Raw genomic sequence first — 72,089 nt, 5'->3', positions numbered from 1 at the left:
TGTAAATTTCAGCTTTAACTAATTTTTCAAAAATGTCTTGTTTAATACTTTGATTTTATATCATACATTTTATTTTTAATAGATGATATAAAAATACATTTTAAAAAATATGAAAATGACAGATTTTTAATTTTGTGTATTGTTTTACTTTATTTATTTATTTATTTATTTATTTATTTATTTATTTATTTACTGAGACAAAGTCTCTCTGTTGCCCAGGCTGGAGTCCACTGGCATGATCTTGGCTCATTGCAACCACTGTCTCCCACGTTCAAGCAGTTCTTGTGCCCCAGCCTTCTAAGTAGCTGGGATAACAGGCATGCGCCACTACGCCCAGCTAATTTTTGTATTTTTAGTAGAAACAGGGTTTCACCATGCTGGCCAGGCTGGTCTTGAACTCCTGACCTCAAGTGATCCACCCTCCTTGGCCTTCCAAAGTGCTGGAATTATAGGCGTGAGCCACCATGTCTGGCACGAGTTGATTTTAAAATGTTAACATTATATGCATTGTGAACACAAGTATATTTTTAGATATCTACATTATTACTGTCAATAGTATACAAATTATGTAAAAATCTTGATCATAAAATTATAATTCACTATTTTGCTAAAATTAAGGCCAGAAAAATATATTTGTGGAATAAATACATTTTATTTATGAATTATTTTATTTTATTACTCATCTAAACATTACCAAATATTCAATTGAATACACAGATTTACCCATGAATATTTAAATCAGTTGTATTTGATATTGTACTGATTTTTGGTCACAAAAAATCATAACTTTACATGTACTTTTAATTTTATCATTATAAAAGTAGCTGTATAAAAGTTGATTTATAATGTTCAAATTATTAGGCATATGCCATATGTGTATCCATGTGTACCTCTCCCACAGCCCCTCAAATGTGGAGGTTAGAACTTCCATTAAACTTTCTCTCCACTGTGCTTACATAGCCCACTGCACATGTCTTCTACATTGTATTATAGTTATTTGTTCACAAATTTTTTTTTACCACTAAACTATGATCTTGTCAAGGTTGGAGACGTCTTTATCTTTATAATCCAAGTGTCTAGGACATTTCCTGACATGTGGTAGGAGTTAAACACCTTGGTTGAATTAATATATAAATATAAATAAAACAAGGCAGCATTGCTTAAGAGTATGAATTATGGGCTGGGCGCAGTGGCTCATGCCTGTAGTCCCAGCACGTTGGGAGGCCGAGACAGGCAGATTACCTGAGGTCGGGAGTTCAAGACCAGCGTGACCAAAATGGAGAAACCCCGCCTCTACTAAAAATACAAAATTAGCTGGGCGTGGTGATGCCTGCCTGTAATCCTAGCTACTCGGGAGGCTGAGGCAGGAGAATAACTTGAACCCAAGAGGCAGAGGTTGCAGTGAGCTGAGATTGTGCCATTGCACTCCAGCCTGGGAAACAAGAGTAAACCTCCGTCTCAAAACAAAACAAGAAAAAATGAGTATGAATTATTGAGCCTACTGGCCCAGGTTGCTAGCCTGGCTCTGGTATTATCTTTTGACCTCAAATAGTTATCTTAACCTCTCAGCCCCTTGGTTTTCTCATCTATAAAATAGATGTAATAAAATTGCCTACCTTACAAGGTTATGAAGATTGAAGTATTAAATGAAAAAATTAGTTAATTAATATTTACCAAGACTTAGAACTGTGACTGCACATTGGGTAGTACTTGCTAAATAAATACCTAAATGAAATCAAGCAATATTTGTTTAGGTTTAACTAGAAATCATATCTTATTTCATCATCACATCAACCCTGTGAATTATGTACAATTATTATCCTTATTTTACAGATGAGAAAATTGAGGTTCAGAGAGCTCTAGTAGCTGCTTCTGTAGAAGGCCACATAGCTGGACAGTAGCAAAGCCAGGATGGGAATTCCAGTAATTGTGGAGGTGGTGTTTGAACCCTAAACTGCCAAATAAACTTTCTTTCAAGATACACTTTAAAGATATATATGTATACATAAATTATTAAAACAGGCACAGTGGCTCATGCCTGTAATCCAGCACTTTGGGAGGCCAAGGTCCATGGATCACTTGAGGTCAGGAGTTCAAGATCAGCCTGCCAACATGGTGAAACCCCGTCTCTACTAAAATTACAAAAGTTAGCTGGACATGGTGGCACGTGCCTGTAGTCCCAGCCACTCAGGAGGCTGAGGCAAGAGAATTGCTTGAACCTGGGAGGCAGAGGTTGCAGTAAGCAAAGATCAGGCCACTGCACTCCAGCCTGAGCGAAAGAGCGATACTCAGTCTCAAAAATAAATAAATTATTAAAACATAGTACTCTTTCTTAGAGCCAAATTATGTTTAACTTTTCCTAAGTTGTCATAATGTCCTAAAATTTTGAAGAAAAGTGTGTTTGGCATCTAAGCAGCAAAACTGTAGATAAGCAATAAGTGAATAAAGAGTATATATTTGATTTCTTTATATGCCTAAAAGCAATGAGTATAAATATGTATGTCACTAGCCATTAGAAATACAATATGCTCCTAAGTGACCTCCGATATTGCAGCATTTTATAAGCACTCATATTTATTCTATGGTACATAAAGTACAGGAAAATTATAGATATCTGCCTGATTTTTAAAAATGAAATTAAATCACTTCTATCTGGTCATTTTTGGAGCAGAAACAATAATACTTCTTTCTTCCCAGAACAAAATGTTACTAAATGACTTAATAGGACTTGAGGGTATTTCCACTGTATTTTATGTTATCAAGTTTATAAACGTTTCATGAGATGATCTCTACCCTCAAGAACTGTGTAATCTAACAAAACAAAATTAACAAGCACAGTTTCATAAGTCACACCTGTTAACAGGGCCAGAAATGAGAGACATTTAAGTTTACAAACCTCGGGATGTTGTGTAATTCTGTGTTTACCTAGGCAGGTTAAACTCGACAGTATAGTCAGAAAAACATACTAAGAAGTAGATTAAATGGTAATGAAGGAATCAGCATGTAAAGAAAGATGGCAAATCTCTTGCTCTGCTGAAGCAAGAACAGTACTTATAAGTAGATTTGGTCATGATGGCAGTGTCATACTAGAAATGTCATAGATCTCTGCTAAATCCATACAGAGATAATTAACTAACACAAAAAAAAATGAAACAAGGCCAGGTGTGGTGGCTCACGCCTGTAATCCCAGCACTTTGGAAGGCCGAGGCGGGCAGATCACCTGAGGTCAGGAGTTCGAGACCAGCCTGGCCAACATGGTGAAACCCCCGTGTCTACTAAAAATACAAAAATTAGCCCGGCATGCTGGTAGGCGCCAGTAATTCCAGCTACTTAGCAGGCTGAGGCAGCAGAATCACTTGACCTCAGGAGGCAGAGGTTGCAGTGAGCTGAGATCACACCATTACACTCCAGCCTGGGCAACAAGAGCCAAACTTTGTTTCAAAAAAAAAGAAAAGAAAAAAATTAAACAGGCAACGGGCTGCTAGCATTGAAAGAAGAATAGATAATATGGACAGAGAGATTCCAAGATCACAGTTCGTGAAATGTAATATATTCTTCCTGCCTCAAGCTGTTGCCTTTGTATTCTCTGCACATACTTTGTACTCTTTATAGGAATTCATTATATATTTCTTAATAATTCATTTGATGCACAGAAGCACAAATAGAAACATTAACTTTTAGGGTGAGCCATTAAAAAAAAAAAGAAAAAAAGAAAGCAATAGATGTTCCTATGTTACTCTGCTTCCCAGCATGTATCACACTAATAATTACTAATTGATGTTCGAGATTCCCAAGAAGTCAGGGACTTCATCATTTTATTATCATATTCTAACTGCTTTACATATAGTAGCTACTCAATAAACATTTGTTCATTCATACAGACAATTCATTTGTCGATAAGGTAAGCTTGTTTTGTTTTTGTTCTGAGTGATATCTTGTTGTTCTTAGGGAAAGGAAAAAGACGCAGACTTACGGAAACTATACAAACAATGTCAACCAGAATTATAAAATGAGAATGCAAGGCTTATATAGACAATGCACTGGACTTTTTATTATTATTAACTTACAAAATCTTCCATTTCCTAACCTTTATTTATGGAACAAGCCTACTTAAAGTAACATGACCAGCAAAGAAGAGGATAGATAAGAGTTGGACAAGATGGGAGGAGGAAAAACTGGTTAGTGCAAAGGCTGACCAGTTTTAAAGGTTAGTGCATTCTGAACATCCTTTTCCTACATGCAAATTGGTGACACTTTTTGAGGCTATTCTGGAGCAACATTGTTTTTTAAAGACTATTTTGAGGGACCACATATAAAAGACCAGATGCAGAGTTCACATCCAACAAATGTTTGTTGAATCTATTAAATAGAAACATTCTCTGGCCAGGCACAGTGGCTCATGCCTATAATCCCAGCACTTTGGGAGGCCAAGGCAGGTGGATCACTTGAGGTCAGTTCGAGACCAGCCTGGCCAACATGGTGAAACCTTGTCTCTACTAAAAATACAAAAATTATCCAGGTGTGGTGGCGAGCACCTGTAGTACCAGCTACTCGGTAGGCTAAGGCAGGAGAATCGCTTGAACCCGGGAGGCAGAGGTTGCAGTGAACCAAGATCATGCCACTGTACTCCAGCCTGGGCAACAGAGCGAGACTCCATCTCAAAAAAAAAAAAGAAAAGAAAGACAGACAGAAAGAAAAGAAAAAAATATATTGTCTTTTAGAAGATGTACTTTTAAGAGAAAATGAGAAAGTTGTTTCAGGTTTAGATGAGAACTAGGGTATAGAAAACTTCAAGAACCCACTTAAAAGATATTGCTAAGGGATTTCCCAGATCCCTCTACCTGAAAAAAGTAATTCAATTGATTTTCTATTTACTGGATCAAAGATATTCTTGCATACTCTTAACCTGACTGAGTAAATAACCCAATTCTTTGTGCATGGTTTCAATTTTTCACTTGTATTTATTTATTGTGAGACAGAGTTTCACTCTTGTTGCCCAGGATGGAGTGCAATGGTGCGATCTCTGCTCACTGCAACGCCTCCTGGGTTCAAGCAATTCTCCTGCCTCAGTCTCCCAAATTTGGGATTACAGGTGCCCACCACCATGCCCAGCTAATTTTTTGTATTTTCAGTAGAGATGGGGTTTCACCATGTTTCTCAGGCTGGTCTCGAACTCCTGACCTCAGGTGATCTGCCTGCCTCAGCCTCCCAAGGTGTTGGGATTACAGAAGTGAGCCACCGCGCCTGGCTATGGTTTCAATTTTTAAACATCTTTCTCGATCTGTGACCTGATGTTTTTTAGATCTGTTCTAATTTGTTTCAGGACCTTGTTAGTGGGAGTCTCCAGAGAAACAGACTTAGGGACGGAACAACTGCTCAACCTTGCCTATCACGGCACGATGTTTCAGAAGTAACTTCAAAAATTCACTTTTGACCCAGGCATGGTGGTGTGCGGCTGTAGTCCCAGCTACTCAGAAGGCTAAGGCAGGAGGATCACTTGATCTCAGGATCCTCCTGAGGATGTACTGAGGCTGTACTGAGGCATGAACATGCCTGTGAATAGCTACTGCAGTCTAGCATGGGCGACATAGCAAGACCCCATCTCTAAAAGAAATTAGTTAATTTTTAAAAATCTATATTTCACTCTGTAGTATAACAATTTGAAAATACAGTATTACTATTTTATTTATACTTAAAAATGAATGTATAGATTAGCTAAGGAATATTGAGTTCCATCCTCACCACAGAGCATTATTGACAGCATAATTGGTGTTAGATCATCTGGTCCTGTGAGTCTCCATGATGCCTATAGACTATGGAAGCCAAGTATGTAAAGTGTCAGTGTGGAAAAGAAAATTTGGATGTTTTATTGACAAAGCAACTGAAAGATTATACCCTACTCAAATTAACTCTGAGTAAATGCCTTTGTAGGGCATTGAAGTCACCATAGCATTATTTGCTTACTTCCTGAATGAATAAGTCATCCATAAGAACAAATTCTGTTGGCAAGAGATAAATTTTTAACTAGCAAAGTTGTTAAAAGCTGGTAGTAATCACACTGAGCTCTGAATTTAGGTGGGCAGTGTTGCATTGAATGCTCTGGCATGGAAACATTGCCCTGATAATCCCTGAGCTAAAAAAAAAGACGCAGAACACAAAAGGCATCCCGACAGCGGGAACTGGCAACACACTCCTTTCTGTGACCAAACCAGTAAGATGCGTCATTGCTGAACCATCTTCATCTCTAGTCTCCACATCAGCATTTGCTGCCTCATAGAATTTTATCTTGCTGGTCTTCTCTAAGGAGAATTTAGAATACTTTTTTTTTAAAGGACACCCAGAATGTCATGTTACTGTTCTAAATATGGGAAGATAGAGGGGTATGATCATGCATTTGTGCAGGGGAAGAAGCCCTCTTTATTACCAGAATTGTGAAGTTGCAACCATCTGATATTTTCCAGGATGTGTAGGTGAAGAATGTGAGTTAATTGTATGAAAATTAGAAAATACAAATAATGCTTAAGAATGAATAAAAATCACCCATAGTCCTTCTGTCCAAAGACCACTATTGAGATATTGATATACAATCTTCCAGACATATATGTATGGATATATAGATAGAGATAGAGAGATGGTTGAAGATACAGAAGTAGATATAGAGATACAGATAAATATATAGAGAGATATACAGATTGATAAAAATATATAGATAGATAATTACAAATTGAGACCTAATTCTTCTATAATTCACTTCTCTTGTCAATAATTTGTGAATATTCTTTCATGTGAATTAATAATTTCCACAATGTAATGACAATTTACACTTACAATGACAACTTACAATTTAATGAAAAAATAGTATTCTAGTAAATGGGTAAGCCATAATTTATTTAATAAACTCTTTCTGTTGGACATTTAGGTGGTTGTCAATTTTTCTTGATAGACAACTTTGTAGCAATCATTTTGCATAATATTCACATAAATATTGGCACATTGCTTTGATTTTTTTTCTTGATATAAATTACAGAAGGTGAAATGACATGCATATTGTCAAGCTTCTGGTGCATAATTTCTTTTGAAAGTTAAATCTTGTGTCATAGAGACAGTGAAGTATGCTCTCCCATCATGAGGTCACATTTGCTCAGAGATAACCAATCAAATATAGAATCTAAGATTTTAATAAAGAGCATCTCCTTGCGGCGGTGGGCGGGGGAACACTATTTTTTCCTTTTGAGTGGAACTTCAGGTTTCCTGAATCTCACAGGCTATTTTTACCAGATCCACTGGACCAATGTACTGTGTAATTATGTCTGATCTACTGTGGCAGTTCAAGGTGGGTTGGGGAAGTGGATTTCCCAAACTTATCAGGGTTGCAGGAGCTACCTCTCTGCCCGAGAGAAAAAGAGAGGGGGCATGATCACCCTACCTTAAATGGGGTTTAGGGAATCCAAATCTATTTTCTCTCTACAATGAAGCCACAAGTCAGAGACATGATGACTCTGAAGGATGGCTCCTCCAGTCTTGGCTGATATTCAGAGTGTACCTGCTTTGCTGCTATCATTTCCTCCATTGCTTTTCCATCCATACACCTATGTTTTCTTTCCCCTACATAATTTTTATATTCCTTTATAGCCATATAATCCCTTATGTACACTACTATCTTGCCTTCTTTTATATACCACATGAATTTCCGTATTACACAAAATTGCTCCATCTATAGTTTCTTCCCTGTTCCTGAGTCTCTTCCTAGATGACCTGGCTCTGTAAGCTAGGACAAGAGCTAGAACACTAGTGACTGGGGGAAACAAGGGAGTGGTAGTAAACATCCAAAAGTGATTTTACATGCACAAAACTAGGGAAAATTAAAAGATAGAAAGGATCCAACTTCAATGTTATAGAAAGATGACATGAATGGTTCTATTCATTGTAACCGAAATTCTCAGCAACTGCTATAAATGTATAAGTTCATTTACACAAAACCACAATAAGATACTATTAGATATTAACAACTAGTATGATGGTGTTGGGAAGGATGTGGAGAAAGTGGAACCCTCATACGTTGCTGGTGGGAATTAAAAATAATGCAACCATAGGAAAATAGTTTGGCAGTCCCTCAAAATGTAAACACTATCATACGACTTGGCAATTCAACTCCAAGATAGCCAAAGAATTGAAAACAACATTATTCACAATAGCCAAAAGGAGGAAAAAACCCTACATGTCCATCAATAGATAAATGGATAAACTAAATATGGTATGTGCATACAAAGGAATATTATAACACAGCCATAAAAAGGAATGAAGTTCTGGCACATGCTAGCAAAAACGTGGATTAACCTTGAAAACAGGCCAAGTAAACAAGCCAAACGTAAAAGGACAAACATTGTATGACTCCACTTATATGAAATATCTAAAATAAAGAAATTCACAGAGGCAAAAAGTAGATTAGAGGTTACCATGGGCTGAAGGAAGGGTGGAATGGGGAATAACTGCTAAATGGTTACAGAGTTTCTATTTGGAGTTGTAAAAATGTTTCTTAACTTCTTACCTGCAGTTGCCTTAACTTCTTTTTTTTTTTTTTTTTTTTTTTTTTTTTTTTTTGAGACGGAGTCTTGCTCTGTCGCCCGGGCTGGAGTGCAGTGGCCGGATCTCAGCTCACTGCAAGCTCCGCCTCCCGGGTTTACGCCATTCTCCTGCCTCAGCCTCCCGAGTAGCGGGGACTACAGGCGCCCGCCACCTCGCCCGGCTAGTTTTTTGTGTTTCTTATGTAAAATGGGAGAATACAAATCAGGATTGGTGTCAAGATTAACTGAAATATTTCATAAAGTGATAAGTAAAGGTTAATTCTCAGCAATTAACTGAAAGAGTGAGAATGAACTTCCACCATGAGAATTTGTGTGATCTTTTCAAGATTTTCCAGGTAGAGGCTGAAGATTTTATTTTCTCCTTATTCCAAAAGAACGATTAATTCCCTTCTAATAAGGCCCACTACTGAACAGGAGTTGCCTACCAATAGATCACTCCCATGAAGAGCCACAGCCAGCTGTTCATTGCATCCTTATTCTATAAGTCAGACTCAAGACGTTCGGTCAGGGATTTTTAATTATTATCACAATGCATTGTTGTATGTTCTCTATTGCTTCCATAACAGTTTACTACAAACTTAGTGGCTTAAAATAACACAACTTTATTATCTCATAGTTCCCTAGGTCAGAAGTTCTACATGGCTCGGCTCTTACTGCATGAAAAGCACTTGTCAGCAGGGCTCAGGTCCTTTTTTGGTGGCTCTAAGATCAAATCTGTTTCTCTGACTTTTTCAGCTTTAGAAAGACCACTCGCACTCTTTGGGTCATGGCCCATTTCTTCCATCTTCAAAGTGCACACTCTCTCTGACCTCACTCGTGTCATCGCCATTGCTTTCTCCAATCCCAGTCAGGGAAGATTCTCTGCATTCAAAAATGTATGTGATTACATTGAGTCTACCTGGATGATCCAGGAAATCTCCCATCTCTTAGTCTATACATTTATTCACATCTCTGAAGTTTCTCTTGCCATGTTAGGTAATATAGCCACAGGTTCTGGGGATTCGAATGTCAGCATCTTTCAGGGCCATTATTCTGTCCACCACAATTTCAAACAGTTCAAAGATCTTCCATAAAAGGGAGGATATCCACCTTCGTGCAATGCCCATTCTGAGCATGTTTCTTGGGGCCTTTGTCCTGTATCCATTCCAAAAAGCTCTCTCATCTCAGACATAATACCTAGCTTATGTAACTCTTAGTGTAAGTCATAGTCTTTAATTATCAAGCCAAAACTTGTCTTTACTGACATTACCCAGGTCAACTTCTAGAGACTTGTACGTCATAGATGAACAGACTAATTTTTCAACCTGCCTATTACTCTTCGCTGGTAAATGATAGCAAAAGGCATCAGATTTTTTTTTCCGGAAGTTGTATATCATAGAAGGACCGATAAATTGATAAATACTATTTTTTATGCTTTGAATAGTTCATCATTGCTTTGCTAAAAATATTCATAACAAACGCCTCTGATTCTCCACTACATCATGTATCTAGTAGTTTTGCATTTCTATAACTGGAGTCAATACTCACTCCCATATCACCTTCTCCTATCGTAGGGCTGACATTTGTTTCCATGATATCTTAAAGGCCACCCATCTTACAGGATACATCATTATTCATTAAATTCAATGCTGTATTATCTTTCATAATCTTAAAAATAACTCACTCTCAAGAAATGAGTAAAGAAAACTAATAATACAGATTTAAAAAAATCTAAAATGTCTCCAGGGTTCCATGCTATTTTAGAGCATCAACTCTACAGAATGCAAGTGTTAACTGATGCCATTTGCTAGAAAAACATTTGATTTCCAAAATAGGATCCAGTTTATTGAGTTCATTTTATTTCCTCTTGGCTGTTTTCTTTTCTTTTTTTCCTTTTTTCTTTTCTTTTCTTTTTTTCTTTCTTTCCTTTTTTTTTTTTTTTTTTTTTTTTGGATGATTGAATGTCCTCCTGCTTGGAGGAAGGGCTGAACTACCTGACCTCTTGATGTCTCCTCTAGTCTTACCATTCTTTGCATCTGGATTTTCCTCCTTGTATAATAGAAGAATGATTGTTGTCTCTGCACACATTCTTTTACAGTAACCTCTGACCTTTATAAAATGTCAGTTGACTACCTCAGGTTTTCTCTTTACATGTCATAGTTCATTAATAACTGGGACTCCTTGTCTCACTTGGCCAAACTAGAGGAAAGCTCTAGCAAGCACTCACTCTAAGCCTACGAGAGAGGTTTATGCTGAAATCAAAGATTGATACAAAACTGTCTCCTGGTTATCTTGTCAAACTCTTCTTTATCTTCTCACTTTATCAGAAGACCAAGGATGTTTATGGAGATATCATTGCTTTGCTGCTGGTACTATGGATTCCTGGAATAGCAGAGAATCTCAGCAGGGTTCTGGCAGCAAAGGGAGCAGCTTCTCTGTGTTTGTGTGTATTCCTAGCCCACTGTTCTTTTCCCTGGCAGTGCAGTCTACTGTGGGGGTGGCTGTCTCTGGTAGAAAAATAAAATCTAAATTCTAACACATCTATCAGAAACACCCAGGATTTATACCCTTGCAGTAGAGGAAAGATGACTTATCCTTAAACCTATCTTTTCTGAATAGTACCAACCAGAAATTACATATACTTTATATGTTTTTCTACTTTTGCTTTTAAAATACCACTCTCCACCTTAATTTCATGCAGAAAGAAATCCAAATGTAAGAATGCTTTTCTATTTTGTAAAATAAATTGATGAATATTTCCATACTATATAGCTATCTCCCTCACAAGATTGTGGGCCACTTCAAGTCAGGGACAATGTCTTATTCATTTTTGATACCAGTGCCCATAACAGTGTCTTGTGTGTAGTAGGAACTCAGTAAAGGGTGGTCGAATAAATAAATAACAAATATTGTGAAGCAACTATTATTTACTTTTTTATTAATTTAACAGTGACCATACCCATTTATAAATGAATGAGTTTATTCCAAAGTATTAAACAAGCATCTACTGTGTGTCTGGCACTGCTAGTTCTGGGGATACAAACATGTAATAGACACACCCATGCTCCTAAGGAGCTCCAGTTGACCAGCAATGGGGGACGCGAATACAAAGAACTGCATAACAAGGTGGGCAGTGCTATGAACAAATCACAACAGAGCAGAGTTGAAAAGCCTCTTCGTTCTGCTCAATGCAGGGATGGTCAAAGAAGATTCAGATGCTATCTTTATGCTGGTCCTTAAAGGAGAGTGCAATCTGCTTTCTTCCAGGAAAGGGAACTTCATAGAAGGGAAGAAAGCATGCACAAGAGCAAAAGAGAAAAACAGAGCTGGCTTAGAGAACGACAAGGTTGTCTGGAGAGATTGGAACACAAGGGCGCTGGCCAGGGAATGGGAAGAAACGAGGTGGAAAAAGGGGTTGGAGCTAGAGAGTGAAAGAAAGCTCCTGAAGGCAGGAGTAAGGGGTTTGGACTCTGCTCTGCTGTCAATGTAACCCTCATCAAAGGTGTGTGGCCAGGGAAAAATACCACCCGCTCTGTGTTCTAGCAATGATGAGTATAGTGGTGAGGGAGTCAGACTGAAGCAAGAGAATTGGAAGGTTATGACAATAAAGGCCTGAGCTAGGGTGATGGGTGTGAAGAAGAGTTTCTTCTTCCAAAGAGACCGTCATATCACATACACAATTTCCAGGTTCCCTCATGGGATCTGAGTGTGAATGTGTGAAGTCGGGGTATCCTATGGCCTCATTAATCCAATCCCTACTGAATATAGAGCCAGGCCTAAAAGCCAACTTTTCTGTGCGAAAAGGTAAATGTATGACTTTTAACAATTAAAATTCTAGTGTCTTCTTGAACATTAATAAAGACAGACATACTCTGACCTTGCTTGCTCCAACCTTACTGTTGGCATCCATGTGACACCATAGACTGAATGTCTCTGCTTCATGAGAAGAGAGATTAGCACCAGCCAGCAGGGCAGTGTGTGACATCCTTCAGCCATTTGCCACTACCGTGTCATGGGTGATGTCATATGGAGGTGAGAAAATTGTACAATTGCTCCTTGTCCTCTCTGCTGAGCTTGCAGGTGGGTTTATATGTTTGACTAAGAGAAGTAAACTAGCGCATTTGGATATAAAGTAGCCTTAGCCTTCATAATATAAAGGACATTATAAATTACTCAAATCTGGCCAGGCACAGTGGCTCACACCTGTAATCCTAGCACTTTGGGAGGCCAAGGCAGGTGGATCACGAGGTCAGGAGTTTGAGGCCAGCCTGGCCAAAATGGTGAAACCCTATCTCGACTAAAACTGCAAAAATTAGCCAGGTGCAGTGGCAGGCACCTGTAATCCCAGCTACTTGGGAGGCCGAGCAGAAGAATCACTTGAACCTGGGCGGCAGCGGTTGCAGTGAGCCGAGATCGTGCCACTGTACTCCAGCCTGGGTGACAGAGCAACACTCCATCTCAAAAAAAAAAAAATTACGCAAAGCTGAGATTTATAAGAACAATTTACCAAGGCATTATCTGGCTTATAAAAAGTGATGCTAATTACCAAAATTGTATTAGAGCAAGATACATTAGAGACTCATTTATTTTAATTTCCAAAAGGCAAAATAGTAAGAGTTATCACTGGTAAGGGGTGAAAATATGAGTGATTTTTTTTTTCTCTTTCCTTTTTTCTTTGTCCTTGGTAATGTGATATTTAAAAACCACTACCTGTAGAAAATAAACATTTCCTCCAACACAGCCTTGTGAATAAGCAGCACTAATTACATTCTGCCCCATTTAAATTTCAGAGTGAAGAAATCTGGAAAAGTTCAGTTCCCCAAATTGCAGCCCCTCAGTGATGGCTCTCAAGATTCCAGAAGGACCAGTGTGTCTTCCCTTTTCTGTGATCCCTGAATAGCTTTTTAAATTGGTTCTTGAAGTTTTTTGGTTTTGTTTTTTTAATCTTGACAGGCTTCTTATTCACAGCTAACCTTTTTTCTCACTATTTTTCCAGCCACCTACTACAGCACATTCTGTGAGCTAAAATTTGGTGGCACTAATCAAGCTTGGCCAGTTAGCCTCACTTGGAACATGGTAGACAAGCTACCTTTAAATTAGGATGATCCAAATACACTAATTTACACTGCTAGGCTTTATATTGTTTTATTTTTTGTCTTTTATATGTGTAGGTTTTTTTTGTTTGTTTTTCAAAGCCGTCACTGTTGGGTTGAGAATAAACAGCAAGCACACGTGCATTGCAATTGTAAATTGCCTTAGCCAGGGCAATTTGTCAATGCTGCTTAACATGCTTATAAATGTTCATACCCTCTAGGCCTAAATTAGTGCCTGGAAATTTAAAGTAAGGAAATGGTTAAGAGGAAAAGCAAAAATAGCTTGTGTACAAAGCTGCTCATAGCGATATTTTTCTGTAACAATAAAAAATGGAACGAACCTAACTGTTCATTAGAGGAATTCTAAATTACAGGCTAACTCATGATATTTAAATTATTTTGACTATGGCATCCTTTCTTGAAGGAATAGTATGCACTAAATATGCAAGTTGATTTTAAATACTTCATTTTTTAAAGAGCAATAGCTCTAGATGAAGCAAGTGGGTAGGGGTAAGAACCAAGACCGGCCTGTTTGTGCTCCTGACCTAGCTCCACTCCTGGCCCCAAACCACCTCTGAGAATTCTGAGGGCACTCTGTAGCACACCATAATCCCTATTGTCACTAAAAATAAGTGTTCACCACATTAAAAAAGTATTTACAAGACAACATTTATAAAGTTATGCTAAACGAGAAGAGTGGAACAAATGTGTACTATATGTACTTAAAACTATATAAAATGTTTAAGAAGATCAGAAAGATGGTGGATAGATGAACATGATTGACTTTATCTTATAATTTTTTTTAGAAACATGTAACTCAACTTAATGAAACCTTGTTTTATCAAACCTACTAAGTAGCCCAAATGCTTCAGGTAATTAACCTGGCCTTCCTCAGCATTCTCATCTATAAAATGGGAATAATTATAGTACCTGTATCATGGGGTTATAGTGAGCCTCAAATGAACTGATTTGTGAACAGTGCTTAGAGAAAAATTTAGATTTATTTAGCTGCCCATCTCTTACTCTTTTTCTTCTGCAAAGTAAATGCCTGCCCTCCTCCTGGGCTAAGACGCTCCGCAGCAGTCGATCAACTATTGTGAATGGCGAGTAGGTGTGCATCTAAATCCCTGCCACCACCTCTCTTTTCAATATTTGCTAAAAAGTCGTATTTCCTGTCTCAAACCTCTAATGCAATTAACAAAATCAGTACAGTTTGAAATTCCATTTCTCTTACATATATGCTGAATATGGGAATTTTTACTTTTAGCTATATATTCTTATTAATCTGATGTTCTATATACAGACTGAGGGAAATATTTCAAAGAAGGCTTCAACATTTGAATAAATTGACTAAATATTTAATGGGAAGAAAAAGATCCATATTTATCTAATGTTACCCATGATGTAAACACAAGATCTGTAGGCTGTTTTGTCTCTTACTGTTTTTCTTCCTTCTATTATTCAGCTGTTGGTTAACATCCCTTTTCCATCTCTTCTTCCATGCCTCTAATTTTTGAGGCTTATTCCATTGTTTCAGCCTTTCAGCAGAAGCAGCATCTTTTTAAATATAGTAGCACTATTTATTTTTGTGTCAACTTTAATTGGTTAAATCAGCAAACCATACTGACTTAATTGATGTCTAAGTACATTGCTTTAAGCCTTACAATTTTTCTAAGGCTAACTCACTTTTAATATAACATTTAAAGAAATGCATCAAGGCTTGTGTTCTTAAGAGGGCAATGTCTACTTTCACTTCTTCTCCCACCCCCAGCACCTTGTTTTTATTAGAACTTTTTTGTAACTTTAATTTTTATTTTAAGTTCTAGGGTACATGCGCAGGATGTGCAGGTTTGTTACATAGGTAAATGTGTGCCATGGTGGTTTGCTGCACTTGTCAACCCATCAGCTAGGTATTAAGCCCAGCTTGCATTAGCTATTTTTCCTAATGTTCTCCCTCCTCCTACCCCACCTCCCACTCACAGGTCCCAGTGTGTGTCGTTCCCCTCCCTGTGTCCATGTGTTCTCATCATTCAGCTCCCACTTATAAGTGAAAACATGCAGTGTTTGGTTTTCTGTTCCTGTATTAGCTTGCTGAGGATGACGGCTTCCAGCTCCACCCATGTCCCTCCAAAAGACAGGATCTCATTCCTTTTTATGGCTGCATATTATTCCATGATGTATATTCACCATATTTTCTTTATCCAGTCTATCATTGATGGGCATTTGGATTCATTTCACATCTTTGGTATTGTGAATAGTGTTGCAGTAAGCATACGCTTGCATGTATCTTTGTAACAGAATGATCTATATTCTTTTGCCTATATACCCAGTAATGGGATTGCTGGGTCAAATGGTATTTCTGGTTCTAGGTCTTTAAGGAATCACCACACCGTCTTCCTCAGTGGTTGAACTAATTTACATTCCTACCAACAGTGTAGAAGCCTTCCTACTTCTCCACAACCTCATCAGCATCTGTTGTTTCTTGACTTTTTAATAATCACCAATCTGACTGGCGTGAGATAGTATCTCATTGTAGTTTTGATTTGCATTTCTCTAATGATCAGTGATGTTGAGCTTTATCTCATATGTTTGTTGGCTGCATAAATGTCTTCTTTTGAGAAGTGTCTGTTCATGTCCTTTGCCCCCTTTTAAGGGAGTTGTTTGTTTTTTCCTTGTAACTTTGTTTAAGTTTCTTTCTGGATACTCAACCTTTGTAAGATGGATAGATTGCAAAAATTTTCTCCCATTCTGTAGGCTGCCTGTTCACTCTGATGATAGTTTCTTTTGCTGTGCAGAAGCTCTTTAGTTTAGTTAGATCTCATTTGTCAATTTTGCTTTTGTTGCAACTGCTAGAACTTTTTTTACCCTCTGTTTGAAAAGTACTAAACATCAGCAGTGACACCTAGTGTCTGGACCTAAAAAAGGAATCTGGAAATACTAGATTGTTCTTAAATCTCCCGTGTTGACAGATTGTGCACATTCAAACAAATATCAGCTAACATTTATTAAGTGTTCCAGGCACTGCAATAATTCCTTTATGTGCCTCATCCTGCATAAGATGCACTTATTATATGGATACTGTTATTATTTTCATTTTTATGAATTAGATAAGCAAGACCTGGAGATGTTAAGAAACTTGCCCTCCAGCCTGGGCAAAATGGTGAAACCTTGTCACTTCAAAAAATACAATTAGTCTAGTGTAGTGGTGGGCACCTGTGGTCCCAGCTGCTTGGGAGGCTGATGTGGGAGGATCAGTTGAGCCCAGCAGGTCGAGGCTGCAATGAGTCAAGATTGTGCCGCTGTACTCCAGCCTGGGTGACAGAGCAAGACCTTACCTCACAAAAAAAAAAAAAAAAAAAAAAAGGAAAGAAGGAAAAAGAAGAAACTTGTCCATTCTAACAAGCCATCACACTTCATCCTGTCCTTCAGGTGAGAAGTAGTACTTCCCTCATGGCCACTGCCCTTAATCTAAATCTAAAAATATGCAGAAAGTCATGCTTATATTGGGCCTTAGGTGATTCAGTTGCGGGTGGGTAGGGCCAGCAATCCCAAAGGCTTCTCCAAATTTTTTCTTATATGAAAAAGCAGTACCTGAGTTCTCTAGAAACTCAAGGCTAGAAAATTCTAATCACATTCCCATAACTTTTCATGAACAAATAAGTGCTTTGCTTGCTCTAATGCTAGGAATGTCCTCTAAAGAATGGAGTCTTGTGTATGGATAACTGGGTAGACAAGGTACCACAGAGGAAAAAGCTAGACTGGGCAAGGTTGTAGATTGCTTTTAATGAAATCGCTGAGCCTTGAAGGCAGGGATGTGGTCTTGACCCAGCGGAAAACCTGGAATTGAATAAGGAATGGAGAAAGAACAGTAGCTAACCTTCAAAGAATCCCAACTCACTGGGAATCTTGACAAGAATGGAGCATGCCAAAGAGAAGGGCAGGGAGGTAAGACAAACACAGGGGCCCTTTGTAAGAAAGATTTTTATCAAAAAGCTTTTAATTAATGGGTCTTTGAAATCCACTGGTTGATCAAAGCTGCTGAAGACCCTTGATCTAGTCCATCCCACCTGCAGAGAAGAACAGTGTTCACAGATGAGACTCTACGCCACTTGTGGAAAACTTACAACAAGATTACACATTTATAGAAGTATAGGTGAAGAGTAATCCAACATTCAAGCAGTCTTGGCATTAGGAAATTTTAATCCAAACCTGCTTTTACCTGAAGCCAGTTTTCCTTATTTTGTGCTTAGTAGAGGTAGATCACAGAGGGCTGAGCACATCAAATGTTTACTGTTAATGAATACGTCTCTGCCTTCTCTTCCCTAGCAGCAGCAAAAGCAAGGCCCAGTGGAATCAGTTTGGGACCCAGAGGATTAACAATGCCCAGAGCAGGTGGCAGAGCTGCTCCCACAGGGAATGGTGGCCAAGTGATGCACCTGGAAGGTGGGAGGAGGAGAGAGGGAGGTGAAGACAAAAGAGAAGAAATTATGAGACACCAAGTGCGAGCTGACTTGACTCACTCATGACCACAAATGAGACACTCTTTGGGAATATTTAGAAATAATTAGGAGAGGGAGACTTCGGAAGGGGCTGAACTCTTGCACTAGCAGGTGGGAGTAAAGTAATGGCCATGGTGCCCCATAGACTCATGCACTCCCAGGCAGTGCAAATCAGCTTTTCTGATGCGACACCACCACCTGGTGGTTAAGATAAGGAACAAGTCACTGCGGTCTCTGTAGCTTCCTTTTTCCTCTTTAGAGATTATGCTCACATAATTGTTTCCTCTGAAGGCTTAATTCCTGTTAAATACTCCTTTTCCTTTACTGCATATTCTCCCTTTCAAGTACTGACCAGTTACTGTAAGAACATTTTATTTTATTCTCTCCATCCTCTCCCTCACTCCCTTTCTCTCTTTCTCACCCTAGCAGTGTTGTTCTGGAAGATAAGGGGCCCATAGTGAAGTGACCACTTGAGTATTGGGAAATATGGCATCTATTATATTGTGAGTAAGGATCTTCACTATGAATCAGCTACTTGAAATAAGATTTATATTGTTGAACATTGCATGAAAACTTTTAGAGGGATTTATCAGGGGAACCAGCTCCCAATATTTCAACGTAGGTTCTTTTCTATTTTCCCTAAGTGTCAGCTGGTCTGAGAAATAAAGGAAAAGAGTACAAAAGAGAGATATTTTAAAGCTGGGTGTCCGGGGCAGACATCACATGTCAGCAGGTTCCGTGATGCCCCCTGAGCCGTAAAACCAGCAAGTTTTTATTATGGATTTCAAAAGGGGAGGGGCGTAAAATAGGGTATGGGTCACAGAGATCACATGCTTCAAGGGCAATAAAGTATCACAAGGCAAATGGGGGCAGAGCAAGACCACAGGACCAGGGCAAAATTAGAATTGCTGATGAAGTTTCGTGTCCCACTGGTCATGCATTGTCATTGATAACATCTTATCAGGGGACACGGTTTGAGAGCAGACAACCGGTCTGACTAAAATTTACTAGGCAGGAATTTCCTAATTCTAATAAGCCTGGGGACACTGCAGGAGACCAGGTCTTATTTCATCCCTTATCTGTAACTGTATAAGACAGATATTCCCAGAATGGCCATTTTAGAGACCTCCCCCTAGGAATGCATTCTCTTTCTCAGGGCTGTTCCTTGCTGAGAAAAAGAATTCAGCAATATTTCTCCTATTCACTTTTGTAAGAAGAGAAATATGACTGTTCTGTCCGGCCCCTCAGGCAGTCAGGCCCAATGGTTATCTCCCTTGTTCCCTGAAAATTGCAGCCATCCTGTTCCTTTTGGATGACCAGATTTCATATTGTTCCAACACACACGCTCTACAAACAATTTGTGCAGATAATGCAATCATCACAGGGTCCTGAGGTGACATACATCCTCGGCTTAGGAAGATGACTAATCTTTAATCTTTAATCTCAGGATTAAGAGATTAAAGTAAAGACAGGCATAGGAAATTATAAGAGTATTGATTGGGGAAGTGATAAATGTCCCTGAAATAAATATTCACAGTTTATGTTCAGAGATTGCAGTAAAGACAGGCATAAGAAATTATAAAAGTATTAATTTGGGGAAATAATAAATGTCCATGAAATCTTCACAATTTATATTCTTCTGCCATGGCTTCAGCTGGTCCCTCCATTCAGGGTCCCTGACTTCCCACAACAGGGATTTCAAAGTACTGAAGTACTACCGAAAACACTTTGTGAATATGTGCATGTGCATAGGTGCATTAACGTCTTAAAAACTGCAATATCCTTTAAGGGTTTTTTTTTTAAGGAACACCCATGCACTCAATATAACATAAAAGCTGATATATAATTGTAGATTTATACCTGATCTTCTATAGATGCACACAACTAATCCAGAAAATTAAGGATTATATTGTCAATGTATATGTTAGTTCAAATGTGCATGAAAAAATATTTATTGGTTAATTAAATAAACACCTATTGATGTCTATCATGAGTCAAACACAGTTTAGGTGCTAGAAACTCTGGAAAAAAAAAAGAAAGAAACTCTGATTAACAAAATGAAAATCACATCCTTAAGGAGGTTACATTCTTGTAAGAGAGACTGATGTTTAAAAATAAACAATATTATGTTAATAATGTTGTAAATGCTATGAAAACTAATAAATCAGAGTAAGGAGAAAGAAAGTAACAGGGCTGCTAGTTAGAAAGTGTGGTCAGGGAAGGCTTCTTTGAAGAGGTGACATTTGAATGAACGAGGAAGTGATTCATATGAGTACCTGGGGAAGAGCATTGCAGGCAAAGAGAATATTCACTGTAAAGATTAAAAAGGCCTGGCAGAGGAAAAACAAGGAGCGTGTCAAGACTGAAGTGTGGTGGGTGGGACAGCAGGAAAGAATGGGGGCAGGAGCTGCAAGAGCGCAGATCACAGAGTACTCTATATGCCATCATAGGCACAGCAGATTTTGTTCTGAGTCATGAGAAGTTGCTGCAGTGTGGAGCTCAATGGAGTGAAGCACTCTGACCTGCTTTTTCAAAGAATCACTCTGGCCCCTGTGTGAATAATGTAGGGGGTAAAGAGTGGAGCAGAGAGACCAGCTGAGAGCCATATTTTAAGAGTAGCATCCATAGGACTTGCTAGCAGATTCAATCTGTGTGTGAGTGAAAGACAGTAAAGAAATGACTGTGAGTTTTGTGTAGCTAGTGGTGCTATTTACTGAGATGGAGCATCCTGGGGAAGGGAAGGTTGCAGGCACAACAAGGGGATGGGAAGCAGAACTGAGGGATCTGGACATGCTAATGTTGAGGTGACTGTCAGACATTCCATGGAGCAGTCTTATAGGTGGTTGGGTTTATGAGTTCCAAGTTCAGGGGAAAGACTGGGAATGGATATATATCTCTGATACATGCTGCTATACACACACATATATATAGTATATATATCTGAATACATATACATATATATGATATATGTATATATATATATCTGAATATATATACATATATGATATATAGTATATATATCTGAATATATACATATATGATATATATACACACACATATATATGATATATATACACACACACATATATCTCTCGACCATGTTTTTAAAATCATGGGGCTAGAAAACAAAAATTACCTAGGAAGTGAGTGAAGTAGAGAGAGAACAGACCGGAAAGCAACAGCTGGTGAGGAGGGAGGAAACCAGGACATTCAGCTCAGAAGGCAAGTGAAGAGATAGAAACATGACATATACCCATGTCTAGTAAATAATTAAATTCATGATTAGGCATTCACTAATTCTCTGATTCTGTGTCAAGCATTGAAGAGGAATAAGTGGGCAAGGGTGAAAAAGCATAGATAAATTTTGGTTTTGATTTACAACTTAGTTACAAAGTATTTCATATGTAAGCTTACCTACATGAAATTATTACAGAACAAGAGTAGGTAATTAAGTTTCACCAAGTCATTTGAAAAATGCTACCTGATCTAATGATAAACTGACACATTCACAACAAATATGAACTGTCTATAGAGACTCATTCAAGCATACTGAAATAGATATAGCTGAGATCTTTATCTAAAAAAAAAAATGGTTAAGATGGAATATGTCCTCCTAGCCTTTTCAATCTTACTGATTTTTAACAAGCATACACTTTCATTATATATGACCAAAAAGCCTTTGCTTGAATACAAATGAAGTGTATTCTCATAACAAAGAAAACAAACAGAGCTCTCTTTTTCTTCTCTTCCTTAATATTGGTTGAGAAGCCAGATTTGGCTTTGCTTTTTCTTAATAAAGTCATTTATATAAAAGAACATTTGGAGCTCAAATTTCAAATTCTTGTGATGAGCGAGCAGGCTCAGCTGAAAGCATGCTTCTGGGTGGCTGCAAAGCACAACAGAACCTTTCATTATTTGAGGAAGGAGCATTTCAAGCTTGTGTTTGTCCAGGCTCCAATTTCTAAGGGGAAAAACACAGAAAGTACATCCACTATACAGGAAATAAGAGAAGGAAATAGATGAGGGTGTAGGAATTACTGTTGTACTTGATCTCAGGATGTCTGAATGACAGATGGAAAAACCCAGCACAGCATAGTCTTTATGCCAAGAGAAAGGGGCACCGCTAGACACACGATATTTAGGTAGCCCCTTAGGACCAGGGCTGCAGGACTTTCATAGATCCCAAAGATTTTTATTATACAATAACCCTGAAAATTGCCTCTAAAAGTCATTATACCTGTAAAACCTCTACATAGTCACAGAGCTATGATTAGTCTTACTTATATTTATCTCAGTCAGTTCCTTCTGTCTGCATCCCTGCATTTCTCTTCTTGCATCTCATCCTAGCTGGCTGAGAAAAAATTGCATCTACCTGTATCAAATGCTAACACAGGTTTCCTAGAAGAAAATTCCTATGAAAATAAAACATAAATTAAATAGATAAATAATAAAATAAAGAAACAGGTTATATTGAGTTTTGGGGGTTATACTGTCTCATTGTCTTGAATTACAACACTTCGCTTTCTTTTGATATATTCAATTAGTAGTTTTAAACAATATTGTATAGTCCTTGGGGGCTATACTGAGACTTTCCCACAAGAACTTGAGAATAAGTAAAGTGAGCTTAATATTATATGTTTGCTCTCTCAGAGTTGGACTTTGCAATATATACATTATGAATAAGAACCAAAATATGAAAACACTCCTTAAAGGGCACAGTAGCTTCACATTTGAAAATCTTACTTGAGTGCATGTGTTAATACGTACAATATAAGGATGTGCTAACTAGGGAAATGGTGGATTTATCACAGAATAGAAAACTGGAAACGACAGAAGCACATATTGCTAGTTTATCCAAATATAATCCAGTGTTTAAGAAAACATTAGTCAACAGGCCAAGTATTTTAGTCCTTTTGGCAAAACTACACATATTTTGAAGAAAATGCTGGGAAGTACGGCCAACAAAATTCTATTATGATGTCCCACTTTGAAAATCACTCTTTAGATAAGTTGGATGTTTCAGACAATTTATTTCTCCTATTTGCCGTATTTTTTCTGAGATCTATACTCACCAAGTAAACATCTTATATAATTTGGTTTCCTGTGTATGGTGGACATCCTAGTGGTGCTCAAGAAATATTCCTTGAATGAACGTTCATGTTTGATTAGTGTTCCAGCTAATGTAAGACTCATATCACTCATTATAAATTAATAACTTGACTTTTTATCTTATATTTCAGACTTGTGAACTCACTTATGGTAAGTCTGCCCATGAGAAAGGGACATCGTGCTGACAAATTAGGTTTCTGATCTTGCAGAGCTGAGGGCTTGACTCTAGACCTAGAGGACTTCATCAAGGTTCATTCACTCCTGAGACTCTCTAGGAAAATAGCCATCTGGTCTACTCCCGGCCACACATGCCTATTGCATTGCTATAATCCAGCAAAAAAAAAAAAAAAAAAAAAAAAAAAAAAAAAAAAAAAAAAAAAAAAAAAACCCACAGTGTAACAAATCTGTCAAGATAGATTACTGCTCTTTTCCAAGAGAAGACGAAAGAATTGCAAGGTAGGGCCGTGGAGATGTAAATGCCTATAGGTAGAACAGAAGGCATGAGAAAAAGTGGGAGGCCAATACATGTAAAAGTTGAGACTGGGAAAGAGCATGGCAAAGAAACTTGAAGCTCATGGTCAGAATCATTTAGAAATACACAAGAAAATAGAAGGCACTAGGGAGAGGTTTTCATAACCGAATGCTTAGAACAAGAGGGGTGGCAATTTGCTAGCAGCGAAACTAGGCAGGGAATTTTTGTGCATAGAACCCAGGGAACTGCTTGGCCAGGGCCTTAAAAGACTATACAACAAGTTGTTGAGACTTGAATTCAAGAAATTAACTCAAACACAATGAAAATTATATTGTCCCTTCAGCTTCTAAATAGGAATTAACACAGATCCCTTGGCCTTGGACTTGATGGGAGGAAGTAAAGTAGCAAGGAAGAGATAACAGTAAAAGTGAGGAAGGGCCATAAAGGAAGAGGGAACCTAGAAGTGCCTGGAATAGAGTAACCAGTGCTGTGTCTAATAGTGTGAACACTATTACCTTTTGGTATCTGGGTAATATATTTGTACATGGTTTGATTACAGCATATGCCACTCTGCTCAGTAGCACTACTTTAGAGGAAAGGAGTGCTGGGAAGAACAAGTGGTGGGACACTGAATCATGGGGCGTGCTTTATAGAAGTGCTTCTTTTTTTTTTTTTTTTTTTTTTTTTTTTGAGATGGAGTCTTGTTCTGTCGTCCAGGCTGGAGTACAGTGGTGCAATCTTGGCTCAATGCAACTTCTGCCTCCCGGATTTAAGCCATTCTCCTGTCTTAGCCTCAAAAGTAGCTGGGATTACAGACATGTACCACCACACTCAGCTAATTTTTGCTGTTGTTGTTCTTGTTGTATTTTTAGTAGAGATGGAGTTTCACGATGTTGGCCAGACTGGTCTTGAACTCATGACCTCAAATGATCCACCCGCCTTGTCCTCTCAAAGTACTGGGATTACAGGTGTGAGCCACAGTGCCTGGCCACGGGAGTAGTTCTTAATCCTTCTGGTCTCAGGAACCTTTTCACTCTTGAGTTACTGAAGATCCCAAAGAGCTTTTGTTTATGTGGATTGTATCTGTTGATATTTACTGAATTAGAAATTTAAACAGAAGATTTAAAGTATTTCTTTACTAATTCATTTAAAGGTAATAAATTCATATAACAATAAATTAGCATAAATAACAAATTTTGTGTAAATAATATTTTACCAAAAAAGGTACAAAAAAGAGATATTTACATTCTTTTTTATAAATCCCTTAATATCTGGCTAAATAGAAGACAGCTGGATTTTTACAGCTATTTCTGCATTCAATCTGCTGTGATAGGCTGTTTTGTTTGAACTGCTTGAAGGAAATCCAGACTCACACAGGTATGTAGCTTGAAAAATGGAGGAGGAAGTTAGTAACTTTTTCAGAAAATTGTGTATATTTGTCTTCAGTACTACACTAAAACCTAACAAGTGGTGGTTTATTTTTTTTTTGAGATGGAGACTCGCTCTTGTCACCCAGGCTGGAGTGCAATGGTATGATCTTGGCTCACTGCAACCTCCGCCTCTTGGGTTCAAGCGATTCTCCTACCTCAGCCTCCCAAGTAGCTGGGATTACAGGTGTCCGCCACTACACCTGGCTAATTTTTGAATTTTTGGTAGAGACAGGTTTCACCATGTTACCCAGGCTGGTCTCAAACTCCCGACCTCAGGTGATCCCCCTGCCTCGGCCTCCCAAAGTGCTGGGATTACAGGTGTGAGCCACTACGCCTGGCCACAAGTGGTGGTTTCTTAAAACCATATGAATAAACTTTATCAATAAACCATACAAATAAACTTTTCATGCTTTGTTCCAGTAAAATCTATTGTTCTATATTGAATTTTGAATAGATAGATTTTTCTGTGCATGACTGTAACATCATGCACTGGTCATTTAGAAAATATCAGTCCATTGAGTTAGGCATATCTTCAAAATATTGACACAATTCATTATAAAATATCCCCCCAATCACATTTATTCAAATAACCAGTGGTCTAATTGGAAATGTCTCTATCCTTTGAAAAGCAGGCAAGCCAACAGAGGCATATACAAACTTTCCAAAATCCAAATTTTCTCTTGAAAAATCTCATTTTACTATTGCCCACAAATAACTTTAGCTTGTTTTTCTTGAAGTGACAAGCTCACTTTGTTCATTTCCAAGAAAATATTTGCCAATTACCCAAGTCTGAATATCCACAGTTTGTCAGTTTTTCTATCAAATAAAAATGGTGCTCTACAAAAAAAAAAAAAAAAAAAAGGCTAATTCAGTTTGCCATTCAGACGATCACAGAAGTGCTTCCCTAAAGGTAATCGTCATACTTCAATATGCAGCAGAAGTTCTTCATTCGGGTTTTCCATTTCTTGACTCCAAATATTAAAAGAATGTAGACTCAGGTTGGGGATTTAATAAAATTAGCAATTTTTACTTAGGAACAAGAACATTCTTGAAAGAAACTAACATTCTAAAACAGCGATTGGACAGTGGTGAAGACAATAATGACTCCTAGTATTGTTTACTGCTACTGCTTTGATTTATGTAAGAAACCAGAGGTTTTATCCATCAACCCTTTTGTAACAGCAGTGCAAATGCCAAAACAGTTATTAAAAAATGCAAATAACACTTGGTACTATTATAAAATAGTTTGACCTCCGTGACTCCATGAAAATTTCTCAAGGACCCCTAGAGGCTTGCCAATCCTACTTTGAGAACTGCTGGTCTACTGCACTGGCTGTGAAAGAAATTGTCCTAGTTGTCCAGATGATGGCAGCAGAAGATTTTACTCAGAGGAGAGATGGGAGAACCTTAGCCAGAACAAAAAAGGGCAACACTTGGTTAGAAATCCTGGGGAGGATGGGCGCTGTGCCTCATTCCTGTAATCCCAACACTTTAGGAGGCTGAGGCAAGTGGATCACCTGAGGTCAGGAGTTTGAGACCAGCCTTGCCAACATGGTGAAACTCCATCTCTACTAAAAATACAAAAATGAGCTGGGTGTGGTGATGCATGTGTGTAGTCCCAGAGAATTGAACCTGTGGGGCAGAGGTTGCTGTGAGCTGAATTGTGGCATTGCCCTCCAGCCTGGGTGACAGAGTGACCCCCTTTCTCAAAAAAAAAAAGAAAGAAAGAAAAAGAAAAGAAAAAAAGAAAACCGAGATCATCCTGGGGAGAGAGGTTACCTATTTTATCACAATGTAATCTACCCTGCCACATCTTGGAGTAATTTCACAATTGATAAACTGGCATATCCTGGGGGGAATTAATTGCTTGAGTTTTTAGGTGAATAATCTATGGACACTTGCTATTTATTGAGGCAGAATAGGTTGCAGGATATGCTAATTTTACACGTGATCAGAGTACTTATCCATGTGTTCATTCATCAGGGTTTTCAACAAGTACTTCTTGAACCACCTGCCAGGACAAGGCACTGTGAATAGAAGGCATGATCATTCCGTGCTGGTTGCTAGACAAGTTCAAAGAAGGCTAAGAGAGATGAGGATGAAATCTAACAGACACGGCTCTGCCTTCTTGGAACTTCAGAGAGGCCAGCAAGAGACAGGCCACAATGCTCAGAACCCAGTGTCCACATGTGAGTCCCACATGGGACACCAACAAGATTGGGTCACCCAGTAGCTCTGTCCCGCTGAAATGCCAAGTTTGCAATTCCAGGTTTAGTTCCCAGGTCTGACAGTCCCTATTCTTCCTCATGCCAGTTAATCACTTTATCAAAGCATTAGCAAGAAAAAAAATTTAAATCTTATGCCTTATTGAAATGCTGACTCTACTTTTGGCTTAAGAAACATCTCTTAATTGAATGACAGTTATCTCCTGGAAACTCTGAATTACCTTATGAATTTTATTCTTTTCTGTCCTATTTGAGCCACTTTTTCAGGTCTAAATAGATATTTGTTGCTTTTGCTGTGCAGAATATTTTCCCAACCTTTGGGTCCTAGCCCCCATTTTCTTTCACTGCAGTGTCCCTCTGAACCCCACCACTCTTAGTCTGCTCAGTTATGAAAGAAGCTGACTCCCGCTGCTGCCCTGAGCCAATGTTCTCTCCATTTGCCATGAGGACTTGATGAAGAATGGGCATGTGACTCCATCCAGGTCAGTCAGAATTCAAGTCAGACACTTTTTGAAGTCTTTGGACATAAAAGCCCTCCTTTACCTTCCAGAAGCTGTCTTATAGAAGGTGGTATAGGTACAGAGGTGCAGGAATTCATCTGCCAACACGAGGGGAAAGTCTCACTGCTAACAGAGCCCACAGAAGTTGGGGGGCAGCCAAGAAGTAGAGAGACTGAGGCCTGATTGCAGGTCCTGGCTTTGCCATGATGAAAGCCAGCTTTACCTCTGGACTTTTTGATTGTGTGAATCAATAAATTCCATTATTGGTCAGGCGTGGTGGCTCACACCTGTAATCCCAGCATTTTGGGAGGCCAATTCAGGAGGACTGCTTGAGGCCAGGAGTTCAAGACCAGTCTGGATAACATAGCAAGACCCCATCTCTATCAGAAAAAAATTAGCCAGGCATGGTGGTATACATCTGTAGTCCCAGCTACTTCGGAGGCTGAGAGGGAGGATCACTTGAGCCCAGGAATTTGAGGCTGCAGGGAGCCATGTTTGAGTCACTGCACTCCAGCCTGGGTGGCAAAGCAAGACCCTTCTCTAAATGAATAAATAAATAAATTATATTAGTTTTGGCTATTTTGAGCTGAGTTCCTATTATTCTTAAACAAAAGAGTCCTCATTGATACATCTCTCTGTCCCCAGACGCTAGGTACCAAACCACACAGGGAACCAAAGAACTCAATTTCCAAATATACCACACTTGGAAATCTTCATGCTTTTTGTTAATTTTTCCAGAACTAATAATTTCTTCATTTTCTCCACATTCCCACAGCACTTTATAGATGCCTAAAATTAAGAAAACTAATATTTTGTACTGAGGCATTTTGTTTTTATACGTGCCGTGGAAGTTTGAGCTGTTTAAGAGCAGGAATAACATCTTAATCATCTTTATATCTCTAATCCCTAGCATTACATTTAGCATCTAACACGTCCAATAAATGGTGGTCAAATTAAATTTACAGAATGGGAGAGAAGTATAACATTGGTTTTCTCTCTCTGGAGACTTCCACCCTAGCATCATAGTCTTTTGTCTGACCTAATAATGGAGGTTCTCAGTGCTGGTGTCTTGGCTGGTCTTAAGCCCATATGTTCTCAGATTCAATCCTAGACCTTTCCACTAATCTCCGTATCACAAAGTGGATGGCCTTTCATGTGTCTGGCTTCTGGCGAGGTTCCACCTACGGGTACTAGTGGAAATTTAGTGGATACAACAGAGAGAGAACCCAGAGTATTTCTCCCCTCCTCTCTGCCTCAAGTAAGATCTTAGATAATAACTGTGTTTTTTAAAAAAATAACCAGATCCTACCACTCAGGCATACTTTCATTTCAACTCAGCTGTTCCACAGCTCCTGGGTTCCAAGAACACTGCCTCCTCCTGTGGAAGGCGGGAGCCTCCTGCTCTTGCTAATCTCTTGGTTGCCTCACTGTCCTCTGTTTGGTTTCTCAGCATCTTTCATCACTTGTATAATTAATCCCAAGTATTTACACCCTCTGTCTGGAATACTGAGTGGTTTCTGTCTTCTTTTTGGAACCTGACAGATACTATGCCATCTATTTTTTTTAATGCCAGTATCATTTAATTATGTGTTTGTGTACGGAGCCTTTAGACACACAATACAGTTATGTATCTCCTCCATAACACAGTTATTTCCAGGAGTCCTTGTTAAAATACAAAATCTTTGTGTAACATATTTTTCCTAAGTCATATCTTCCATAAATAACTTAGGGCTAAGTTATGGTTCATCTGATCTCATTGAGACACAAACCCACACAGTTTCTGCAGCTCTCACTCTCTGAGCACAGCTAAGATAAACTGACCATTCTCTTCACCCAGAAGAGCTATATTGGAAGCAAACTCATTTGAAACAAGGAAGTTTAATGTACCCACGTTCTTCCGCTGGGTAACTTATTCTGGCAGGAGTGGTGAAGCAAGAAAATGCTGAAGATCTTCAGGCAGAAAGACTGCGGTCAGCCCATGACAGAGACGGGGGTCCTTGCTTGGTATAATTTCTCTTTAGGGAGGGAAAGGCAGGTTTCCAGCCACACCAGAAAAATCGCCAATTAATTCGACTCAAGAAAGAGTGATTTCTATTCACCAAAATTGAGTATTTACTATACATCAGTCATGGTGCAAGGTGTTAGGGTACAGTAAGCATACAGGCAAAACTGTGAAGTGGTTCAAGTCCACCTTGATTATCCAAACACTCAGATCATTCACTCTTGTATCAAGCTAACTTTCCTTCTGTCAGAGTCTTTGGTCCTACCAAAAGTTGACATATGAAGATCAGTTACACTCAAGTGCGTATCACTACTGGTAACTTGGAAAATTTTCCTGAGTGGAGTTTGCATTTCAATGGGTATTGAAACCTTAACATAAAGGATTTAGTCTTCTTCAGTAAAATGTGAAAGAGCTTGGTGAGGTAGTTATCTGAGGGCCAGGATGCCTTCCCATCCTCTCAAATAAGATCACTATTTCTTGACCTACATTTTCTGCAGCCCCACTCAGAAGGTACTGAAAGCCTTTCAAAAAATATCCCATTCCCACACCATTTTTGATAGAACATGTATAAGTAAAGCTACTAACTTTATGTTAGAAAAACAAAAAAGGACTTCCCTATGAACAGCTCAGCAAATATTTCAAAGCATAATCTTACTCTTACCCCAACCTCCCCTCCTCTCCCCTACCCCTCCCCTTTCTTACCCCCTCCCCTTCTGCCCTCCCCTCCCCTTCTCCTCCCCTTCCTTTCTGCTCCCTTCCCGAAAATTTAGTCCAATGTCTACAAGATAGAGCCAAGCAAGGTGGACACTGCATGATGACAGGAGGGACAACGCAGCCTAGCCCAGGATGCCAGAACCCAAGCTGAGTGAGACAGGCATCTGTGCAGTGTGAGGGTGAGAGGTGAAGTAGTAATGGGGTATTTGCTACACACAGAAGAATGAGCCAAATCAGAAACTATGTTGGGGATAATGGAAGCCAGGTTTCTCACTGTTGGAGAAGGAAATTACAAATATAGAAATGGAGAAAACTAGAATGAACACTGTAGTGCTGGATTAGAATTGGATATATGAGTGTGAAATCATGTTTTAATGTAAATAAGTATAGACATGTAGATGTTTATCTGTGCGTATACATTCTCAACCACTGTTTATCAAGAGTGCCTCAGAGTAGCAACATTCCAACAGCAATGAGCTTACCCAAATCTTGGTTTTCTCAATACTATTTTCTACTAAAAGAAATCAGGGCTCCTTGGTTCTAGGGCTGGGGAAAGAAAAGTATAAAATGATCAAGGAACATAGAATAGCTGCCAGAAAGTAAGTACATGGGGACATGACAAAAGGACACACAAGTCAGCTTGAAGGTGCTCCTGCTGGGCAAAACAAAAATTTTGAGCATCAGAATAAACAATGATAACAACAGATTACAGCCTATTAAATAACACACATACCTCTAAATCTATGCTGGAAATAAATGAATAAATTACAGGTTTAATGAGGAACAGAATATTTACATACTCTTAAAAGAATCCCTTCGCAACAAATATTTACAAAGGACATAATAACTTTACAACAAAGACATCTAGCAGACACCATCTGATATAGTTTGGCTATATCCCCACCCAAATCTCATCTTGAATTGTAGCTCCCATAATTCCCACATGTTATGGGAGGGACCCAGTGGGAGGTAATTGAATCATGAAGGTGGTTTCCCCCATACTGTTCTCGTGGTAGTGAATAAGTCTCAGGAGATCTGATGGTTTTATGAGGGGAAACTGCTTTTGCTTGATTTTCATTCTCTCTCTTGCCTGCCACCATGTAAGATGTGCCTTTTGCCTTCTGCCATGATTGTGAGGTCTCTCCAGCCATGTGGAACTGTGAGTCCATTAAACCTTTTTTTCTTTATAAATTACCCAGTCTCAGGTAATTGAAGGACACATGAAGGAAACATGAAAACTAAATGGACAAGTTATTCTTGAATGGATTGAGTGGTTAATAATAAAGCCAAGTTTGTGAAAATGAAAGCTTGTCTCATTTTCTTTATTGTGGTTGAATCCAATTTAAATTAAAATATGAAATGCTTAACAATCATAAAATCAATATTTGCTGCGGTAAACAAAAGAGATCTACACTAGTATTTACAACTTTTTAATTTGTTTAAAAAGGAAGAAATATAACCATTTTAACACACATTTAAACCTTTTGCCTCTAGGAGATATATCAGTTAACACACAATATTCAAGGAAATCAGTGCTGTATAGATATTTTTGGTCTATTAAGGTGCAATTTATCATACAGAACCAACACAACATTGCAGCAGAAACCATAAGTTACAAAGCAGTAACTCTCACAGACAGTAATTAGAACCCCTGTCCTACATGCCCCTCCAGATATAGCAACTTACATTCTTCGAGAAAACAGGTTCTTTCTCTGACCGGGATACTTCACAGGTCTTTCCAAACTAAAGAAACACTTTTCCACTCAACAATGGCTTCTAGAAACCATTAGAACTTTTAGTTTTACAAGTTACAATTAATTAGTATTCCTTCAAAAAGAAACTATTTTCAAAAGATAATGTATTTTACTTGTTATATTAACTTACAGTACATTTGATTTCAAGCAGAGAGATAATTACCAAAGACAGCAAATAAAATTTTTTTTAAATATTTGATTCATTAAATAATTGCTACAGATCAATCTTCTAAAAGCCTTAAACTAGACACCGAGGGGAAAAGAACATTGACCAAAGTATTAGCTTCACTCTTCAGGAGCTCATCTTATGCAACAGTATCCATCACTATTACACAATTTACTGATATTCAGTTACTCTATCAACATTGCAGGATAAGGTTTATTATTAAAATCTACATTCAAGCCAGGCGTGGTGGCTCACGCCCGTAATTCCAGCAATTTGAGAGGCTGAGGCAGGCAGATCACTTGAGGTCAGGAGTTTGAGACCAAACTGGCCAACACTGCAAAACCCCATCTCTACTAAAAATACAAAAATTAGCCAGGTGTGGTGGCAGGTGCCTGTCATCCCAGCCACTAAAGAGGCTGAGGCAGGCGAATCATTTGAACCCGGGAGGTGGAGGTTGCAGTGAGCCGAGATCATGCCACTATACTCCAGCCTCAGTGACAGAGTAAGACTCAGTCAAAAAAAAAAAAAAAAAAAACTACATCCAGAGGAAGAGAGATATAAGAAACAAATCATCAAAATCCAGGGAACTCAGGTAAACTTACGTTAGAAGATGACAAAAGTATAGCATGTGTCAAGTCTTAAATGTGGTTATTAAGTTAATGCTTAGTGTCCCTCCGTTTGTACCAGAAAGAGCAAAAGAAACACTACTCTTATCCTCCACCAAAAACAAACCAAAGAAAAGATAATAGGTTAAAATTAAGATCAAGCTCCACTTGACAAAATTAAGAGATGGAGGGACATGCATAAAAGGAAAAGTGAGTTTTGCCATGGAAATGGGTTGAAGGGCTTATGGACCCATTATATATTTATAGGAGACTGAAGTAATTTTTTCCACAAATTGACAGAATAATGACCCACACAAGACTGCATCCTGCTTTGCTGCCAAAACACCAGGCAAAAACGGGCAACGTGTTCATCATGCCTGAGGGCAGCTGTGACTGCACTGGTACTATGTTATATGTTAGTTTCAAACCATGTTAATGTCATAAACTGGCAGTCATAGAATTTTGTCAACTATTAGCCAGTTCATTATTAACATTACTGAGTGAATATTATATATGGTACAATTCATTACAGTGTAAATAGCCATTTATACCCTGAGGAATTCCTCACCAAGACTATAAGGAATATTTTTGATCAGTGGAGGAGACACACTAAGTAGCTTTATCCCATTGCCCTTAACTCTTACATTGTTCATTTTATTAAAGGTATCATGCAATGAGAGTTAGCAACATAATCACTGCAAAAATTATCCTTATAGGAAAACATAATCTACTTTTTATGAATTGGAATAACAACAAAATATTAAGCAGAATCACTTGTTTCAAAAAAAAGTATCACAATCCTATCATTTGAGATGTAAGTTTCCACCTAACATCACTGAGAGCTGTGACTAATTCAGTCTCTATGGCCAGGTAAAATTTTTAATACATTCTGAAGTTTGCAGTGTTAACCATATCTTCATGCAGGTTGAAGTAGACATATTTCATGGGTTTTAATATATGTCAAACAATGCTAACTGTGAATATCCATGAGTGCAAATATGAGACAGTAAGTTAGTAAAGAGATCTAAGCCAGCTGGGCTTGATGGCCCAGGCCTGAAATCCTAGCACTTTGAGAGGCCAAGGCAGGAGGCTCACTTGAGGCCAGGAGCTGGAGACCAGCCTGGGCAACATAGCAAGACCCCATTTCTAAAAAAAAAAAAAAAATTAGCCAGGCATGCTGGTGCATGCCTGTCGTCCTATGTACTCTGGAGGCTGAGGTGAGAGGATCACTTGAGTCCAGGAGTTGGAAGCTGCAATTAGCCAAGATGGTACCACTGCACTCCAGCCTGGGTGACAGAGTGAGACCCTATCACTAAAAAAATTTTAAAAAGAGAGAGAGAGAGATCTCGTGTTCTTTGTGACACTGAAGCTCATAGGAAATTGGTTCCTATAAATTAGAATTCTACAAAGGAGTTGTTGGCAGAGACTTTTGTGTTGTGTTTTGTTGTGTTTCATTGTCTCTCCACAGCCATGTTTGGGGGAGTTCCTTGGTGACAATTTTTAACGGAAAGAGGCTCTCACTTTGCGGCCTTTCAGAGGCTGTGGTGGGCGGTGATTGCTCACTAGAAAAGCTGCTGCTTCACCCTCCGCTGTGCACAGGAGACTGCGGAATTTGGCCAGCTGTAGAAGAAAAGAGTTAGCTTCAGCATAGAAATTCCCACCAATATTAATGAATTACCCTGCATAAAGAATTAAGATATATTTATAACCAGGAACAAAAAATATTGCAACGAAATTTTTCTGTTACACGTCACATAAAATAAAGAAACTCTTTTGCTAAATTCTCATCGCTCTACAAATACCTACAGGTTCCAAAATTAAATGTATAAGCATTTTTAAGTTTATGATCAAAGTAACAAGAGGAAACATCTAGAGTGTGGTTTAAAGAGTAAATATCTAGAAATCAGAGAACGTTTTTCAATGTTTTTCAATCTATAAACACACACACACACATTTTATGACAAAAATGAACTCAACTATATATGCTGTTTTGAAACCTGATTTTTTCACTTGGTATATATACTAGCCATCTTTGCATAACAATAAATATCAACCTACATCACTATTTTTTATTGCTGAAAATTTTTCTATTATAAATATGTTTTATAAATTTTTAACAATCCCTTGGTGGTTTAATATTATTTATTAAAATTTAGTACAGGCCTAAAGTGAAGTTGAAAAAATTAAAACTAATTTTATCTTCTCAAAAATATACACCAAAATTATATTGTCAATTAATAAAAGTAAATCTTTGGTGTTTGTTTTATTTTGATGAAGACAAATTAGGAATGAGAACCTACATTCTCTAAACTTCGTTAACCATTTAATCTCAGAGTCAAGCAAATTCAGACTAGGATGCATCCTTTAGGTTTTCATCAAATACCTGATGCCTAAAATGTTTCTTATACAGTACTAACCAGGATGGGGGGCAGAGGGGAGGGAGGGCCTTTATAAGAAATAGGCAACAGTTTATAACTATGCTCTATGGCAACAGGATCAACCATCATATATACAAGCAACCATGTTTTCCACATGTGGTATTTTGAGGGTTTTATTTGTTTGTTTGCTTGTTTTTTGAGACAAAGTCTTGCTCTGTCGCCCAGGCTGGAGTGCAATGGCACAATCTCAGCTCACTGCAACCTCCGCCTCCCAGGTTCAGGCAATTCTCCTGCCTCAGCCTCCCATGTAGCCGGGACTACAGGCACGTGCCACCACGCCCAGCTAATTTTTGTAGTTTTAGTGGAGATGGGGTTTCACCATGTTGGCCAGGATGGTCTCGATCTCTTGACCTCATGATCTGCCCTCCTCAGCCTCCCAAAGTGCTGGGATTATAGGCAGGAGCTACCGCACCCAGCCATTTTGAGTTTTTGTTTGTTTGTTTTTAAGTACAGATACGGGAAGGAGACAAACGTTTACAACATACTATTACTCATGTTTCAATAAACCAGATCATTATAGCTAAAACCACATGAGGCTTAAGAGAATCTCTGGTCAAGTAGCAGAGGCTAACAGCAGAGGCTAACCTCTGAGACCACAGGAAAGACACCTAGTCTTCTGCAGATCATGACGATCCAGGTCTGTCTGGAGTGGTCATTCCAGGTGGCTGTGCAGGAATTCTGAGTCCTGAATTAAAGCATGGGTCCACAGGCTTCATCAAGCAACCTGCCTCCACAGTGATACCCCTGATTGCTCCGAAGACGTTGGCTTTATTTTTCTCCCACAACCCCAGTTCCTGCCCCTGTTCAATCTCTCTGGAAGTTGATCATGGCTCCCTGCCCCAGCAGCACTTTCAGCTCACCAGTCTAGAATTGGATCCGACTTCAGCTCCTTCTCTGACCAGCCTGTGTATTTTGGTAAGAGTTCCTAGAGCTGTTCTGATGTCTCGTCAAACCCCTTCCTCTTATAACTGGATCCCACCATCACTTGGCCCAGCTAGGTCAACCCTGTATTTGCCAGTCCCCATTCAGATTTGCTTCTCTTGGCTCTAGGTGTCCTCCACTACTGCCCTGGCCTTAAAATGCACATCCCCGGCTGGTTCCCACCGGTCTTATCCCTTTATGTGGTTCCAGGCTTTTTCCAGGCAGGCAGCAAAGCTGCCCCCTGTCACTAAGGCTGACTCAGTACCTACAGGTTCCCAGTAGAAATGTTCCCAGTTCAGCCTTGAGGCTGAAGCAGGTATGACCTGTTTTGCTGGTTTCCTTGACTCTAATACTGAAATTCTAATTTCATTGTGTAGCAACTCCAATAAGCTGAAATACTCTTCTTCTATGGTTCTGTAAACAGCTTTATGTCACTCTTATGCTCAAACCTCTTTGATAGCACTCGACTGCCTGCCAAAATTGAGCAATAATAAAAATAAGTTATGTTATGGAAAATGATGGACTAGGCACTGTGTTAAGTGCTTTACATTACCTCAGTTAATCTCCAAAATATCCCTATCAATAATATATAATTATTCCATTTTACAGATGAGAAACTTGAGGGGTAGCTGAGAAGTTTCAATAAATAAGCCATCTTGACAAGCCATGCACAAACCAGAGAGAAACTTGTTTTGTGTTTCCCCATTTTCCCCTATCCTTTTAATTTACATTTTATTATGTAAATATTCAAAAGGACACAAAGGTAGAAAAAGCAACATCATAAATCACCAGGAATCCATGACCTAGCTTCAACAATCATCAACACACAGCCAATTTTTCCATCCATTCTCCCACCAAAGCTCTCTTTGCATTTGCCATCCTACCCAAACTAGGCTATTTTTAAGCAAATTCCAAACATCATATCATTTTAGTGTAAACATTTCCAAATACATCCCTATAATACGTCACATTTCTAACATTTTTATAGGTACCCAAAACAAACATGTCAGCATGGCTTCCAAGCCCCTTGACCACCCAGTTCTAACTAACCTTCCTAGATGGATCTATTACATCCACATGCATGTCTCACTCTAAGCCAGTTTTGGGAGGGGTGGTCCCAAAGCATCTGAATGAAAATACTTTCAGTTAATTCTTAAAAATTCAGAACCCTGGACCCTACCCCAAACTTGTGAATTGGAATTTCTAATAAGGTCCAAGGATTCATTTTTTTCCTTTCTTTCTTTTTTTTTTAAGATAGAGTCTCACTCTGTCACCCAGGCTGGATTGCAGTGGCATAATCTTGACTCACTGCAACCTCCAACACCTGGGTTCAAGCAATTATCATGCCTCAGCCTCTGGAGTAGTTGGGGTTACAGGCAGGCGCTACCACGCCAATTTTTTTTTTTTTTTTAAGTGGAGACAGGGTTTTGCCATGTTGGCCAGGCTGGTCTTGAACTCCTGGTCTCAAGTGATCCTCCCGCCTCAGCCTTTCAAAGTGCTGGGAGAAAGATTCTCCCGAGGGCCTGAAAGCTTAAGGGAATGAATAACTCCTCCCTCCTCAGGCCCAGTCCCAAGGTGCAAGGCCACTTGCTCCAGCAGTGTGTGTCAGCAAGATAGCAGAAGCAGGAAGAGAGCTGGCCGGAAGACACACACCCCCTGAAGACCCAGAGGGAGGCCGTACGGGTACTATGCAGCGGTCACATCAGACTAGGACGCTTCCTGTTTACAGAGGACGATAGAGTCCCTGCCCCATCCTCACGTGGGGATGACACCATTTTAGGCCTCCCCCCGTCTGCACCCAGGCGCTCATTACAACATCGTGTTGCTCCACATCGCCTCGTGTTGTCTGTCTGTTGGCGCGCTCTCAGGGTTCAAACCGATACACAAGCCTTGCATCTAGTATCAGTACCCGCCCTACTGTCCATGGCAGCCCCTCCGAGCTGCCATGAGTGTTATCAGTCTTTCCACTACGGAGGAAAAATACAACAATCCTTTACTTACCATACTCATACAGAAAAATCCTGTTATGGAATCTTAATCGAGGAATATGTTGAATCAGGGAAAAGTTATTATAAAGTAAAAAATCTAGGAGTATCTGGCAGTCGTAATGGGACTACATGTCCAAAAGGTAAGCAGTGGCTTTGCTTCACCAAAATTGGACAATGGGGAGCAAACACTCAAGTGCTAGATGATATAAAGAGAGAACAGATTACAGCCAAACAAAAGCCAACAGCCCCCCTCCAAAATCACCCGTGGCATTTCCATCCCTTTATATAAAACTACAAGCAGACATATCCCATCCTAAGCCAGGAAAGAACCTGTTTGTAGATATAGGAGAATGCATCGCGCTTACCATGAATGTGTGCAATCGCTGGGTATGCGGGGGAGCCCATATGAGTGAACAGTGGCCACGGTATGGAATAGACTCTATTCCCCCTTACTTACTAGCATCCCAAAACTCCAGCCTCACTTTCACTCCTCAGGAATGCCCACAGTCCTGGACACTTCCAGTAACAGGGACGGTGTGCATATCCCGCAGGTGAAATAAAACCCATCACGCCATAGGTGAAAGCCCCTGTCACCAAACCCTAACAGTCAATGCCTCCACAGCAGAGTGGTAGCCGAAATTACCCCACGGAGCTTGGTCTCCTTCTAACTTAAGCTACCTCAATTATGTCTTGCCAAAAAAGGCCTGGTACTGAACCAACACCATTAACCCTATGCCGCATACCCCAGCCTAAGTGCACTATGGGACAATCCTATTAACACCAGCCTACAATAGATTGCCCCTGATGGATTCTTTTGGTTATGTGGAACCCAGGCATACTCATGGCTACCTTATCACTGGCAAGGTACTTGCTTCCTAGGCACAATTAAACCTGGATGCTTTTTTACCTCCAAAGCAGGCGGGCAACACCCTCGGAGTCCCTGTGTATGATAACCTAACCAGAGAAAAATGATCCTTGGAGGTAGGAGGGAGCCAAAGATGACAAGAGGACAAGTGGCCTCCACAACGGATCATCAAATATTGTGGCCCTGCCACTTGGGCTGAGGATGGTTCATGGGGTTATTGCACTCCCATATATATGCTAAATGGAACAATTAGACTACAAGCTGTTCTAGAGATAATCACTAACCAAACCACCTCAGCCCTAGAAATGCTCTCACAATAAAACCAAATGTGCATGGCAGTTTATCAAAACAGGCTAGCACTAAACTACTTATTAGCAGAAGAGGGTGGGATGTATGGTAAGTTTAATATCTATGATTGCTGTCTTAACATAGACAATCATGGAAAAGTGGTTCTAGAAATCGCTTCAAACATCAGAAAAGAAGCCCATGTATCAGTCCAAACCTGGAAGGGATGGGACCCAACAAACCTTCTAGGAGGGTGGTTCTCTAATTTAGGAGGACTTAAAACACTGATAGGGACAGTAATCTTCATCACTGGGAGCCTCCTGTTTCTCCCCTGTGTTATCCCACTAATAATAAAAGCCATTAAAACTCTTGTTGAAACTACAGTTAACCTCCAGGACAATCCAGACGATGCTCCTGCTATAATGACACGATGGATACCAACTCGTCTCTCAAGAATACCCCCGAATTAAGTTTTTCTTTTTCCAAGGTGCCCACGCCACCCCTATGTCACTCCTGAAGTAGTTATTGAGAAAGTCATCCCTTTTCCCTTTTCTATAACCAAACAGACAGGAATGAGATTCTCCCGGGAACCTGAAAGCTGGGCAGGGGGTGAATAACTCCTCCCTCCTCAGGCTGAGTCCCAAGGCACAAGGCCACTGACGCCAGCAGCATGCGTCAGCAAGATAGCAGAAGCAGGAAGAGAGCTGGCTGGAAGACACATATCCCCTGAAGACAGAGAGAGAGGCCGTCCGGGTACCACATAGCAGTTACATCAGACTGAGACACTTCCTGTTTACAGGAGACTATAAAACCCCCGCCTGCTCTGTCCTCACTTGGGACTGACACCATTTTAGGCCTCAGCCCGTCTGCACCCAGGCGCTCATTAAAACAACGTGTTGCTCCACACCGCCTCGTGTTGTCTGTTGGCCCACTCCCAGGGTTCGAACCGATAAAAGAGCCTTACATCCCCGGGTGCAGACGGGTTGAGGCCTATGGCTTCAGCCCCAAGTGAGGACGGGGCAGGGGTTTTATAGTCCTCTGTAAACAGGAAGTGTCCCAGTCTGACGTAACTGCTAGGTAGTACCCAGATGGCCTCCGTCTCGGTCTTCAGGGGGTATGTATCTTCCGGCCAGCTCTATTCCTGCTTCTGCTATCTTGCTGACGCAGGCTGCTGGTGCAAATGCCCTTGCACCTTGGGACCGGGCCTGAGGAGGTAGGAGTTATTCATTCCTTTAAACTTTCAGGCCCTCGGGAGAATCTTTCACTGGGATTACAGGGGTGAGCCATGCGCCCAGCCTGAGAAAGAGCTGTTATCCAGACTATATAAAGGACTCTTGCAAACAACTCAATGTAAAAATGGACAGATGATTTGAACAGATACTTAACAAAAGGAAATACATACATAGCCATTAAGCATATAAAAAATTTTCAAAATCAGTGGTCATTAGATAAATGCAAATTAAAATCACACATACCCACTAGAATACCTAAAGTTGGAAAAATTAACAATGCCAAATGCTTGCAGGGGTATGAAGCAACCAGAAATCTCATACAGTGCTGGTGGGAATTTAATATGACACAGCCACTTTAGAAAATAATATAGTAGTACTTTACTCAGCCGGGCACAGTGGCTCATGCCTGTAATCCCAGCACTTTGGGAGGCTGAGGCGGGCAAATCACTTGAGGTCAGGAGTTCGAGACCAGCCTGGCTAACATGTTGAAACCCTGTCTCTACTAAAAATACAAAAATTAGCTGGGTGTGGTGGTGAGTGCCTGTAATCACAGCTACTAAGGAGGCTGAGGCAGGAGAATTGCTTGAACCCGGGAGGTGGTGGTTGCAGTGAACCAAGATCACACCACTGTACTCCAGCCTGGGCAACAAAGTGAGACTCCTTCAGAAAAAAAAAAAAAAAAAAAAAGAAAAGAAAACAATATAATAGTACTTTACAAAATTAAACAAACATGACCTAGTAATTCCAGTCCTAGGTATTGACACAAGACACTTAAAAATGTGTGCACACAAAAGTGTGCAAATTACTCCTAATATCCATATATGGATTGCCATTATTCATAACGGCCAAAAATTAAAAGCAAACCAAATGTCCATCAACTGTGAAATATATTTTTAAAATATAATGTATCCATACCATGGAATATTACACAGCAATAAAAATTAATGAAATGGGTCAGGTACCATGGGTCACACGTATAATCCCAACACTTTGGGAGGCCAAGATGGGTAGATCCCTTGAGGCCAGGAGTTCAAGACCAGCCCGGCCAACATTGTGAAACCCCATCTCTACTAAAAATACAAAAATTGGCTGAGCGTGGAGGTGGGTGCCTGTAGTTCCAGCTACTCAGGAGGCTGAGACAGCAGAATCACTTGAACCTGGGAGGTGGAGGTTGCAGTGAGCCAGTATCACGCCACTCCACTCCAGCCTGGGCAACAGGGCCAGACTCTGTCTCTGGGAAAAAAATAAAATAAAATAAAATGGATGAATCTTAAAAAGATTATACCAGTAAAAGAATTCAAACACAAAAATCTACTGTATGACTCATTTAAGTAAAATTCTAGAAAAAGTAAAATTCTAGCGACAGCACATCAGTTGTTGCCTAGGACTATAGTGAAGAAGGTGAAGGACTGCAAGAGAGCACCAGAAAATTTTTGGCTGACATCTCTATCTTTTATTTATTTATTTTGAGATGGAGTCTTGCTCTGTCACCCAGGCTGGAGTGCAGCAGTGCAATCTGGGCTCACTGCAACCCTGCCTCCCGGGTTCAAGTGATTCTCCTGCCTCAGCCTCCTGAGTAGCTGGGATTATAGGCGTACACCACCACATGTGGCTAATTTTTGTATTTTTAGTAGAGACAGGGTTTTACCATGTTGACCAGGCTGGTCTCGAACTCCAGACCTTAGGAGATTCACCCGCCTTGGCCTCCCAAAATGCTAGGATTAGAGGTGTGAGCCACAGTGGTGGTTGAGAACTACATCTTGATTGCAGTAGTTATAGCATGTCTATATACAGTTACCAAAATCAGCAACCACACACTTAAAATTCATGAGTTTCACTGCATGCAAATAATATCATAATAAAAAAGGATTATTTTTCTTTAAAAGGAGAGTAGAAACAAAGCTAAGTATTTTGCATATTGAATTTCAGCTAAGTAACCCAATGTTGATGATTTAAGATAACCCAAAGAGACTTGGCAAGAGAAGTTGGCCCTCCAGAGAAAATGACAGATTTGTCTTCAAAAGGATCAGAAAATAGTACATTTATCTGCTCACTGGCATGGCAGTTAAGAATTTAGTCCTCAATGAGTGACTCTGAGAGAGAAAAATGGACTTAAATCAAGAAAAAGAAAATGAAAAACATCTGATTTGCCCCTTAGGTCAAACTGTGACTTGACAGGAAACTGTGGAGAAAACCCTAGGAAAAAATCCAGACAACACTATACTTAGTATTCATATCTCCTTGGGCATTTCTTGATTGTGACAGTGTCTCAGACTTACCTTGTTTTTGATGACCTTGGCAGTTTTAATGACCTTGAGAATACTGACTATTTTATAGAATGTCCCCTGACTGGATTTTGCCTGATATTTTTTCATGGTTAGACTGGGACTGAATTTTTTTTCTTTTGCTTTATTCTTTAACTTTTAAAACCACCACAATATCAGATTTTAATAAATTGAATTGTTACTCAAATAACTTTCTCAATTTGGTTAAAAACTAAAATATGTGAAAGTGTTCCTACTAGAGGAGATTTAAGTGAATGCTCCAAAGTGAATTAACAATCACTTCAGAGCTCTAAAACACAGCTATTATTTTATATACTGTTCTGCATAAAAACCACATTAATAATAGTAATCCATTGAGCCTCAAATAAGACAAAGTAGTGAATCCACAGCTAGGCAGTCATAATTTCTAAACTTGCAGGTAGATATTTTTAATAAGGTTAACTTTATTATTTTTAAGGAACTAAACTATATATTTTGATATATTCTCCTCCAGATCACTGGTGGATTGAAAGCAAAAAATTAAACAAAAAGTTATTTTCCAAGTGGCTTTAAGAAATAACAGTGTCCTTGAAATATGATGGAAAACATGATTCCCTTATTAATCACCTTGATGTTATAGTTTATTCATTCTTAATATCATTCAGTTCAAATTTAATAAAGAAATATAAAAGTAAACCATTTAGCATGTGACAGGGAGAAAAATGAATTCCCTTATTAAGGACTCTGAATCAGTAACAGGTCATTTTTCTCATGATACAATGATAGAAAAATTCACAGGAGTTTTCATATCAGTCAAGCTCTGGATTTCTACACAGACCTTTGTAAAATGTTTTAAAAAGTATACACACTAGGTTATTATTTGCCTTTAATCCTAAAAACAAGGTCAACAAGGAGAAACACCCAACAGAAAAAAGGATGTGTTCAATGCTCCAAGGGGAAATGCTGCCTGAAATAATCTCGGTAAAGGTGGGCCAGCTCTGGTATCATTAGGAGGAAAAATAAAGAGGTAGGCAGGTGGGCAAGCCCAGTACATGTGTACTTTATTAGCTGCAAAAATTACTAGACTATCACGCCTGTAATCCCAGCACTTTGGGAGGCTGAGGTGGGCAGATCATGAGGTCAGGAGATCGAGACCATCCTGGCTAACATGATGAAACCCCGTCTCTACTTAAAATACAAAAAATTAGCCAGGCGCGGTGGTGGGCGCCTGTAGTCCCAGCTACTCGGGAGGCTGAGGCAGGAGAATGTCGTGAACCCAGGAGGCGGAGCTTGCAGTGAGCCGAGATCGCACCACTGCACTCCAGCCTGGGCAACAGAGCGAGACTCTGTTTCAAAAAAAAAAAAAAAATTACTAGACTATGTTCATGGTAAGATATTGCACCTAATTCAAAAAGAACAACAAAAACAAAATGAACGAAGAAGCACAGCATCCAAGAACACACAGCATCCACCCATCAGATTGGCCAGCCCCCTGGTTCAGCGCTCCAAGCACAGTTTTTGAACATTAAAGACTGGATATCCTGACTGGGCGCAGTGGCTCATGCCTGTAATCCTAGCACTTCGGGAGGCCGAAGCAGAAGGATCATTTGAGGCCAGAAGTGGATCACTTCAAGACCAGCCAGGGAAATAACGCAAGATCCTGTCTACACAAACTTTTTCAAAATAATAAGCCAGTCATGGTGGCGTGCCACTGTAGTTCCAGCTACATGGGAGGCTGAGGCAGGAAGATGAATGGCTTGAGCCCAGGAGTTCAAGGTTGGGGTGAGGTATGGTTGCATCCACTCCACACCAGCCTGGTTGACAAACTGGATATCCTGAGTCTGGCAGACTCTTGGCCTACAGGGGAAGCTCCATAAGCATTTAACAGAAGAATGAGTGACTAGATGTCTACACAAAAAGAGCCTCCCCACAGCCTCTCTACAAATGCTTTAAGCATTAAGCCCCTCAGACAGCCCAACAAAAGTTTTTGTCAACAAATGCCAAAAGATCAACAATTTCTCCTCTCCCTCTCACTCCCCTCCCCTTTCTCTCTCTTTTCTCTTCTTACAGTATAGTAAGAACACTTAAATGAGATCTACCCTCTTAACAAAAGAAATTTTTTTGAGACAAAAGTCTTGCTCTGGAATGCAGCGGCATGATCCTGATTCACTGCAGCATCTGCCTCTTGGGTTCAAGCAATCCTCCCACCTCAACCCCTCGAGTAGCTGGGACTACAGGCACGCACCACCACACCTGGCTAATTTTTGTATTTTTTGTAGAGACAGGGTTTTACCATGTTGCCCAGGCTGGTCTCAAACTCCAGGGCTCAAGGGATCCACCCGTCTCAGCCTCCCAAAGTGCTGAGATTACAGGCAGGATCCACTGTGCCCAGCCTACCCACTTAACTAGTTTTTAAGTGTACAAAACAACAATTTCTTACACTTAGCAGGCACACATTTCTTAAGGCACTGCACAAATCACTGTCCTCAAGTTTCACTTGGAAATTTGTAGAAGCAGGTGTGGAGACTCAGGTCAGAAAGAAAAATGTCACCTTCTATAAGTAGCCTGTCTCTGATTTTTTTGTTTGTATCTCAGCCTGTTTATATCCCCATATCAAACAGCAACAAAACAAAAGCAAATGATTATAGTGCTCAAAATGATGCTTCACTTTCATCAGTGTCGCTATGCACATTTCTAAGAAGTGGCAAATAAATCGTCTAATCACAGAAGGTCAAATATGAAAGGCACACAGATCTCATCTAGCCCAATCACCCATCTGATGAATAAAGAGAAAACACAGACTTCAAAACACAGCAGAAATTAAGGGCAGGGTTAAAAAAAAAAAAAAAAAAAAGCCCACTTTCCTCTGAGGGAATCAGTATCAACCTGGAAGAGATTATGTACCTGTTGAGAGCTGACGTTTATTGGTTGCTTTAAAACAATCCATATGACACTCTCAAGAAGAGGTGGAACTGTAAGAGAACCAGGATATGTCCAGTAGTCCCAGGATGGTGGAAGCAGAGATAATGGGTCAAAATTTGTGAATCGAGTTTGTTTACCCTGGGGGAACAAAAAGAATTCCCACAAATTACAATGGGATAGCTTTACACAGACCTCAAAAAACATACATCCATGCACATCCATTATAATTCCGTAAATAGAGAATATCTGCATCCAGAGTTATCTAATATCTTCTTTTAGTATCTTTTAAAAAGCATCTATCTTCATCTTAAAAATTTTAGATAAAGTAACATATCATATAGATTTATTTAAGAAGCATAAGGTTTGTTTTAATATAAGTGGTCCCTTAAATGTGTTACAATTAAAGGCTTACTCTGTAATATAATACCAGAGACGAATTATGCATAAGTATATGTATTCATTTTGATTTTAGGTAATTTAAGACCTTTACATTCAAAAGATAAGTGATAATAGGTTACTTCTGCTTTTTTTTCATCAAGTATGTTGCAAACTTCAAAGCAGGCAGCATATGTCTAAGTCTTTAAAGGAAGATAAGAAAATGTGGGAGAGAACAAAAAATACGTTAATTATTAACAAATAGTAATTAATTTTACCTTTTCTTTAATGGAATCCAAAATGTCAGTAATCTTTTGCAGTTGGGAATTAGGTTCACCAATCTAAAAACATGAAATTTCAAAAGAAATGGTTACTGTAGCAGATCAAATCTGAATCACTCAATTTCAGCCACTATTTTAAAATTATTTTTTAAAAAACCTCAGCCAGCACAGAACATACAGTGATTGTTCTATAACAAAGCTTCTCTTTTACCTGCCGGTCTTATCATGCCAGAAGGATCTAAACAAGATAATATTACAGGGTTCCTGTACTGAACTTGCAGCTTAGTCCCAAAACTAATAGTAACAGCTTAATATTTGTTAAGTTTTATCGGTGTTTAAGATGTAGGTTAACTTGAGAGAAACTTTGCATAAGACAGTCTAACAAATAACCTGCACTACCTAGCTAGATGTGACAGTCAGCCCCTCAATTCAAACGGACAATGGTGGCATCAAAATCCTAGATGCGAACATCTCACATTTGCAGCCTAAAATGATTTGAGGTCCCAAATCAAGAGAATATATCATCATAAGCAAACTCATCATAAATTATAGATTCATAAAGGATCATCTTTTCATTATTGCAGGTGTTCTGAATCTACCTGAAGGTTTTAAAGCACCTGGATCCTGCCGCAACCACCCCTACTTGGTGTCCAAAGGCAAGGAACTGTTGCCATCCATGGTATTCACTGTTCATGAGTTACAACACATGGAGAGTATGGGGTGTGACAAAGAGGCACGCCTACAAGAATGTGGAGGCAGAGGGAGGTGAGAAGCCCAACCTGTTCCCAGGTATGATGACAATAATTGTCTAACCACATGTGAATATTAGATTAAAGGAAATACAATACATTTTTTTAAAAAAACCAGCAAGCACATTGGGACAATATGTCATTGTGGTGAGACCAGTGTTTGAAGAATCAGGAGCTTGAACTTTATTCTGTCCTAAATAGTATACAATTAGGAAGAGCCCAGAATAAATGTTTTCTTCCAGTATCTCAGTTGTTATTTCTGCTGCTATTCTTGATGTTGATGCTGCTATTGTTATTCACATAAAAATGATCAACGGACAATAAGAAGACTTATAAGATAATGCTCCTAAATGAATATATAATTTTTAAGTATTCATTGCAAAAGGAAAATGCTACACCTAAATTGAGTTTACTATTAAACAAGACGGTTAAATGTCTACTTCGTGACTGAAGCTCTTTCTTCAACAAGGCTGATCATTTAAAATGAAATCAGTAGATTTTCACCTGTAAAAACACTCCCAAGACAGCCAGTCCATCTGGTTCATGAGCTGCCTCAACAAAGCTGGGGTATTTGTCTGAATTCCAGTGAACAACATGGAGCTGAAAGGGAGATACACAGCATAGTAGGAATGTTTTGTTAGACATCCTGAAAAACATAAATGCAAATAAAACATTTACAAATTTTCTGGTGCTGTACACTTATGTTTAATGTATTTACCACAAGAATCTTGGACAGAATCCTCTTATTTATTTTTGTCCAAAAGTGAAAGTTCATGCAGTGAAGGATCATGGTAACTTAACTGGCCTGTGGTGCACTATATTAAAGACTATATAGAATGCCTCGAGCATCCTAGCTGGATATATATAGTAGTGTATGACTATAGTCCCAGCTACTCGGGAGCCTGAGGCAGGAGAATTGCTTTAACCCAGGAGGTGGATGTTGCAGTGAGCCGAGATTGTGCCACTGCACTCCAGCCTGAGTGACAGAGCAAGACTTCATCTCAGAAAAAAAAAAAAAAAAAAGCTTTGAACATCCTTCACAGCCCCTCCAGCCCTAACAAACTCCAGTCATTGCTCCCAAGTAACTGGAGGCTCCTCCATGTCTTCCACAGATGAGACTGCAATGGAGCAGCCTCAGATCAGATCCCGGCTGGCAGTAAAGTCCATGGAAGGGGCCCGAGCTCACAGGTAGGTGGAGAAGTCAACCTCCTACACAGTAGGTTTTCCAGGACAATCCCGCTACCAAGAACAGTGAGGCTGTTTTTAAAACTGACCAGTTAAATGTTTACTACCTGTCATTTTAACACTTTTTATGGCTTGAAAACACAAAGTCTCCTTATGAGTAATCGTGTTAAGTAGCATTCAAACTTTGTTATTATTAAGAGCATTTTTAATTGGCAAATCATAAGTGTTACATTTATGGGGCACAATGTAATGTTTTAATATGTGTATAAATGTGGAATGATTAAGTCAAACTGATTAACATATTTGTCATCTCACACATAAAAATGCTTATCATTTTGATACACTTACCATATTCTATGAATATGTTTAGATACTTTGCTGAAAGCAAGTTTCAATGAGGGAAAAAGAGGTAGAAAATGGGAGGGTAGCTGGTGCTACTAAGGAGGGGGATAAATAGACAAGGGGGAAGGGAAGGAGGTGGAGGGCCTGGAACTCTGGAAAGCACACTTCACCCACCTCACAACTCGACTCATATGCAAGCAGCCTCATGCAACACCTAAAGGTATCCTAAACGTTTCACCATTGCAAGCAATACGGTATCTCGAACACACCCACAAGTGTGAAGGATTTCAGAATAACGATAAAGGAGAAAATCACTTTTGGGGAGTCTTCCCCAAAAGGACAAACTGAGACAGAAGTCAAAGGGCAATGCAACATGCCCAAAAGATTTAGCTACAATCATAAATGGTGATCAAGCCATGGTGTCCAAGGACCTGATAGGAGGGACTGACTTCAGACAAGATCTCCTTCTAATGAATCCCTTTTGTTTATCAGGAAGAAAATACTTTTGTGAGTCTTCATGCCCAAATCATCTTTCTAGCTGACTGTTACAGAGAGGATTTAGCATTTTCAAATACATCTTTATCCCATCCTTCAAATATAACTCTATGTCTTACAGGCAATTTATAGGAGATAATTTCTGAATAGATAACAATTATCATAAACAGTCAACTGTAAAACTATAAAACAGTGTACCATCCACAAACAATCAAGGAAGACTGTGTGATATCAGGCAAGTAATATAAAAGTGAATTCCTATAGTGCCATGTTGCAAGTTGGTGTGAGATAGTTGGGGGAGGAAAGAAACCTGAAAACACTGGGTGATGAAACAGAATTCATTTGGCTCACATGAGACAGATGACATTCACTGTCACGGAAGGGCTGATAAGGATGTTAAAATTGTTTTAAGTGGCTCCGTGCCAATGCACCAGTTCTCTTAGTAAGAGATGAGACCAAAGAGAGGAAGATATAGAATGACTTCTTTAGGGTCACAACCAGAACTGATTAAAATATGAATGTGTAATTAAAGAGAGATAAATGGACATATATATATATCCTACATATAACCATCCTTCTGCTAGCTAAAAATACAACCATTTAAACTATGATGGGAAACTAGGCCAAGAAAATCTTTTTCTTTCTCTCCTACACACCTTACTTAACTGGCAGCAATAACTTCACAGAGAAACTGATACCACTTCTATTAGCATTTATATTTGAATTAAAACATAAAAAAAAATAGCAAACTCACATTTCCTGACTAACATTGACAACAGCAGTGATTTGATCTGAATGACAAGAAATTGTAGCCACTACAAAAATGAAAATTAGATTCTTCCCTACTGGCAGCTAATTTCTAGATAATAATATTAAAATTTAGCAGTTTCAAACGCATATTAGTGGTATGCAAAATATACTGCCAAATACTATGCCAAAAATCCATGATGAATGTTGAAATCAGTTTTATTATTAGCTACATATTTAAAATGCTTGCTATATATTCTGCCTAAACTTTCATTAGACAAAGTTCCAAACACAGAATGGACAATTAGCCTAGTTTTGCAGATGTCTAACTTTTGGGATAAAATGTTTCTTGATTTAGATCACTTTAATCTCTCTGTAATATCACAAACCACCATATTAGGCCTAAATTAAAGTTATATATGTTGCAACTTTAAATGTCTTTTTTCTTTCTTTCACTTCTTCTTTTTACTTACAAGGGAACATAACTTGATGATGGTCATGAACTTAGTACAAAAGTGGCTGGAAAAACTGATCAACTCCTTGGAATCACGGAGCTGAGCACAAAAGGGTTCTTTTGAACGTGAAACCAAATGCAAGGACTCCCAAATGCCCCCATCTCCAGCCTTGACCTCTTCTTAAACTCGAAGTTTTTATCCAACAGCCTACTTGAACATGAGCCTAGAATGCCTAACAAGCATCTCAAACTTAACCTGTCTAAAACAGAGAGTGAATTCCTCTCTGCATCCTGCTCCTTTCCAGACTTGCACATTTCAGTAAATGGCACCACCAGCCTCCGATATGCTTACACCGAAACCTTAAGAGTGTTTCTAAACTCCTCTTTTTCCTTCCTTCAATCATGACATCCTTTTCATCAGCAAACCCTATTGACTTTATCTCCCAAAATCAGATTTGTCCAGCTCTCTTCGTCTCCACCACCCCCATAGTCCAATTTACTGTCACTGCTCACTTGAATGACTTCCATAACCTTCTAGTTCTTCTCCCTACTTCAAAATTTGCCTGACAACAGCCTCCTCTCCACCCAGCAGCTAGTTATATTTTGTAAAATATAAAGCAGAACATGTCATTCCCCTGATCAAAACCTTCCATTGTCTTCTTCCCATTGCATTACAGATAAACTTCAGACTGCTTACCATGCCCAACGGCACCTGATATGGCATGGTCCCTGCCTGCCTCTCTGGGACAGAGCCCATAACTGTTCCTTTCTCATTAATTCCAATCCTATAGGCCAATGGCTTTCTCCTGTTGAACATGCCAGCCACACTCCTGCCTTAGAGCACTTGTGCTTGCTGCTCCCACTTCCTGGAAAGCTCTCACTAGATTTTTCTCACAGTGCTTTCTTCTTATCATTCAGTCTCAATTCATTATCACCTCAAAGAGGCTTTTCCTAAGCCCTCAGCCACTCTACCAGATCACACAGTATTGTTCCCATCAAAGAACTTACCATGCACCATTTATTTGTTTATTGTCTACCTCTCCCACTCCACCAACCCTGAGGTTTGACCCAGACTTTCTCTATCTGCATTTCCTGTCTCAATCCAGAAACATGGATCCTGCCCTTCCTCACTCTCAAACCCACCAATCAACAAATCCCACTAAAGCTGCCACTGCCAGCCAGCTTCCACCTGCACTCTCATTTATTGCTGGGAACTTTCCCCAAAAGTTTCCTCCAAAGCTCCCCTTAGCCACTCCTGCTTCCATCCAATGTATTCTCAAACAATAGTTGTGAATTATTTTTGAAATGCAAATATCACCACTTCCCCATTCAAAGCCATTCAGTGGCTTCCCATTGCGCTCAGAATCACCTTCATAATCCTTACCAGGACTTACCTCAGTTAGATCGGGCCTTTCCCAGCCTCTCCAACTTTGCCTCTGACAACTCTCCCCTTCATTCTCCATGCTCTAACTACACTGTTGAAAGCCATACTGTTTTTCAAATGTGTAAGCCTCCTTCCCAACCCACATCCTCACACAAGATTTTATGCAAAACCACTGCTATCTCCCCAGTTGACCTGGTTCCCTCCCCTTCATCCATCCATCCACCTGATTTACCTTAAAACAGATGCCCATCCCATAGGGCAGCATTTTCTGACTTCAAATATGTGTAAGGCTGCACTCCCTTCAGGGTAAGCATCAGTAAGCTGTGTAAAGATTAGGAGCGGGTTTGATTCTCAAAGAATTCTTACTGAGTGAAAGAATGAATGAATATATAAGCCAATGAAATAAGAAATAGCCTTGAATGCATATTAAAGAACAGTATACAATTCCAAGGGTGGGTGCAATGGCTCAGGCCTGTAATGCCAGCACTTTGGGAGGCCAAGGAGGGAGGATTGCTTGAGCCCAGGAGTTTCAGACCAGCCTGGGCAAGATGTCCAGACTCTGTCTCTACAAAAAATAAAAAATAATTAGCCAGATGTGGTGGTGCCCACCTGTGGTCCCAGTTGCTCCGGAGGCTAAGGTGAGAGGATCCCTTGAACCCAGGAGGTCAAAGCTACAGTGAGCTATGTTTGTACCATGGCATTCTAGCCTGGGCAACAGATCGAGAGCCTATCTCAAAGAAAAAGAAAGAAAGAAAAAAGAAAATCTATTCCAAGTTTTATTCACAAAGCTTTATCTTTAAATGCTGGTGTTGGTCATAGTTTTTTTGTTAGATTCTCTCATTTAAAAAAAAAAAATACTGGCTGGGCGCGGTGGTTCATGCCTGTAATCCCAGCACTTTGGGAGTCTGAGGCAGACAGATCACCTGAGGTCAGGAGTTCGAGACCAGCCTGACCAAAATGGAGAAACCCTGTCTCTAGTAAAAATACAAAATTAGTCAGGCATGGTGGTGCATGCCTGTAATCCCAGCTACTCAGGAGGCTGAGGCAGGAGAAGCACTTGAACCCAGGAGGCGGAGGTTGTAGTGAGCTGAGATCATACCATTGTACTCTAGCCTGGGCAACAAGAGCAAAACTCTGTCTCAAAAAAAAAAAAAAAAAAAAAAAAAATACTGTTTAAAGCATGCATAAAAATGTATGTCTTAAAATACACTTAAAAATTCCTAGATGCTTCCGATTTGTATAATATTTATCTGGAGGCCTCATACTTAGGTGTCTTAACATGAATTGAGTCTCCAAGGTCTCCATGTGAAACAAAAGAAGGGAAAAGAATTATCTGTAATGTTGTAAGTTGTACCTAAGTTTTTGAATAAGTGAAATTTGCATTACAAATTTTTTCCATTCATAAACACATAAATGAACCAAAGGTTTTGGTCCTTTCCTTCACTGATTTGCTTTAAATAAATAAATAAATAAATAAATAAATAAATAAATAAATAATGATTTATTGCAGAACAACAACAACAAAAAGTCTTTATCTACAAAAATGGCCCTTGATCTGCAGGTAAGGACTCTGAGCCTCTGACATATGTCAGGAGGACCCTTTTCAGGAAACTACTTGCCAGCTGGCAGAAAACCTAAGCCTCTCTGAGTATGTAGTACTTTCAAGTTTATTAAAGTACAAGGTGTAACCACACAAAGCATTTTGACCAATTTTCCTGAGTTGCTAAGGAAAATGAGAGACCAGTGATCCAAAGCAGCCAGTAATTAGTCCCGAGGGTGCTTTGGACATTTAGTACAACATGTCATATTCAGAACATAAAACTTTAGAAAGAAAACATGAAAACTATTTGGTAAATGATCCAAATTGAGACACCATACAAATTCAGGAGTCCCACTTTCTACCTTCTTGATATAGTTTGTCCATCATCATAAAAATCTTCGTATGTACTTTTTATTTCTCTACCCTGAGGACAGAGCAGGTTCCATACCCTAAAGCTACTTGGCCTCAAACACAAGTGATTTAGTGGCAACGCAAACGTTTTGGATGATAAACTTAAAAGGGCAGAGGTACATGTCAATGGAAGAGTGAAACTGGAAAAAAGTTCGATTGTCGGATTTCTCTGAACAGAAGGGCTATACGGGGCATCTAAACTCTACAGCTCAGTAACCATGAGAACGTGAAGAAAAACTGCACTTGCCTGAGAACTTAGCTCTGTCTTGCCTAGGCGACTCAGAAACCAAATTATTTTCACGTGAATAGTATTGATTGAGTCATATAATTCATTTTCATCTCATGGTGAAGTTGGGTGTTAGTAATATTTAATCATATTAAATCTGAAGCTTATTATGCTTTGTTCTTTAACCAGAGGATTAAAAAAAGTAGAGTATTTTTTTTAATCCAGATCCTGCACAGAGTATTATTACTGAATATAATTATAAGGAAAAAGGAGTAGAAACAACTCAATAAATGCTTTATTGTGTTATGATTTACGAATAAGCTGAATAATTAACTGATTTTTATTTTATACCTATAAATATAGAGATAAAGTAGAGTTCAGAAGAGTTTGTCTTTTTTTTTTTCTTCAGTGAGACTTTGCCATTTACCTATTTAAATATTACCTATTTAATGTGGTCTTTACATATTAGTGGATATTTGTATCTGGATGAAACATGACCACATTTGGACATAAGACAAACGCTTCTCTCTGTCCTCACTGGCCTCTCAGTAGATAGAAACAATTTGTAATTTGATATCAGACAGATCTAGATTTAAACCTGTCTCAATGCTTCCTAGCTGGATAAATTACTTAATCTCTCCAGCAGCCAGTTTACTCATTTCTAAAATGGGAACATATAACCCTAAGCTCTCAGGGTTGGTTTAAGGCTTAGGAGGGCAACATTTGAAGCTCTCATATTGATAAACTCTCATATTGAATGAATAAAGCAATTTCAGACACTAAGATACCTAATTGGCTCAGGATCTATTTGGAATCAGTAAAGTTGTCTCTGTACCCCTTAAATCCCACCACGTAGGAAAACCGTGAATCACAAAGATATGTCTGAGGGCTTACCTCTGCAGCATAGCTCACTCCATCTACTACGTGCTCGGAGCCGTGGTCATCAGCAGACCCCCAGTGAAGGTGAAACTGCCGTAACCTGTAGCTTCCAGCGAGAGGACCACCACGCAGAACTAAACACCAACATGTTTTATATTGTTAGCAAGAAAAAAATATTTACATAAGCTGCTCAAACCACAGCATCTCCCTGAATTATTCCGTACATCCATGTCCTCCAAGGAATTTTTTACAAATGTGTCATTTGCTTTGCTGACAAGAATACCACTTTTAAATACGTGTAGAGTGAAAATAGAACATTTCTAAAAGCTTAAAGCGTCCACAATACAGATTTTTATGGAACACCTGAAAATCATCTGGTTAGAAAGCTATAGAAATTAGGGCTTCTGAAAGGTAAGGAATGGTTGTGTTTACCTGAGGATAAATCAGCCTGTCTGAATAAGGCTGTGACATGCAGAGAGGTCCAGTTTGAGCTTGGTAGAGCAGTGCAGCATTGTGGTTAGGGCGCAGGCTTCAGCAATTAGAAGGCCTACACTCATGCTGTCCTTTCCTAATTATGTGATCTTGAACAAACTCTATTATTCTTTTTTCTTTTTTTTTTCTTGAGACAAGGTCTCACTCTGTTGCCCAAGCTGACGCAATCATGGCTCACTGCAGCCTCTAAATTCTGGGCTCAAGTCATCCTCCCACTTCAGCCTCCCAAGTAGCTAGAAGTACAGGCGTGCACCACTACACTCAGCTAATTTTTTTTTTTTTTTTTTTTTTTTTTTTTTTTTTTTTTTTTTTTTTTTTTGTAGAGACGGGGGTCTCACTATGCTATCCAGGCTGGTCTCAAACTCCTGGCCTCAAGCGATCCTCCCAAAGTGCTAGGATTACAGGCATGAGCTGCCACACCTGGCCACAAACCCTAACTTCTAAGCTTTATCTTCCACGTGTAAAAACAAGATAGTAATGGCACCTCCTCCTAATGCTGTTATTAAAACAGAAGAAAAATTGAAAAGAAAGCACTCATTACTACCTGACACACAGTCAACACAATCAACACAGTTTTTTACTGTAAAAACAGGCAAAGCAGGCACACTTTTTGTCCTTAAATTCTATATTCTTGGGGAAATGTGAAATACAGGACAAAAATAATTTTTCAAAAACCTGTCATATCTTTGTCACTTTGACAAAGTACATTTGAGCACTTTTCCTCAGCAAACATGATCTCTAAAACTATGACAATAAATCATATCTTAAGTATATAGAAAAATTTCTTAATAGAAAACATAGTCCTAAATTGTCTCATCCTAATTAATCTTTATTGGGCATGTTTAAAGCATATGAGAGAATCAGGAAGCATTGGATGCTAAATATACCATAAGCATTATTAAATTTCCATGAACAGTCCTGGCATGATGGCTCACACCTATAATCCCAGTAATTTGGGAAGCCAAGAAGGGAGGATTGCTTGAGCCCAGGAGTTCAAGACCAGCCTGGGCAACATAGCAAGACCCCATCTTATTATTTAAATATATATTTATACAAATTTAATATGTATATATTTAATATAAATATATGTTATATAGTTGATATTTAACATCTATATATAGAGCTATTTTATATATGTACATTTTTTTTTTTTTTGGCTGGGTGTGGTGGTTCACACCTGTAACCCCAGCACTTTGGAAGGCTGAGGCAGGTGGATCACTTGAGGTCAGGAGTTTGAGACCAGCCTGGCCAACATGGTGAAACCCTGTATCTACAAAAAGAAAAAAAAAATACAAAAATTAGCCAAAAGTGCTCGCTTAAACCCAGGAAGCAGAGGTTGCAGTGTGTTGGGTTTTTTTTTTTTTTTTTTTGAGACAAGGTCTCTCTTGTTGCCCAGGCTGGAGTACAGCGAGGCTCAAACTCGCAGCCTCAATCAATCCTCCCACATCAGCCTCCCTAGTGGCTGGGACTATAGGCACACACAGCTATGCCCAGCTAGTTGTATTTTTTTGTAGTGATGGGGTTTCACCATATTGCCCAGACTGGTCTCAAACTCCTGGGCTCAAGTGAACCTCCTGACTCAGCCTTACAAATTGCTGAGATTACAGGTGTGAGCCACCATACCAGCCTTAAATTTGACTTTTTAAAAATTGTTGATAATTTGCTAACCCTAGCCATTTTCCTAAACTACACTATAGTCAGCTGTCTTGAATGACAAGCAAGCTGGCAACAGGATCTGTTTGCTGACGCATTTACTCTCTGCCAATTAGGATGCAAATTCCTTTCAGGCAGAAACTGTTTTGGTACCCTGTATCTCCAGTGCCTAGAAAGTACTTCAATCAATTAACATTACCAAGATAAAATAAGAGACCTCACCTGTTAAGGCACTCCTCCACAAACTTTAGTTTGTAGGGATGCTACTGAAGTTACCTAGGAATCACTAAAATCTAAGTTCTTAGGACTAGTAAACCTGAGAATAATCACTTTATGGTAAACTTGTTCTCTGAAGTAAAGCTACATGAACAGCACATCTGCAATTTGCTTGGAATCTAGAGAAACAAGAAGCAAGAGCACAAATCTGCCAGGATTATGCCAAGAGAAAGACAGAGAGAGAGAGAGAGAGAGACAGAGAAACCAAAGAACACAGATGTTCCCACTCAGTAGGACCTTGTATTATTTAGGGAGCCAGAAGAACCTTCGTTAAATCTGACTTATTTACTCAGAGCATATACACACCAGCTACTCTCTCATTCAACAATTATTAAGAGCTTACAATGGGCTAGCAACTATTCAATACTAATTATGCAATGATAAACAAGTTTGTTCTTATCCTTAAGAAACTTAGTCTATTGAAGGAAACAAATAATCATAATAGAGCTTTATATAATTATCACATTGTCATAGATTACCAATTCATTTCCTAGCTATCTTGCCTCCTGGGAGGATTATACACCTATGGTATGTCCACCTACTAAATCTTTTTCTGTTTGTTGTTTGTTTTTGTTTTTAAGAACATATAGTGTAAGATCTTGTGAATAATTTGTTTGACTTCAGGCAGTTACCTAGAACAAGATAATGGAAGCATAACTGAAAAATTGGCATTTTCCAGAGATGAAAATTAAAGAACAATCACTGAATTCATCAAGTTACTGCTCTTCCTAGCAGGACTTTCTTAATCAGAAGACAACTTTATTTTTGACATCTTTTTAAAATGTCAGCACACATATTTTATCCACAAAAAGAACACACACCATTACTGTTAGTAATAGTAGTTACTGATTGTTATTGAATGCCTACTATAATCCAAGAACTATTTCATTTATAAAATACAAAAATTAATACCACATATTTTTTAAAAATAAAGGTTCCAGCAATGAATAATGTTTAAGTATTTAAGTGTTAAATGGTAAATATTAATTGATTTCTGGTGGTTTGTAATTTTATTGAGAGTTAATCTACGTATGCTAAAGCACCCTAATGCTATGTCATGGTATTTTCCATGTGTTTCCGTCATACAAAAAGGTTTTTTTTTTTTTTTTGTAACTTAAACACACATGTATTGAGTGCCTACCACGTGCCAGGCACCATCCTAGGTAGGTAAATAAGACATAGTTGTTGCTCATAGACAACTTTAGCTAAATGGAAAGACAGAGAAGCCAACTAGCAGTTACAACATAATGTGGAGAGTTCTGTGTTAGGAAAATTCCAGGATGCCCTGGAAGCCACAGCAAGGGTGATAGGGCCTCAGGTGAGCTTCCCAAAGAAGCGAGATACTGTTTGAGTCCAGAAAGACCAGGAGCTCAGTGAGAACAGCCTTGTCTTTCTTCATCAGACTACTATTTCCCCTGTATATTACAGCCAACCGGAAGTCTTCCTAAAGAATTTCATGAGCCAGGCATGGCAGTGACTCATGCCTATAATCCCAGCACTTTGGGAAGCCAAGGCGGGTGGATTACTTGAGGCCAGGAGTTCAAGACCAGCTTGACCAACATGGCGAAACCCTGTCTCTACTATAAATGACAGGAGTTCAAGACCAGATTGACCAACATGGCAAAACCCTGTCTCTACTAAAAATATAAAAAATTAGCTGGGCATGGTGACGTGCACTTGTAATCCCAGCCACTCAGGAGGCTGAGGTGGGAGAATCACTTGAACCCAGGAGGCAGAGGTTGTAGTAAGCTGAGATTGTACCACTGCACTCCAGCCTGGGTGACACAGTGAGACCTTGTCTTAAAAAAAAAAAAAAAAAAAAAAAAAAAATTTCATGAGCCAGGCATGGTAGTGTCCAACTGAGTGGGGAGAAGCACTTGAACCCAGGAGTTCGGGACTTCACTGAGTTATGGCTGGGCCGCTGCATTCCAGCCTGGGAACAAAGCAAGTCAAGAAAAGAAAGAAAAGAAAGAGAGAAAGAGAGAGAGAGGGAGGGAGGGAGAGAGGAAGAAGGAAAGAAGAAAGGAAGAAAGGGAGGGAGAGAGAGAGGGAGGGAGGGAAAAATTTCACAACCACCCGCTCCCTTTTGCTCCCTTTTGAAAGGATTTCTGAGTAGTTCTCTAAAGGTTTAACTAGGGAGCACGGATGTGTCCAGCCAAACAAGCCCTCCAAGGACTATGAGGAAGATTTCATGCCTGTGGTTTACTGACATGCCTGAGGTGGGATTCAGGGTTAATCCTGGTCAAAAATGGCTTCTTTACAAAATGGAAACTGTTTTATTCAAATTAATGTGGTTTGCTACAGAAAGTATCTTTGTGTTTTTTATAGTTTAGCAAAAATAAAAATAAAAAAAAACAGCAAAAATTTATTTCGTTTAACTACGGTGGTTTCTTCTTTTTAATTGACTTAATCTCCCAAATCACCATGAAACAATCTCTTTGGTGGGTGGTAGGTTTATCTTGAGAAAAAAAGAATAAGAATCATGACCCATATTTACATAGTTACTGTCTCAGAGGACTACAAAGTACTTTATGGATATTTTCAATTAATCCTGGTAATTTTATTGTGAACTAGATAGGAAAGGGATCTTCATTTAAAAGAAAGAACACACACTACTGATGGCAAAGTATCAAATCTGGAAACATAAATTGATTTCACTGATTAACCTGAAGTAGACAGAAAACGAAAGGAAGAGAAAAACAGAAGAGAGAGAAACCTGGGTTCTCATACAGCAAATCAGAGTAGAAATTTTTTACCTTATGAATGTCTACATTTATAAAGAAAATACTTAAAGTTTTAGATGAAGTAAAATGTAATCTTTTCTCATTCTAAAATGAGGAATGAGTAACTTTACTTTTTTTTTTTTTTTAGATGGAGTCTGCTCTGTTGCCCAGGCTGGAGTGCAGTGGCACGATCTTGGCTCACTGCAACCTGTGCTTCCCAGGTTCAAGCCATTCTCCTGCCTCAGTCTCCTGAGTAGCTGGAATTACAGACGTGTGTCACCATGCCTGGCTAATTTTTGTATTTTAGTAGAGACGAGGTTTCACCATATTGGCCAGGCTGATCTCGAACTCTTGACCTCAGGTGATCTGCCCACCTCGGCTTCCCAAAGTGCTAGGATTACAGATGTGAGCCACCACACCAGGCCTTATTTTTTTATTTATTTGTCTTTTTATTTTCTGAGACAGTTTCACTTTTTACATGTTTGAGATATTGTAAACAGTAACAAACTACAATTATGGGTGGTATAAACTTTGTATTTAGAAGACTTGGACACTTTTACAATATATCTATTACGTTAACCACAAGAGATGGGGTCTTCCCATGTTACCCAGCTGCCCTCGAATTCTTGGGCCTAACTAATCATCCTCCTTCCCCAGCAGCATGGTCTACCAGTGTGTGCCAGCATGCCTGGCTTAACCATTTTTATTAACATAGATTCACAAAACTGAGGGGTTGAAAGAAACATAGTTGAACATGTATACAAAAGGCCCAGTCCCTCCTTACTTGCATTTCTTCCAAAAAGTGGAAAATACCATGTATTTATTTGTCTTTATGCATTTTTTACATTGCTCTGATGAAAACGTACTACTTAGGCCAGCGTGGTGGCTCTCAGCACTTTGGGAGACCGAGGTGGGTGGATCCCTTGAGCCCAGAAGTTCAAGATCAGCCTGAGCAATATGGCAAAACCTTGTCTCCACAAAAAATACAAAACTTAGCTGGGCATGGGAGCACATGCCTGTGGTACCAGCTACCCAGGAGGCTGAGGCAGGAGGACTGCTTGAGCCCAGGAGGTCAAGGCTGCAGTGAGCCATGATCGCACCACTGCACTCCAGCCTAGGCAACAGAGCAAGACCTTGTCTCAAAAAAATAGATAAATAAACAAACAAAAAAAAACTTACCACTTTTATGAATTTGACAAATATGAGGGAAAAAAATGTGTGTGGGCTTATAATTTTTGCTAACAATAAAGCTTTACATAAATGTAAGATATTACTACGAATCTAAATCAGGGCTCAATTAATAAGTAAAAACTTTCTTTCAATTAAGGATTTTTAAAAATTATATTTTTTCATTAATATAGCTAATACAGCTCCATCCTGATCTTAGACTAAAAATAAAAACAATCTGTCAGAGACCCTAAAAAGTGATTCCCAATATGATTGTCTCTAATATTTTATCTCATCTTACATTTAAACTTGACACCTTGGGCAGAAACTCTGCTTGGGCAGTAGATCGTCTGAAGAGGGATTAAACATTCATTTCAAGAAAATGTTTTTTTCATCACTTAATAAATTAACAAATAATCTGTGAGTCCATTATTTATTCACGGTGTGAAAGACACTATCCCAAGAACTAATCATTAAATGAAATGATTACATGTCCTAGAAAAAAGTATTAATAGGGAATATACAGAAAGTTTCCAATATTTATATATTTTTAAAATTAAACTTCTACTTTCCCTCCCTTCAATGTTCATTATTAGGAGAATGGTACATAAATTATGATACGAGCATAGATAATACAATTCAACTTTTAAAATTATTTTATTTTTATTTTATTTTTATTTTTTGAGAATGGAGCTTGCTCTGTCACCCCCGCTGAGTACAGTGGCACTATCATGGCTCACTGCAGCCTTGACCTCCTGGACTCATGCAATCCTCCTGCCTCAGCCTCCACAGTAGCTGGGACTACAGGCACACCCCATCATGCCTGATTAATATTTTATTTTTTGTAGAGATGAGGTCTCACTATGTTGCCCAAGCTGGTCTTAAACTCCTGGACATAAGCAATCCTTCCACCTCAGTCTCCCAAAGTGCTGGGATTATACGTGAGAGCCACCACACCTGGCTGCAGTTTAGCTTTTTAAACAAGATATATTTTAATCTGGAAAGATGTCTATAAAATATTTGTAAATGGGAAAAAAATTTCAGAGTTATATAGCATTATTCCAAATGTATTTTTAATAAGAAAATGCAAAGCAAGGATGATACACATGTATGTATACATAACTAAGCACTGAAATATTATGGAAGAAGTAGTTACTTCAGGAGAGACTGTAGGAAGAAAGAGACGTTAATAATTGTCATATGTTTCCATATTGTTTTACTTACTATGAGTGGATATTACTTTGGCAATTAAAATAAAGGAATAAGTTTTTTTAAGAACTAAACTTTTTCTATTAAAGCATGTACTAAATGGCATTATAGGTTTGCAAATAATGCTAAAATAATTACGGCTAATACTTTGCAGAAACAAATCATGAAATATTTATAAAAGCTATTAAACTTCAATATTTTTATAATGGTAAATTCTAAGTTATAATGACAAGTTAAGGTCAATTTTAAATTATCATGCAACATATCCTTTTCTAAATACTCTTTATTATTTTAAGGTAAAATTATCTGAAGGTTCAAATATATAACAAGATATCTCAATTCACATGAAGAAAAAATATGCTTCAATTTGACAAATTCCAGGTCTAGCAAAAACAAAACATGAAAGATTAGAGAGTGTATTCTAGGCTGGGCGCGGTGGCTCACGAAGATAATCCCAGCACTTTGGGAGGTCAAGGCAGGTGGATCACAAGGTCAGGAGATCAAGACCATCCTGGCCAACATGGTGAAACCCTGACTCTACTAAAAATACAAAATAAATAGCTGGGTATAGTGGTACGCACCTGCAATCCCAGCTACTTGGGAGGCTGAGGCAGGAGTATCATTTGAATTCAGGAGGAGGAGGAGGAGGTTGCAATGAGCCGAGATCGTGCCATTACACTTCAGCCTGGCATCAGAGCAAGACTCCGTCTCAAAAAAAAAAAAGAGTGTAGTCTAATTATTCAAACGCTTCACCCACCACCACACACACACAAAAAGAAAAGCCAACCTGATTTGTCCTCTGTGTCATCAAAGTCAACATTGAAGGAATGGCCGCTGTTGCTGATGATTTTAGCTGAGCTTGGGTCATACTTGATACTAAGTGGTCGGAGGGAAGAGTCATATTTCACTTCTTGGGTTTTAATCTCAATCGGAGATTGCTGATCGCCATCAGCAATAGGGAAAAATTCCTTCCAGTGAATAGGACCTTAAATATATAGGACCAAAAGAAAAGGATTAAATAAGTTCTTTCTTTCAACAAACATACATTGAGTATAACGCACTGTGCTTGAAATGGAAGAAAACGCAAAGATTAATACAATGAGATTCTCATCCTCAGGTCCTTGGCATCTAATTGTTTTTTTTACAAGATGGGTTGTTTTTGTTATAGATGTGGGAAACTCTTGGTGTGCCTTAAGTCATTTTCAGAATTAAACTAACCCTTGTAGACAAAGGAGTCTGTAAATTTTATAAAGTACTCTCCAAAGGTAACCTTCTACCAAACTAAAAACAATAATACAATTCATCATTGAAAACAATGACATTCAGTCTCAGCTCCAAGAATGAGCTGCTGCTCCAGAGGTCAAGTTTGCAGATTGGGAGAGTCAAAAAAGCTGAAAAAGCCATGAAGCAAAGAAAGGGTGTCATTCTTAAAGATGCTGTGCTTACTTCTTTATTCTTCCTTCTATCACTCAGTGCTATCTTCTAGTGTCACTCAGGCCTCCACTCAATTACCTGTGATGTGCAACAGGCATACCAAGAAAACACACAAATTTTTCACCTAGGATAATTCAAATAAAATGGCTGCACCATATCAGGAAATGTAATATTGTTGAATATCTGCAGTGGAGTCAGGTTGTAATTTATTTCTCTCTTTCTTCATTTCAGAAGGTCCTTCTGTGGTTATTTTGCCAATGTTACATTTGAATTTCAACACAAGAGACAAGTGTCATCCTGGTCCTCTATTCAAAACGTCAAAATCGTATCCAGTTCACAAATCAGACACATTAGAGGAAACTGAAACGAGCCAATCAGCTGACAGTTCCCTTTTCAATCCTCTTTACTTCTTTGGGAGACTCTATAAAGTCTTGCCTCTCAAAATCAGCAGCAAAGCTGTAGTTTCATGTAAGCTCCACATCATTCTACAAATGTGAGTCACTTTATAGGTTATAGGTTCTTATTCTCTTCTCTCTACTATTCCTGAAATTTATACAGCTATCACCACCTACACTGGGCTACTGACTAAGGTTTACCCACCTACTTTGCTAAACAATGTTTCACTAAAAATCAAGTACTAATTAAAGAAATGCAATATATCACAATCATCAAAAAACTCTAAAGAGTAAAACTCTAAACCTTTTTTTATTTTTATTTATTTATTTATTTTTGAGACATGGTCTTGCCACGTTGCCCAGGCTGGAATGCAGAGGTGTGATCTCAGCTCACTGCAGCCTCAACTTCCCAAACTCAAACAATTCTTCTTCCTCAGCCTCCCAAGTAGCTAAGAATACAGGTGTGCACCACCACACCCAGCTACTTTTATAAAAACTGTTTTTTTGTTGAGAGAAAGTCTCACTATAGGCTGGTCTCAAACACATGGGCTCAGGTGATCCGCATGTCTCAGCTTCTCAAAGTGTTGGGATTACAGGCATGAGCCACCACGCCTGGCCCAAATTCTAAATCTAATACCGCTTACTATGCATCATTTTTGCAAAAGAGAATGCACACATACACACATTTTTTATTTCATATATCCTTCAGGCACAAAAAGTCATAGCATAAATATATAACTATACACTCAGCTTAAAAGGTGTCATCTGACAAACTGGACTTTAAAGCCAAGTGGCATCAAAAGTCCTTGCTTAGAATGTATTACAGAAAAAGCCTTGTTTATTCAATAATTTTACCATCTTTCTGAGTACTTTTTCTATATATAACCCAGACCTTTTTTCCCCCTTAATTCAGAAAAAGTGTTCTATTTCACTGCCACCAAGTAAGAGTTAACCTAATGAAAATTCAATTTCAAATACGCAATGTGTGTTTCACAACATGCAGGTGACATTCTTCCAGTCACTAAAGAGGTGCTTTCTTCTCCTAATTGCTTTGCTCTCCTATTTCCAGTCATTTATAAACAAAGCTATTTTTCTAAAAAGTCAAACCAAAATAAAATAAAAGTAATAATACTTTGTATCGCATTTCCAATATTATCTACTAACTACCATAGTCAGTTCAGCACCCTGCCTCTTAAAGACGTCCACTTTTTCAATTTTTCCAAAAAATTTCCTCCTCCTCCTCCTCCTTCTAGGCAGGCTAGTCTGGAACTCCTGGCCTCAGGCTATCCTCCCATCTCAGTCTTTTGAGTAGCTAGGATCACAGGTGCAAGCCACCATAATCGGCCTAAACATAATTCTTTTTTTTTTTTTTTTTTTTTTTTTTTTTTGAGACGGAGTTTCGCTCTTGTTGCCCAGACTGGAGTGCAATGGCGTGAGCTCGGCTCACTGCAACCTCCGCCTCCCAGGTTCAAGCAATTCTCCTGCCTCCGCCTCCCGAATAGCTGGGATTATAGGCATGCGCCACCACGCCCAGCTAATTTTGCATTTTTAGTAGAAAGGCGATTTCTCCATGTTGGTCAGGCTGGTCTTGAACTCCGGATCTCAGGTGACCCACCCGCCAGGGCCTCCCAAAGTGTTGGGATTACAGGCGTGAGCCACCGAGCCCGGCCAGCAGAATTCTTAATTAGAGACATGTGGTGGTTGCTCAATTGATTTAGGAACTTTTAAATATCTACAGTGATATACACTTTTCAGTGATGTCACATTCCCTAAACTAAACTAATAAAGTAGTCAAAGGTTAGGGGAAGACATCTTAAGTTATTTGTCAAGGCAGTACTTTTCAGGGCTTCAAGTCTTGATGTTTCATTTTATCAGTGTTGCTATCCCCAGCTTAAGTTTCCTTTTATCTGCTCAGTCACTGGTTTTACCAATGGTTAAACAGAAAAAAAATAAAAATAAAAAAATAAAACTTGCCTAGTTAAGCCCAGAGCGGTGGCTCACGCCTGTAATTCCAGTACTTTCGGAGGACAAGGCAGGTGGATCACTTGAGGTCTGGAGTTATAGACCAGCCTGGCCAACATGATGAAACCTCGTATCTACTAAAAATACAAAAATTAGCCAGGCATGGTGGTGTGTGCCTGTAATCCCAGCTGGTTGGTGGGGCTGAGGCTGGAGAATCGCTTGAACCCAGGAGATAGAGGTGGCAGTGAGCCAAGATAGTGCCACTGCACTCCAGCCTGGACAACAGAGCAAGACTCATCTCAAAAACAAAAAACAAACAAACAAACAAACAAAAACCTTGCCTAGTTAGTACATAATACATTTCCAATAGGATTTTCCCAATCTTTCTCTGAAAACCATACCATTAAGTAAGGATGTGGTCTTCAGAGACAGATTGCATCTAAAAGAAGGGAATGGCTAACTCCTAACAGAACAATTCCTAACAGAAATACAAAACCACTCCTTATTAATGACTTTGCTAAGATGAATTTTTTAAATTCCTGAAATAAGCTTCATCTGGGCCAATAATTTCTACCCTACTAAAGAGTAATCAATATCCATTGATTGAAATACCCTTCTTCTTCCTAACTACCATAAGGGCGCAGTTGGGATTCAATGACTATTAAATAACTCTAATAAAAACGAGTTCAGCAGAGAGGGAAATGAAAATAGATTTGTCATGTTTTCCCCCTAAACATTCACTGGAAATTAGCAAAATGTAAGATTATAATTATTGCCTTAATCAAGAAGAAGTCTGTGTATACACATTTTATTATTAAAGTTATAAATTTTACCTGCTGCCATTTTTAAACTAGCATGCTTAAAAACAGGCTACAATTAGAAATTAAACAGGCTACAATTAGAAACAGAATTTTTCTGTTAGTTTGTGAAATTAAACTTTCTATAAAATTTGACCATTCTATACTATTCAATCATGTACATGCTAATAGAAGGAAAGTATTATTATTCACAGCCTTAATTTTTTTCTTTAATTATTATTACGTATTTACTCCTTAAATCGACAAAAATTGTATATATTTATGTGTACAACATGATGTTTTGAAATATATGCACATTGAGGAATGGCTAAATCAAGCTTTAATTTTGCCAATTATTTACTATAAGGCTTTTTGGTGTCACTGCGATTATTTCAAATAATTATTATTTGAAACAATCAGTTCAGTTTAACGTAGTAACAAGAAAAAATGTTTTTACTTTTGATAATGTGGGATATACAAGATGAAAAGTGTATGTCTCGTTATTGTTTATCCTATAATTTCAGTAATCCTTTGCTCACCCTGCAAGGATGAGCGTGGAAAGAGAGGAAGAGTGAAGAACTAACCCACGATGTAACTTCATTTCCCAGCAAGAACATGAACCCTTACCAAGTCCCCAGTAGTAGTCAACCAACTGCAAATTGCTGTGGGAATATTACAGTAACAGTTATTAGGAAACACACAGTTTTTTGTTTGCCACGAAGCCAACTTAGTCTTCAATGTCACAATGCAAGTTAAGATTTCCTAAATATATTTCCAAAGATTTTCTATGATTTGTTTCTCCTAAGTGAATAGTGAGCTTAAAAGACTGAAAGCGGACTTGTCCTTATTTCATCAAAGTGTGTCATCAGACTTCTAATTTCCAAGCCTTTAATTGATAAGTGGCTGTTACTAGGCAAAGTCCTTGGCTTTTCAGATGAAGGTGAACGCACACGTATGAACACTTGGGAGTTTGGGGAATCCTGATAGAGATACACACCAACGCTCACATCCACTACCAACAACCCGTCCACCCTGACTAGCCAGCTCTCCGCTTCCTGCACTGGGCTCCGAGGAGTGCTGCTAGGTTTAAAGAGGAACCGAAAAGTTTCCCAAAGTGCGAGCCGAGTGTGCGGTCAGCCAGCGCCGGGGCGTCGCGCCAGTCCTCCCGCCCCCCGCCCAAAGCCCCCCTCGGATCAGGAAAAGGCGCTCACCGTTGTGCTCGCGGTATCCCCAGCTGAGCCTCGACATGGTCCCTCGGGGTGGAAGGCAGAGGAAGATGTGGCTGGGCAGCGAGAGCGCGGAGGGAGCGGGCGCGGAGGGGCGCGGGAGGGAGCCTGCTAGGGCGGGACCGCGGGGCGCCGGCGGCAGGAGTGCGAAACCGTGAACCCAGCCCGGGGCGCTCCCGCCCGCGTCCTACAGGCGGCAGAGGCGTGCGGGGAAGGCGCCCGCGCGGCTGGCTGGAGTCCTGAAGGGCGCGAGTCCCGGGGGGATCTCCTGGCTTCTGAGAAGGAGTCACTCGGGAGAGGAAAGTTTTGCTTAGAGGGCTTCCAGGAAATAAATGAGTCACCAGAGCCTGGAACTGCCAGGCTGGGAGGTGGGGATCCCGGTGGAGGCGTAAAAGAGGTCGGTGATGGTCGCGGCAGTAGTGATTACAAATACCAAACAATAATGACGATGGTAATCACCACCATTGAAAAAATAACTACTTATTAAGGGCTTACCGCGGGCAAGGGTCTTAGCTAAGATGTTTACCCACGTTTTCCCATTAGATACTCTCAGCATTTCCTCGAGAAAGACGTGTGCCCCCTAATTAGGAGATCAGGCTTATCTCGGAGACACGAGGTCACCTGCCCCAGGTCGCACAGCTAAAGCGGGTGGGGTCGCTGTTAGAGAGGACCAGCTCCCTGTCCTGGACTGGCTCCATTGCTCATTTATGCTTTCCTTACCCCTTCCTCTCACTCTGCAGACTTGTGGTTTGGTGAGTGAGGAAACCAAAACCAGTTGTTGAGATTTGGTCCCAAAATTCTGCTGCCCTCCTGACCCCGCAAGAAAGAAGGTTTTCAGAACATCTTTCCTGGATGCTTGGTGGGCTTGTTACCCTAGGACTGGAGTCAGAACTAACTGCAGAGACTTGAATTTCTGGCCTGGAATCCAGAGTGTTCTGGGTTCAAAGTGAAAAATAAAAATTGGATACATGAACCACTTTCCACCTCCTTGTCTCGGGTCAGCTGCCTCATATTTTATAAATCCAAGCAACCTCTTTGTAAGGAACCTAGTAAACCCATTTTCAGTAACTGGATGATTTGGTATGTCAAGATGAATAATGTTCTTAACGTTCTAAGTAAATATCAGTTCCTGATACCCAATAATAGTGGTTACGTGAATGGATGAATGACTGAATAGACCAAAATTGTTAAAGAAATTTTGGTCGTCAGTGGGTTTCAAATACTTCCCAAGCTGTTACTTCTATTGCTTGGGTACACAGTTTGTAACCACCCAATGGGTTTAACTTGCCTGCTGTCAAGACAGAGCTGATTTATCAAGACAGGGGAATTGCAATACATAAAGGGTAATTCATGTAGAACCGGCTGTGCAGGAGACTGGAGTTTTATTATTACACAAATCAGTCTCCCCAAGCATTGGGGGATCAAAGTTTTTAAGGACAATTTGGTGGGTGGGGGACAGCCAGCAAGTCAGGAGACCTGATTATTTGGGTCAGAGGTGAAATCATAGGGAGTCAAAGCTGTCTTGCAGTCAGTCAGTTCCTGGGTGGAGGCCAGTGGGATCAGCTGAGCCAGTTTATGGATCTGCGTGGTGCCTGCTGATCCATCAAGTGCAGGGTCTGCAACATATCTCAAGCACTGGTTTTAGGCTTTACAATAGTGATGTTATTCCCAGGAGCAATTCAGGGAGCGTCAGAATCTTGTAGTTTCCAGCTGTATGACTCCTAAACCATAATTTCTAATCTTTTGGCTAATTTGTTAGTCCTACAAAGGTGGTCTAGTCCCCAGGCAAGAAGAGGGTTTGTTTTGGGAAAGAGCTGTTACTGTCTTTGTTCTAAACTATAAACTATGTTCCTCCTCAAAGTTAGTTCAGTTTATGCCTAGGAATGAATAAGGACAGCTTGGAAGTTAGAAATAAGATGGAGTTGGTTAGGCCTGATCCCTTTCACTGTCTCAATTATAATTTTGCAGTAGTGGTTTCAAGTTCCTTCTTGTTTGAATTCATAGCTCAGTCTATATAATTTTCTAAAACGGCAACCTAAGTATTGGCAACAATCAAATTACCTTTCATAGGAAACTAGTTAGATCTTCTGTAGAGCATCCATCACTCAATGGACTTTTTTTTTTTTGAGATGGAATTTTGCTCTTGTTGCCCAGGCTGGAGTGCAATGGTGCGATTTCGGCTCACTGCAACCTCCGCCTTCCGGGTTCAAGCGATTCTCCTGCCTCAGCCTCCAGAGTAGCTGGGATTACAAGCATGCCCTACTACACCCGGCTAATGTTTGTATTTTTAGTAGAGATGGGGTTTCACCATGTTGGTCAGGCTGGTCTCCAACTCCTGACCTCAGGTGATCCACTCCCCTCGGCCTCCCAAAGTGCTGGGATTACGGATGTGAGCCAACACGCCCAGCTGCCATTCAATGGATTATTGTCCATTTATAAAAAGAATGAAGATCTCCATGAGCAGAGCAGATGTAAAGTGGGTCCTGGGATGTATTGAGGATGCGGGGGCAGGGGAAGCAAAGGAGCAAAGAATGTATATAATAGACTACATGCTTAAGAAAAAAATAGAAATAAGAAACTGCACACATATTTTCCGATTTTTACCAAAAAAGTAGAGAATAAGCCATAAATCAATACAAATGGTTCCTTATAGAGGATGAGTGTGAATGGGGTGGAAGTGTCAGAGGCAATGGAACCAACCTCCGACTCCTAGGTTCAAGCGTTTTTTCTGCGTCAGCCTCCCGAGTAGCTGGCACTATAGGCGCACACCACCACGCCTAGCTAATTTTTGTATTTTTAGTAGAGACGGGGTTTCACCATGTTGGCCAGGCTGGTCTCGAACTCCTGACCTCGTGATCCGCCCGCCTCGACCTCCCAAAATGCTGGGATTACAGGCATGAGCCACCGCACCAGCCCCTTTTGTTTATTTACTTCTCTAATAAACCTGCCTTACTTTACTCTGTGGACTCACCCCAAATTCTTTCTTGCATGAGATCCAAGAACCCTCTCTTGGGGTTTGGATTGGGACCGCCTTCCAATAACAGAGGGATAGGGATGAGTAAAGCTTCTCAGTGTATCTTTTTGACTTTTAATCATAAATGTCGTTAAATTAATTTCAGCCTAAAGCTGCCTCCTTACATATTTTAGTTCAGCTTAAAGTTTTCTCTGTATATAGTGAACTCTAACCTAACTAGATGTGTAAATAGACTGTAGCCCACTCTTGTGCCAATCACTGAGTGTTGGCCAATCAAAGGCAGCCAACTGTTCAAACCCTGTTCAACTAAGGTAAACTTTGAGCTGTAACAAACCAGCTGTTTCTGTACCTGACTTCCATTTTTTGTCCATCATTTTCCTTTCCCTGTCCATCAATCTAACCACACAGAAGGGCCAGAGTCTCTCTGAACCTATTCTGATTGGAGACGCTGCCCAATTTGCAAATTGTTGTTTGCACAATTAAACTCTGTTCAATTTAATTTGTCTAAGATTTTTCTTTTAACATTGTTCTGCATTTTAAAAAATAAACTTAAATCAAAGAGAATAAAAAAGCAAACCCTGAAATTGAATTCAAACAGAAACAATTAAAATTTTGTTAATTGTATATTGTATATTAACAATTGTATATTGTATATTGAATTGATA

The 72,089-nt window shown here is 39.3% G+C and overlaps 1 protein-coding gene across 1 annotated transcript; it reads right to left on the bottom strand.

The window, feature by feature from the left end:
* Nucleotides 1-31,899: 31,899 nt before the first annotated feature.
* Nucleotides 31,900-68,968, bottom strand: CA13 (carbonic anhydrase 13). The gene is made up of 7 exons (XM_008001000.3): nucleotides 68,436-68,968; nucleotides 63,424-63,621; nucleotides 55,132-55,250; nucleotides 47,958-48,053; nucleotides 46,702-46,764; nucleotides 46,031-46,186; nucleotides 31,900-34,753 (listed from the first exon to the last, which is right to left on the bottom strand). The coding sequence occupies exons 1-7, from the start codon at nucleotides 68,470-68,472 to the stop codon at nucleotides 34,634-34,636; spliced, it is 789 nt and encodes a 262-aa protein (XP_007999191.1). The 5' UTR covers nucleotides 68,473-68,968; the 3' UTR covers nucleotides 31,900-34,633.
* Between the last annotated feature and the right edge of the window lie 3,121 nt (nucleotides 68,969-72,089).

The sequence above is a fragment of the Chlorocebus sabaeus genome, chromosome 8 (assembly GCF_047675955.1).
Source record: "Chlorocebus sabaeus isolate Y175 chromosome 8, mChlSab1.0.hap1, whole genome shotgun sequence".
Classification (NCBI taxonomy): domain Eukaryota; kingdom Metazoa; phylum Chordata; class Mammalia; order Primates; family Cercopithecidae; genus Chlorocebus; species Chlorocebus sabaeus.
Note: the sequence above shows the minus strand (reverse complement) of the source record. Positions and strands in the feature narration are given on the sequence as shown.

Bases quoted from the DNA above. Each gene is read 5' to 3' on its own strand.
- CA13 (XM_008001000.3), bottom strand. From the start codon at position 68,472: ATGTCGAGGCTCAGCTGGGGATACCGCGAGCACAACG. The intron at 63,622-68,435 runs GTGAGCGCCTTT...TATATATTTAAG, and splicing joins GGGATACCGCGAGCACAACG to GTCCTATTCACTGGAAGGAA. The intron at 55,251-63,423 runs GTTGGCTTTTCT...GTTGGTGTTTAG, and splicing joins TGACACAGAGGACAAATCAG to TTCTGCGTGGTGGTCCTCTC.